Source organism: Benincasa hispida, chromosome 10 (assembly GCF_027475165.1).
Source record: "Benincasa hispida cultivar pf3 chromosome 10, pf3_genome.v1.1, whole genome shotgun sequence".
Taxonomy (NCBI): domain Eukaryota; kingdom Viridiplantae; phylum Streptophyta; class Magnoliopsida; order Cucurbitales; family Cucurbitaceae; genus Benincasa; species Benincasa hispida.
The window spans coordinates 63,195,865-63,267,953 of record NC_143487.1 but is presented as its reverse complement, the minus strand read 5'-3'; the positions used below and the strand labels follow the sequence as shown (position 1 = coordinate 63,267,953).

General features: G+C 31.8%; 1 protein-coding gene and 1 pseudogene across 5 annotated transcripts; both read right to left on the bottom strand.

The window, feature by feature from the left end:
* Positions 1-300: 300 nt before the first annotated feature.
* Positions 301-1,012, bottom strand: LOC150033549 (uncharacterized; annotated as a pseudogene).
* Positions 1,013-40,785: 39,773 nt separating this feature from the next.
* LOC120088741 (uncharacterized) lies at positions 40,786-51,840 on the bottom strand. 5 transcript variants are annotated; one of them, XM_090306125.1, is made up of 8 exons: positions 51,523-51,840; positions 51,357-51,445; positions 50,392-50,469; positions 46,599-48,214; positions 46,190-46,516; positions 46,013-46,115; positions 45,838-45,898; positions 45,146-45,731 (listed from the first exon to the last, which is right to left on the bottom strand). In XM_090306125.1, exons 1-4 carry the CDS (start codon positions 51,686-51,688, stop codon positions 47,819-47,821), a joined length of 729 nt encoding a protein of 242 aa, XP_090162251.1. In that variant the 5' UTR covers positions 51,689-51,840; the 3' UTR covers positions 45,146-45,731; positions 45,838-45,898; positions 46,013-46,115; positions 46,190-46,516; positions 46,599-47,818. The 5 variants fall into 5 exon arrangements, with proteins under 5 accessions (XP_090162252.1, XP_038902103.1, XP_090162251.1 ...); XM_090306124.1 differs by having other exon boundaries at positions 45,146-45,898; XM_090306126.1 differs by lacking the exons at positions 45,146-45,731; positions 45,838-45,898; positions 46,013-46,115; positions 46,190-46,516; positions 46,599-48,214 and adding exons at positions 40,786-41,122; positions 41,912-42,038.
* Between the last annotated feature and the right edge of the window lie 20,249 nt (positions 51,841-72,089).

Here is a 72,089-nt window from a genome sequence, read left to right as displayed (position 1 = left end):
TGTAAGGTGTTTCCTAATTCTTCAATGGTGTCCATTCTCTTTTCAGTAGACTCAAAGAAATCAACAAGATCTAAATGTGTCACGTTTGATGGGTCAAATACATCATCTTCTTGATATGCGAAATTTGCTTCCACATTTTTTTTTCTTTAATGGTGTCTAGTGGAGATCAATCAAGTGCTTAGGTGTACGATATATACGAGACCAATTCTCTTTTATGTTACATCAAAAACATTGGTTTTCAACATTTTTAGATCTCTGACCATTTTGTGGAGCTCTCTTTATGAACATCATTATTTGTGTTCACTTGAAATTTGAAGAATTATGGTGAATACCACGAAGAGAAAAGTTATTTCTCCCTCCTCCATGGTCTCTACCTCGATCATGACTACGACTATTAAAATTTACAACATTCAATTCAAGGAACGACGTTACTTCAGTTGGTCGAGATTCGTGACTTTTCATTAAAAGCACATTATTTTGTTCAGCCACGAGGAAACAAGATATAAGTTCAAAATATTTTTTAAAACCCTTTTCTCGATATTGCTGCTGCAGAAGCATATTCGAGATTGAAAAGTAAAAAAAAAAGTCTTCTCCAACATATCCTCATCAATAACTTTTTCTCCGTATAATGTTAACTTTGAACTTATTTTAAATAAGGCGAATTTATAATTACTTACTGATTTAAAGTCCTGCAACCTCAGATGCATCGAATCATATCGAGCTATTGAAAGGATGATTATTTTTTTTTTTTTTTGATCATACCTTTCTTTCAAACTTTTCATAAGACGTGGGGATCTTTTACTGTAAGGTACTCAAATTTAATCTCTTATGAACATGATGATAAAGAAATATCATGGTTTGTGCATTTTCTTGACTTTATGTTTTATTTTCTTCTTTAATTGTTTTACCAAGATCCGACATCTAAATGGATCTCATCATCAAGCACCCATGACAAATAATTGTTTCCATCGATATCTAGAGTTGTGAACTTTAATTTTGTTAGATTTTCCATGTAAAGACTATAAAAGAAAAACTAATATTAGAATTTTAATAAATACACATCAAACATATATTCTAAAAGAAATATTACATGTTATATTTTATTTTATTTATTAGGCATATATCCTATATAAATAACATGATCTCTCTATATGAAATATATAAATGATTCATAAATAACTTTCAAAAGTCGTTCAATTAACCATTATATGTCCTTAAATAAAATTGGACTAATTCAACTCCTAGGTTCTTTCTCAAATAGACGTTTTCTCTTTTGGTCATCTTAAATATCTCAACTTAGACAGACTAATCCTTAGATAGAGTTTCCTGATAGCCATTTTTTATTTTAACAACATTAACAATAAATGCATCAAAGTAGTGAATATATCATATACAAACATGTTAATTGCAATATTAGATACATGGTATATATAAAAACCTTGCTAGGAAAAACTAGTGGAGAAAAAATTGTAACGACCCGATTTTATAGGACCGGTAAACATATAGTAAAAATGACAGTAAAAATGGCAAACTAACTTTCATTTTTAATTATTTCCAATTTTATCCTTACTAGATATATCACTTCTATCATAGATATACTTCTATCAATGGTAGAAGTCTAATAGTGATGCTTTATTACTGATAAATTCCAATAGTAGGACCTATCAATGACAAATTTATATTATTGATTGAAGTCTGAAAACAAAGGAATGCCATTAATATTAAGCTATAACATTTTTAGCCTACCAAATAATCATTCTATCCATTCAAAAAGTTGTTCATGAAGACTAAACATAGATAATATTTAACATAAAAACGATAGATAATTGAAGTTTGTTAGTAATACGAGTCTATTAATGATAGTTGGTCTATATAAATAAGGCCCTTGGGTTAAGCCATTAGATACATCTCACACATCTCCTCTCCAAAGTTGTCTAGACGTTTCCAATCCTTTGTAGATGAGTGAATTTAAGTTGATGGATTATGGTAATTTTATTTATATCAATACTTCAACAAATTAGTACCTTAGAATTATTTTGGCTCATATCTTAAAGAAAGCATAAATCATTTTGTGATGTATTTCCATATTTTGCTACTTTATTGAATTTACGAGAGTTGCTCTTGGAGTTTGACCAAGAAAATATATCAAATACAATTGTTGAAGTGGGAGATGAGCCTTTGAGTTTGTGAAGTTGATTAATAGTTGTTATTGTGGGAGGCAAGATTGTTGTATTTGTCTTCAAATGGAAGATTTTTGGGTCTATACAACCCCCAAAAAAGTTTTATGTATGGGTTGTGAGGGCAATGTCACGATGTTGTTGGAGAATTTATGATGTGTTTAGTTTAACTTTTCAAGCAGTGACAGATCCAAAAATTTTAAGTATGGGGATTACCGTATATATAAATGTAATTGAAAAAAATTTATAAAGAAATGTAAAACAATATTCGTTTATTTATATGTTAACTGATATGATATACTACAGTTGTCTTCTATGAGTTTTCATATTTTGAAATCGATCCATGATAACTTGAATATTACAATTATAATCATAAATTTTAGTTCTTAAACTAAGATTTGCAGGTAATTCTCCTAAATTGATTTCTATATAAGATCTATCATAATCAGAGGTACTTTTCTTGTTTGAAGATGATGATTTTATAGTCTCTATCTCTATTGTTGTTTTTCTTTTAAAATTCTTCCATATAGAATTAGAGTTAGCTTTACAAAAATATTCACAATAAAAATATTAAAATCTATTATATAGATTTAAGAGTATGCGAACTAAAAAAATCTAAGAAGAATTTGAAACTTACTTGTCAATGGTGTGATATATATAGCTTGACGAATGACGAAGAAATTATATTGTAGCTTTAACTTTGAAATTAATATATATATATATATATAAACAAGTAATGTGAATAGGAAAAAAAAGTAAATATTTACCTACTCAATAGAACGTTGGTGAGAATTGAGATTGAAAATGAAAACTTTTCAAAATTTTGAAAAAGAAGACAACTCTACGAAACATAGAAAATTGCATTCTTTTTAATATTTTTGTAACTAGAGATGTGTAGGAAAATTGGAACCTAAAATCTAGTTTATATTTTCATTTATTTTATATCATATTTAGAATTTAATAAATATGCAGATTTCAAGGTGGCCTAACAGTTTACTCACAAAAGTGCTTCGAGGTAAGTATTTGAAAACCGAAAATTTTCTAAATGTAGGTTTAGGTCACAACCTTTCTTATGCTTGGAGGAGCATCCTTTGGGGTACATCCTTATTTGAGAAAGAATTCAGGTAGAGAGTGGGGAACGAACAGTTTATCCAAGTCTCCAATGATCCTTGGATTCCCAGGGAGGGGAATAGTAGACTTATTTGGGTGCTGCAAAGTCTGCAAATGTGGCATTTCTGTTTGCAAGTAATGGTGGATGACATGAAGAGTTGATCCAATTGAGCTTCCTTCATGATGACACTGAGGCTATCTCGTGAATCCAACTATCCAGATGACAACATGATGATGAGATCATTTGGGATATTGATAAAAAGAGAGTTTTCCCTGTTAAAAGTACTTATTTTCTTGGTTTAAAACTTGCTAATTTGTATATTGCCAGTTCTTCGTCTGGGAATTCTACTAGGCTTATGTGGCAATCTTTGTGGAAGACTAAGGCTCCTTCTAAGGCTAAAATTTGTTGTTGGAAAATAATTCAAGATATATTCCCCTGTAAAATTAATCTTTTAAAAAAAGACGTTTAAACTGATCTCTTGTGTGGGTTTTGTAGGTGTCAAGAGGAATCTACATCACTCCTTCTATGGAAGTGTCAAGTCACCAGGGGAATCTGGTCTTGATTTCTATCAATTAGCGTTAGCATTCTTTGTGATGACAGTTATTCCTAGAGCTACCAAGACCATTTGCACTGGATTTTCAATTATGTTTCTACTTTCGAGTTGGAGAAGGTCATGATCATTACTTGGTAGATCTCAGAGACAAGAAACAAATTATTGTTTTAGAGGAAACCGATTGATACTAATTCCATTTTTAACTTAGGGGAGAGCTATATCATTGAGCCCAATCATGACAGGAAGGATTCTTGTATTGGGGTGTCTGTCCCTCAGATGTGTTCATTTGTTGGATGACATTCTCTTGTGGAGTCCTTTTGAAAATTGAAAACTGATGCTATTTGGAGTCCTGTCTCGAAGGAAGGTGGTCTAGGTTGGGTGCTCTGCAATCATTTGGGACGTGTTTGACTTATTGGTCTATTTTTTATCCCTCGGTGCAACGAGGTGAAAACTTCGGAGGCGATGGCTATATGTCATAGGCTAGAGAGTGTCTTTTTTTTTTTTTTTTTTTTTTAAAAAAAACCTTACTAATATTTTGGTGGAGTTTGATTGTCTTAAGTTTGTTCGTTAGTGAATGATGCAGTGATGGATATTTCCAAAGTTTCTTTTTTTCATTGAAGTGGTCAAAAAAATAGGGGTTGTGAGTTGGCCATTGTCTCTTACTTTCATGTGAGATGAAGTTAGAATGTGCTTGCGCACCATGTAGCGCATAAGGCTCTGGAGAAACGTCAATCTTTCTTCAATCTCCTTATTATAAGTGGTTTTGGCGGCTTGTTTCTTCACATGTTTTTTTTTTAATTTGTTTTGCTGCCTTTTCTCCCAAAAAAAAAAAAAAAAAAATCTATTTCATATCTTTTATATCATATTTAGAATTTAATAAATATTCCATTTCATATTTAGAATTTAATTTCATTTTTATTTCAAGTAGCCGCAGAAAGATAGTACGCAGGCGTCTACCAATTTGATTTAACCTATAATTAAAATCATGCAAAAAATGGACATGAATAAAAAAAAAAGCACCAAATGGATTCGAACATGGGTAGCGAGCTTCAAAACACACAAAAACACCAATCATCGCTCCTTACTAATATGGTTTTGTTAATACATATTTTGAATTGTTATTTAGTATTTATATTTAAAAATACAAAAATTGATAATTTGAGGAGGGGAGGGCACGTTCCTAGAGATGTTTAATTTCTCCACGGGAACAGAGCCCCATGGGGCTCTGCCCCAAACAAGGCGAGGATTCCTCGATTGGGTGGGAAATGGGGAAGGGAGTGGGGAAAAAATTTTCCGTGAGCTAAATGAGGACGGGGACGGAGAATGTATTCCCCGTCTTCGCCCTTGCCCCCGCCTCGATTTGCTTCTACATATTTATTTAGTATAATTATCTAATGTTATGTTATTATTATTATATAAATATTACATTTAAATTTCAAATTTGATTATTTATTGGGAAAGATAATGAATATGTTTAAATTGAATATTCAAATTTAGATTATATATGTGAATAATTTGATTTATATTTATTTTTTCTACTAAAAAATTAACTAGCTATTTTAGGCCAAAATTTGAGTAATTTATCTCTAAATTCAAATGGTCAGGTAAGACTAACCCTAATAAACAATTTAGTGATAAAGTTAATTATTTAATTAAAATTTACTCATATTAGTGATTTAAATTAATTGGCTTTTTACAAAAAAAAGTAATGGAAAAAATTTTCCACGGGGAATCCCTGCACCATCCTCATTAGGAATTTCACGGGGATGGGAAAAAATGGGGAACGGGGACGAGGATGGGGAATGGCAACCCGACCTCACCCCACTCCGTGCCCATCTCTACACGTTTCCCCAGCCCCTACATGGATCCACCACTATTTTTAAGTGTTTATCTTTGAAAAAAAAAAAAAAAAAAAGAAAGTTTGGAAAAAGTTGGAATGTTTGACAACCACTCAAAATAACTTTTAGATAAATAAATTTATGAAACAAGGCCATGTTTACCCCATTGAAAACATAATAGATAATGAGAATAAAAAAATGGGCTCAATTTGATTACTTTTGGTGTTGTTAACTTGTATTCAACATTTGTATTGACACATGGACTCTGAAAGAAATCAAACACAAGGATTTCCATGAGCAGCGGAAGTGGTCATTCCAAATTCCATTCGAATTGAACATAAACAATTACAATCTAAGAACGAAAACTAACAGGTCATGCACAACTAGAAATTACAACATGCTTTACGAGAATCAAGGGATAGAGTATGCATACCTTTGAAGAATCATTCTTTAAGAATCCCCGAACAATCTACAATGCGTCCAAAGATAGCAACACACGAACGCAATGATCACCATACGAAAAACACAAACAACCAACAACTCTTCAAACCTAATCGAGTCTAACTCGATCCACGAACTAAGTGAGGACACCACCACAATGGTTACCTTGGTATTCTCGGTGTGAGAATTCAGGAGTTGTGAGCTCTATCTGATCTTGGCTTGAGAAAGATACTGGAGGTCTACGATCGAGCAAGTGAGAGATAAGAAGCTGGTCTATCGTATAGACGATGTGCTCGATCGTGTAGCAATAACAGCTAAATGACAATCGTATAGTCAAAGGTAAGCGATCACTTAGCTGATTGTATAGTCTCTCAAAGGCTATTGCTTAGTGAAACTTTTTCACTTGATAGCTTATCCGTGAGAACTTTCCGAATGAAGTAGCTCTCAAAATTTTAGGAAAACAATTTTCCTTTTATCTCACGGTTACCATAAAACTACCAATAACCTCCTACTCAATCAGTTATTAGAGAAAAGAAATTAATTATCATATAATTAATATATTATAAATAAATATGATAACCAACTTATCATATTATATTTATAACTATAGTTTTAATATTTCATTTCATGAAACATATAAACCATAGTTCTTTTTCTATTTTATGGTACTTAATGTAAATCATATTTACATTAACCCTCCATTTGATGTATCTCATACATCACACCAATTATATCATATATAATTGAATTTTCTCTTGTTAATTTGAATATTTCAAACTAACCCAAAATCTGATTCTTAACTTGAATCCATTGAGCTACCAAGGGGACCTTATGGACATGTAGCTTGAAGCTCTAATAGTACGTGAATAACTGACTAAACTCTTTAGTCACGAGATCCACCATCCGTTAACTGCCAGACACTCAACTAAAGATCGATAACTGCACTCTTCTCACTGCAGATATATTTCTGTGTCCATATTAACCAATCAACAGTGCGATAACCCATCACAGATCGCTCGTAAGTACAACTGGGCCAATTTACCATTTTGTCCCTGTAGTTACATCTAACTTCTTAAGTACCACTGATTCCTCTAATGAACAATAAATCATAGTCCTATTATGACTGGGTCCTCTCTTCCAAAGAGAGGATATGGCCACTATGTTCAAGACCTAGAATCAGCCCTTAAGGGAGCAATCTATCTATTCACCCCTTCTTCGGGGAAGAAGTGAATTCCATCTTGTGTAACTGAGTTCCCAGCTCCCCAATCAGACAAATCCCCAAAAAGGTAGGCTTGTTGAGTTTGCAATATGGCCACTCTCACCCATACTAATCAAAGGACCGCCTTCATAGGCAGGAGTTCCCAAAACACTCAGGATTAAGGTCATGCCACCTATGGTCGTTTTAGTGTAGGATTGGCAATGGGGCCGAGGCGGGGCGGGGGACGTCCCCCGGCCCCGGTCCCGTGGGGGAAATTCTCCCCCATCCTCGCCATTTAAAGGTGAGGATGGGCGGGGATTCCCTATCGGGGAAAGGGGTCCCCACGGACACCATTCCTCGTTTCCCCGCAGGGATTCCCCTACTAGTTCCCCACGGGGAACTAGTAAGGGATTCCTCGTGAGGATTCTCCATTTTTTTTAATTAAAATTTTATTTAAGTTTTTTAAGTTTGGGCTTGGCTTCTTGGGCTTAGAGTTAGAATTGGGATATTTAATATTGGACTCCAATCCAATACTATACATTATAAACATATATATAAATAAATTATTTTATATATTATAAATATATATTTATAAAAATATAAATATATCAAATCGGGGGTTGGGGTTGGGGTGGGGATACCGTTCTCGTCCCCGTCCCGCACCGGACGGGGCCCCAAAATTTTTTTCCGGTTTGACCCATCCCCGGTCAAACCGGGGATTTCCCGCCCAGTCGGGGCTGGTTCCTGCGGGGAATTTTGCCAATCTTATTTTAGTGAGATGTAAGTCTCATCTATCAACGGTATTATATAAAGAGATTAATCATCTCGTGGTCTTCTTACAAAATCTTTGTATAGAATACCCCTGCTCGCATGTCTCTACATGAATGGTCAGGATTAAACCATATTTAGTAGTTCACAACACTTGTAAACCTTTACAAAGTAGACCATATCTGTAGTATCACCAAGATAAGGTATTCCTCCTTTATCCTTATACTACAGACCTTTTAGGTTATTACTTAAGGAATGATCCACTTGTATATCTCATATACATGCTTAAGTTCACATAAAATAACCATGAATCTTTGTTTATTGGATATGAGTAAATGCAAATAAAAGAACTCTTATTTTATTAATAATAATGTATACAAAGCTTACAAACTACGAGACTCCGAGAAAATTAAGACACCAATCCCAATAGAGTCCACATTTAAATCTGTAAAGAAATAAAGCAATTTAATTGATGAATAAAGAGTACTTACACTACAAGAAAACACCCCTTTTCCAAGTCTGAAATCGTTGGAAAATGGTCAGAAACTCATCGGGAGATCCACTCCTGATGACAAACTAATCGTTGAAAATTTGGTCGAGATATACCCGTTGAGAAAGCATCTCCTGACGTGAAAATATATACAGTGAGTAGTTATTGGAACTCCCGACGCTTCATATACTGCGTCGGTAGTTTCTCCCGACACATATATAGGCATCGTCGGAAGATAGTCATTTTTTGAAAAAAATTTAAATTGATTTTTTTTTTAGTTTAATCTGAATAACCTAAAATGTATAACATTATTAAACAAATAAATATATTGTTGAGTTCATTTATGTATTTTTTTCTCGTGAAGTAACTTCATGAGACAAACTTGACAAGACGTTTCGTGAAATTACTTCACAAGACAAACTTCATGAGACGTCTCGTGAAGTTACTTTACAAGACAAACTTATAGTAGGGTGTAATATGAAACCGAAGACAAACTTTGTCTCGTGAAGTAACTTCACGAGACGTTACGTTGTAATGTGAAATTGAAGACAAACTTTGTCTCGTGAAGTCATGTCACGAGCAAAAGACAGAAATGAACTCGTGAAGTTTGTCTCAAAAAAATCATTCTTTTATCTCATAAAGTTAAATTCATTTTTGTCATTTGTCTCGTGAAGTAACTTCACAAGACAAACTTATAACTTTACGAGACAAATGACTTACTTGCTAACTCAACTTACGAGTCAAACAACTACTTTTCAACATGAAAAAATATAAGACTACTTTTCAACATTCAACATTAATCGAAAATTTTCCAGAAAGATATTATTCTCAACCCACCCCAAACAACATTCAAACTTCAATATTAAATTCCACAAACACACATAAAAACTCTACAAATACAAATACAAAAAAAAAAAAAAAAAAAAAACTCTACAAAACACATTAAAATCTAGTTGTTTGACTACTATAACTGCAGGATAGCCAACAATTCATTATCATAAACCTAATAGTAAAATATAACTATTTTGCTATCATAACTATAGGATAGCAACATATTAAAATAACTACCATCCGAGGAATAAAAATTTAAAACAGTTTAGGATATCTTACTAACATAAGGTATCACCCACAACTCTTAAATCTCAAGGTTGATTCCTCATTTGATATACGAGTAACTCATATAACAGAGATTTCTTCCACGAGAATGCACTTTCGCAAAGAGTTAGAATGCAGCTTTGTGTACAAGGAGATAGATACAAGCAAAGAATTAAAGGTTCACATGGTGGTTTGCAGGCCTTGAATTCAATGAACATAGAATCGTTCAAGATCTTTTGACACTATCAACTTAGAATTACAAACATTCTCTGTGTTTTCTTACAAGGAACAAAAACAGGCAGCACATTACTAACCTTAATAATAGAGACGACGTAGAACTCTGGAGTATATTTAAAATGCACGTGGGTAATTTTGCCAAATGGCTAAAAAAAAAAATACCAATACCAATGTGCTGGTGATTTTATTTTAACAATAAAATGGTGCTCTGTCTTTTAAGTAATATAAGAAGCAAAATATTGAATAAGAGATAAAAAAAAAAAAAAACCTAAACCCTTTGCAATTTTCTTTTCCTTAATCAGATCCTGTAGACCTTGAACAAGCTCAAAAGTAGTCTTAAACTCCACAAATGCCTTCTTCGAGTCTTGATTTCTCAAAAAGTTCTTTCTAGACTTCAATCGAGAGATCAACTCCTCCTTCCTTGGATCAACAATAACTTCTTTCTCGAGTATTCTTCCACCAAAGAGAGAAGAAAACAACAAAACCATGAAATTTTTTCAAAAAAAATAAAAAAGAAAAAAAATAAAAAAGAAAAAAAGGAGAAGAAACCTAAGGATGAAGGGAGGAGAACGACAGACGATTGGAGGCGGATGACTGCCGAACGGACGTCCAATAGCCTTAATTTGGGGTTTCACGTGTCTGATCGGCTAGGGTTTAAAGAATAAGAAGAAGAAAGACAAATCTAAAATCTCCTCGATTTGGGGGTTTTATAACAAAACTCCCGCGGGCACCATTGCCCATCGGGAGTTCCCGCTCAACTCCCGAAAAGTTATTGAACTCGTCGGGAGTTTGGCTAATCTCCCAGGGGCATGGACGATCTGTGGGGTGTTTGACCCCTCTTGACAAACCCTCACACCCAACTCCCGACGAATTGTTTTATTCGTCAGGAGTTCTTTTATATCTTCCGACGGTCATGGGAGGTATTGCAAGATCCTGTTGGGAATTGTCCTAAAACTTGCAATTCGTGATCATGGAAACATATTCTATTTATTAATAAAAGTATTATTGAAGCATTTATTCAATAAAGTGTTATTGAAATTGCATTATGTAATAAAAATCCAATAAAGAAATCCATGGCTATAGTATGAATAAAGTAACTTTATATAGAGACATAAAAGATGATCAAGTTATAGTATATAACCAAAAAAGAAATATAAATATATGGATGGGATTGAGTTCCTTATCCTGGAGACATTATGTGTAAAACCCGAACCCTAATTACTTTAAGTAAGAGTAAGTAATGTGATGTTTTCTAATGAGTTAAATGAAGCCTTGTCTTAGGAAGGACAGAAGATGGAAACAAGAAGGAATAAGCTCTTGGGTAGCTAAGTGTAAAAGTAGGACAAAACTCGACTAGGCTAAGGAAGGTCATGCTTGATGATGGAATGCATAATAAGCATATGGATGAGACTATACCATCTAATGAGGTGTAGTGCTAAAGTAATATTGTGAATGCAGTTAGCAAAAGAAAATTTGCTAAATCCTAGCCCTTCATCACCAATAGTGGGCAAGGTGGCATAAGGAGGGTTCATGCTGGATTTTGGACGGTGATATAAGCAAGAGGGTCGAATTCATTGGGTCGGTTTGGAGAAACTACTTAGGCTATTTGTGAAATTCTGTGGCATTCAAAAGCTCTGTGTGTCTATTTTCTGTGGCTGTGCTGCTGGAGGGAAAAATGTCGGAATAAGGCCGAAGGGGCAAAATAAAGACGAAGGGTTCGTTTCTCGGGTGAATCTAGGCCATCAGTGAAAAATTGAAGCTCCAAGACGAGTTACGAAGCATTTTGAGCTAAAAATTTGAGGTAATCTTTGTAGAATGAAACTTTTTAAGATGAGGCCTGGAAATCAAGTTATATATTTTTGAAGTTTGAACTGGAAACTATTCAACAAGCAGGCAGTTGCTTGAATTGGGGGCAATGATGAAGGTTTGAATCTTTAGATCAAACGACGAAGAATTTTGAGCTGAAATTTTAAACTCATGTTGCTAACTTGATTCTAAACAAGTTTGTAGAAGGAAGTTTCTTGAAAAGAATTCAGGATTTTGAGTTATGAATTTTTGAATTTGAAGCAGAAAATCTGTGCATAAACAGACAGCTGCTTGGGAATAACAAGCAAACAGCTCACTGTGGATAACAAGAGTGAGATAAGGAGGATGAGGATCTCGCTTAAGATGATAATCTCGCTAATTTTGTGCTAGAGATCTCACTCAAGAAGGAAATCTCGCTGGAAATTTGGGCTGAATCTTGTTGATGTGGTGAGTATCGCTAGGTTGAAGTTTTGCTAATGATATGCTTGATCTCGCTCATGAGGATCTCACTCATGAGGATGAATTCACTCATAATGGTTATCTCGCTAGCAATGTTATTTTATTGAGGAAAGTTCCATTAGTAAATGAACTAGTTGAGGTATTCTGCTAAGAATTCTAAGGAATTTAACCGAGAATTATGTCCTTTCAGGCCAAGAAGAGCTAGGAGAAGCGTATAAACCGTTAAGAGCCCCGACGAGCTCTTAGTGACTATGTGATGACTTAATATTTTAATGATTTAGAAACCATGATTTCTTTGAAGTTATTTCTCATGCTAAGTGTTTATATGAAGTGCCAAGCAACATATGTTTGAAGCTATTTCTCATGCTAAGTAAAGCATGTTTTCCATGGAAATTAACATGATTTAAGTATGTTATTTTGTCCAAATACTTTCAGCATTTTTAGTAACTCCATTTTCATGATGAACTAGTATGATGATTTGAGCACTAAGCCTTAGTTTTCAACTAAATATTTATGACTAGTTATACGACAGATATTGAAAGACAATGAGAAGGTATCCTAAGGATACTGAAGGACAATGAGAAGGTATCTTAGTTAAGTACCTAAGGTATGGCAGTACTCAGTTATAACCACGTGCACGTAAGTAATACGACATCGAGGGATTGAGCAAAGTTATTCTCATACTAAATTTTATGTGATTCCAAGCAACTTATTTCTATGATTGAAAGCATGATCACGCATGATGTTTACTAATGTATGAGTTTTCCAAGTATGTTTTCCATGTCCAACGCATGTTAGTGGTTTTTACAAGCTAGTTCAACATGATTTAAGCCAACTTATTTTCCAAAGTATGAAGCATGCGTTAGGATTAAAGCTAAAGTTGAATGAAGCTTGATGTACTATGTTTTAAATACCTGAGGTTGTCAAAGTACATGCATTGGTATTCCTAAACATAATGAAAAGGAATATTGAAGGTAGGGAAGCTATCCTAAAGAGTTTTCTATGCTATATTTGAAAACTATTCTTTTAATGCTCTTCGAGAACTTGATAGCCTATGTGAGTCGGATACTGAGGGTAAGGAAGGTATCTGAATAAATGTACCTAAGGTGTTGACGGTACATAGGAAACTCCACGTGCTTGTAGGTAGTTCTGAAGAGAGGCCGAAGTATGGGTCTCTTAGACCATATACCAGCAAAAGGAGGCCGAAGTATGGGTCTCTTGGCCGATAACAGACGTTGGGAGCTAGAGCGATGTATGCTCGTTCTCAACTAGGGAATAATGATGTTTAATGGTGTTTAAGAGTAGTTATCAATGTTTATGTTTAAAGGAAATTGCTTGAGATGCTCATCGGTATATTTAAAGAGTTCGACGTAGGGATCTCTCTTAGCCATAGTTTAGTATGAACAGATCAAAGTAAGGGTCTCATTTAGCCATGGCTTGGCGTAGGAAATTAGAGCGATGAATGTTTATTCTCAACTAAGATCCAGGTTTCAGATACAATGGTTTTAAAGGTTTTATGTACACGTTTACTTGGCATATTTTAGTTCTAGGATTATGTTTTCAAACTTTCAGTTTAAGCATGAGATTTATGTTTTTATTAAGTCACTCACTGGGCTTCTAGCTCATGTTTTCAAATGTTTTCCTTTTAGGTAGCAGTCAGTTCCCAAAAGACTTTTCTGCTGCTGCTCTGCCACTCAAAAAAACAAGTTGAAGGAAACGTAATTGAAGACCTGTATTAGTTAGTACACATGTGTCTGTCTAGTGACTACTATTCTTGATGGGGCTCACTAAGTTGTAATATTCATGTATGAACAATGCTGCGAAACCCTGTAATATAAATGTGTTAAGTTCTGAGTTAATATGTTCATATATTGATGATATGTACGTATTCAGGGTTTGAGCAAAATTTAACAGGTTAGATAAGCAGTAAGTGCCAGCAAAAGAGTTGGTAACTGCTGCAGTCACCATTCCATCCAGGTTATGAGGGTAATCTGGAGTGGGGTGTGACACTATGGATGCGACCTACTTTGTATACTGATATTAGCAACGTGGTCCCGAAATCGTTCATGTGGAGACATGTGAGTAGGGGCATCATATGCAAAAGAGTTTTGCATAAGACCGGACCACGAAATAGTCACTTTTTCTTTATAACAACCATTTACTATTAAAACTGACTATTTCAATTTGATGACCTAGGGTAACTCGATCTTAATCTTGAGCTAACTAAGAACTTTTGTTTATTCGAGATTATCCTTTGATCTGCATAAGTGAGAGTAGTTCAACAACACTGCTCAACAAGCCTCCCATTTTGGGGATAGAACCAGAAAGATAATTGGGGACATAGTCCTGCAAGATGAAACTCACTTCTACCCGTTTTAAAGTTAGCAGATAGGTTGTTCCTTTAAGAACTGATTCCTGGTCTTGAACAAAGGGGTCCCACCCTCTCATGGCCGAGAGGGACTTGATTTATAAGTTGGACTATAAACCAATTGTTTAATAGATGATCATTGGGAGCTTAAGGAGCATGATGTATTTACAGGAGTAAAACGTTAATTTTGACCTAGTTATAAATATGAACGAGTTGTGAAGGATTGACTTACTAATTATGGTTAAATCAAGCGGATAGAAATATATCTATAGTGAGGAAAGTGCAACCATCGAGCTATAGTGGTATGTCTTAGTATTAACGAATATTGATTAACTCGGATTAAAGAGTTTAACCGATTAATCTCAAATCGTTGGAGCTCATGATCTATATGTCCATAAATCGATTAATCTCAAAACATTATACCTTGGATTAGAAAATTGAGCGCATTTGAAGTGTTCAAATTCGAAATTAGGGTTTTGAATTTGAAGATGTTTAAATTCAATTTTAGGGTTTGGATAATTATATTCGTTATAATTAACGTTTAAATTTATTGGAATTAAACATAAATCGGGGAGTTTAAAATATTTAAATATTAATTTAAATATAATTTTATGATTAGGGATTCATGTGTAATTTAGGTGTTTTATTAATTTAATATTTGATATTAAATTATTATTCAATTAATTAAATTTGTTTAATTAATTAAATTAAAATTAATTTCAATTTTTTAAGAAATTCAATTTTTGGAAAATTGAATTTAAGTTATATTTAATTTAATTTTAAATTAAATATAATTAATTTGAAGAAATTGGAATTTTAAGTGGAAATATCCAACCTTTGATGTTGGTAGTAAAGTTTTCCACTTTTTGACACCTTGCCCACTCACTTTGTGCTAATTGAGGTATCAGTTGGCTAAATGTATGAGTGCTTGCATGTTTAAACTTGATAAATACTTCATTAATCAGATTTTTGAAGGCCATGCATTATGAATTTTGAGAAGAAAATTTATGTAAAAAAATCTTCAACTCCAAAGCTCTCTCCAATCCTTGCCCAATCTATCTTAATCTTGAGTTTCCACCACTTAATTCAAGGCTGAGGATAGTAGAGAAAACTCTCTTGGTAGTCTACTAAAGTTTTGGAGATCAATTTCGTGGAGTTCAACAAGAATCAAAAGTGATTCAACAAAGGTATACTTTCATAAAACCCTCTTTTTATAAAAACCGTATTTAGCATGCTTTTGTAACTCAAATTAAGTGTAATTAGAGTGCTTCATGATTATGTTTGCTTCCGTTTTATGCTTGTTTATCCTATCAAATACTTCATGGATAATGGTCTTCTATTTCCATCCCCCAACGCCTGATTTTTGTGCGTTGGGAGTTCTTACCAACTTCTAATGCCTCACTTACGGCGTTGGGAGTTATCGAGCACTCCCGACGGCACCCTTACATAGTCGAGAGAGAGGGACGATTTATCTCCCAACAGTCATTTTAGGCATTCAGAGAATCCCTTTTTCTTGTAGTGTCAATCCAATTTCACTTGAGAATTACATCCGATCGTTACTGTTACGGTGATAGTTACCATTACGGCTACTGTTATTGTTGCTGTTATAGCTGAAAAATTATCAATTTTGACATCTTTACTGTTATCGCTACCACTTGACCCTCAGAGGTAGATGTAGAGGTAACGGTAACAGTAAATTTGAAAAAAATCATAATTTTAAGTAAATGCGATCAAAATCAATCCAATCACGTTTGAGATTCAAGCTCATTACAATTGATCCATCAATGAAATTTCATTACAATTACACCAATTTTAATTACGATTTGGTAAACATGGCCTAAATTAGTTTGAAAGAAGCATTTGAAACCAACTTTTAAAAAGATGAAGTGTTTAATCATTTATCTCTCCCTAATTTGTATAATACATAAAATTATCAAAGTACACTCACTAATCCTCTACCTTACTATCACCACCCTTCGACGACCATCTTCAACGACCAACTCCAGTGACGACCACTGATAACCAACTCCAACAACCACCTTCGACGATCAGCTCTGATGACCAACTTCGACAACCATCTCCAATTACCTCCTCCGGCTACTAATGTTGGTGACCATCTTTGACAATCAACTCTGGCGACTTCCATGGCAACCACCACGACAACTAACTTTGGTAGCCATTTGTTACGACCATCTCTGATGACTAACTGCGATGACCACCTTAATCCTCAGATGACCAACTTTGATGGTCATCTCTAGTGACTACCTCTGACAATTAACTTTGGCGATCAACTCTAACAACCAAAACTGGCTTGATCACGGGTGACCACCTTCAGCAACAACTACCTTCAACGAACAGTTGCACGTCTAACCACCAACTCTAACAACTAACTTTAATGACCAATTAGATTGATCATATGCTAAAAAAAACCAAACAAACAAACCAACACATAAAAAAAAAAACTCGGTTATAAAAATTTGACATTAATAGAAACACTTTTACTATATAACAAATCAAACAAATTTGTACGTAAAAGCACATTCAAAGTGTTTTTTTTTTAATTTCAAACACCAAAATATCTAAACAAAAATGAATATTTTTTAAAAAAAAACATATTTTTTTTCCAAGTCAATAAAAAAAAACATTAATTATTAGCATTCTTCACTTTAACCCATTAGACTTTAACCAAAACACAGATTGCCAACTCTCTCTCTCTTGTATTAGTTTGGGGATTTGCTTCTAAACCACAGAAAGACAGCCACCAGAAACAAAAGAAAACACCCAACCAAACTTCTCTCTTGAAATACATCAGATATATAAAAAAAATGGTTCAATTTGGAAAAAGGGTTGCAGATCTGATAATAATGGTTTCTCTTCTCCTTCTTCTATCTCTTAGCTTCATTTATTATTGCAACGCCTCAAGAATATCACCTTCTTCTCTTTCAAACCCAACACCACTAACAAAACCCCATTTCTATGGCTTCTTTCCCAAAAGGATCATTCCAATCCCTTCTTCATCCCCTTCAAGAAAACACAATGATATTGGCTTCCAAACTTGGCCATCCCCCTAATTCCAAATTATTACAGTCTGTGTATATACATAGAGAGAGAGACAGAATAATTCTCCATTGTTCAACAAAAAAGCTGCCTTTTATATGGTTTATGATCAACTTCAACTTGGTATGTAGTCTTTTTTTTTTTCTTTTCTGGTTAGTACAATTAGGAGTCGGAGCATTCAAATCACATATCACGTGATTATTAATACACTTGTATGTCAATGAAGTTATATTCAATTTCACAGCTTGTATGTAGCTACACATTTTCTTTTCTTCTATGAATATATTCAATATTAATATTATTGTTCCACTCATTTTACGCTCTCTAAATATATTTCTTTATCATTTTTTTCTTTAATTCTTAGTTTCTTTGGGAAATGCTCATATGGCTATAAGGCATTGTGCAAGTTACATATTTGTTCTGCCACACAGTTTATAAAAAGTATTAGGCTTTAATATAATCTCTCCATACTATAAAATAACTAATGTTAGTGATAAACATTTTTGCTTTTTTTTTTTTTTTTTTTTTTTGTCTGTGTAGCCTCTAAACTTTCAATTTTATATATGATTGATGTTTAAGAGTATTAAAATAATGTATAATAGATATTTAAACTTTTAATTTTGTGTTTATAATAGGTCATTGAATTTTTAATGTTAGATCTTATTGGTCATTGACCTATTGATGATTAAACTAATTCAAAAATGGTACTAAATATCCAAAATTGAATGTTTAATGTCTCATTGAACATAAAATTTAAGTGCATATCTATTGAAGAAAAATTAAATAAATCAAGAGTGTATAAATTGAAAATTAATAGATTTACATTAGACATTATTAAAGTTCAAGGACCTATCAATTGAAAAATTAAAAATTTTGTGACATATATTAGACATAAGTGATAATTCATTTTGGAGTTTTGTTATCAAATCGTTTCCTAAAAGAATCTTTCAATGCACAATGCAAGAAAGGGATTTTTTTAAGTACTTGTAATGTGTTTTTACAGAAATAGTTGTAAATCTAATATATATGTGGTTTCTTTTACAAAATAAGAGTATAGATATGCAATTTTTAAAAACAACTAATTGTTGTTACTTTGTATACAAATTTTGAACCTATAACACCAAGAAAATGAATATATATGTGTCAATTACCTAAGTTATGTTAACTTAAGTTAACATTGATTGAGAACGTTACCATACCTCAACCACCAAGTATTAGTCTCAAATTGGTAAAACAAAAAAAAAAAAAAAAAGGAAAAAATATGTTTTTGGTCCCTAGATTTTGTGTCTAGTTACCATTTGGCCTCTAAATTTTAAAATGATACTTTTAGTCCCTAAGTTTTGAGTCTGACTTCAATTATATTGTCTCTAGATTTCATAATATTACAATTTTACCTTTGAATATTGAGTTTTGTTAAGGGCAATTTTTAAATATAGAACAATACAAAAAAATATTTACAAAATATAGCAAAATTTTAAAACTATCAATGATAAACGCCAATAGACACAGATAAACTTTTATCAGTGTCTATCAGTGATATTGATAGACGCGATAGAAGTCTATCAGTGTCTGTCAACGTCTATCATTGATAGTTCTAAAATTTTGCTATATCTTGTAAATATTTTCAACAATTTTACCATTTGCAATAATTTTCCTTGTTTTTAATTTGGTTCTTAGGTTTCAAAATTTAAACCTTTGACCATGATTTTTCACGAAAAACTTTCTTTTAGTCTTTGTCCATAATACTTATTAAAATTAATTAAAAATAATTATGAGGTGAAAATTTAAATTTAATTTTAACAGTGATAAAAATAAGTGAAGTTTAATTAATTATAATTCTTTTAAATCTTTTAAACTTATTAATAGTATTTCAATCGAAAGTGAATAATTAGTGAAAATATCAAAATTTCTTAAAATCTAAAATCAAATTAAAATAAAAATCAAATCTCAAACATAAAAATATAACCCTTAAAATTTTAAAAGACTAAAGTGCAACGTTATTTACGTAGAAATGGGTTGATAATCAAAATATATGACCACACTAAGTTTTTGTTAAAAATTTATTGGCACACAATAAATAAGGACTATACACTTTTTAATGTAAAAGTTAAAAAACTAAGATGTAATAGTGGGAAAGAGCCAAAATAGCATAGGTTGCAATAGATTCCATTCCACCTTAATTTATTGTAAAAATACATAAATACTGGAAAAGAAATTAATCAAAACATAATAGAAAGAACAATTTTTGAAGCATTTGATATATGTGGCTACTATATATGAAGAACACATTCATTAATTATTATATAAAGTCTAATGGTGGGATAAAATTCAAATTGGTAATCAAACCTTCCACATGCATGAAAATTCACTTTTATAAAGTTTTAGAAACATCAAAAAGCAAAAGAATTGAAAAATTAGAGCAATTTGCACATTAGATTTGATTATATTGGTTGGAAAAGTGATAAGGGCCAATTAGCTAGGTTGGCAGTCAAATATGAGAAAGTGAAGGTTGTTTGTATTTTTCCATCAAGTTAATATATTAAGTCAATGTCATACTTTTTTGATAGACCATGTGAAGTTGTTTGCTTCATGGTCCCTATGAAATATAATTCACCCTTTAAATCATGAGGTGGAGACTACAATTTAATTTGTTTCCAGAGGTATAAATGCTTTTAACTAACTAAAATCCATTTAGATTGACTTGAGAAAAAAAAATTCTATTAATAGTTTATTTGAAAAAGTCGATGCAAGGGCATACAAATTTCACACGACTGATATTATTGAGATCGTGTGTATATATATATATATTATTAGGTATATATCTTTTCGTGTATGGGTACGATAAATATGAAACACATCACAATCTGGCCATGAAGATATGTTTAAATGGAAAGTTACATCCTTTACGTCCATTATGACTATTCAAGTCAAAGTGGTGCATGTATCTTTTCATGTATAGATATGATTTAAACCATAGAAATGAAATATTTACGATTTGACCGTGAAGATATATTTAAACAGACTATCATGTCCTTTGCTCACTTAAATAGTTTATAAAATTAGTCTCTCTTCAAATAGTTCTAATTATACGTGTCAAACAATGTAAAAACATTTTGCTTTGATTAGATTTTTTTTTTGTTCTATGCACACTAAAATAGAATTATAAAATTCATATATATCACAGTGTTAAAAAACACTTTTCAATCTATAAACTTTCATGGATTTAATTCTTGTACTTTTCAATTTGTAACAATTGTGTTTTTAAATTTTAATTAATAACAATTTAATTAATGTAATTTACAATTTGTAATAATGAATAGTTAGTCGTAAAACATTATTCTTGGAACATTATGTAAATTTAAGACATTCTTGGACAGAAATCTTATAAAACAAATGCAATTATCAAGTATCTATATCTCAAAAAACAAACGATCTTGTATAGTTTATAAACAAATTTGATCTTTGATAAGTTTATTGATCTATATGTGTAAAAACTTTCATTAAATTTTAATAATACTTTTTACAGTTGAGGCTCAGTTGTAACAAATTGCAAAGTGCATATACTAAATTGTTACTAATTAAAGTTCATATACTAAATTGCTATAAATTTAAATGCATAGAGACTAATTGTTACTTTCATATAAATTTAAGGATGAGACCATAAAAATACTTATTTATAGATTTTCAAACAAAAATATTATTAACAAAAACAAAGGAACCACCACCAATATTTTTATGTGTTTATTATCTTAAATAGTAATTAATAATATGAAAGTTATTTAAAATGATAAAACTGTTGAAAATATTTATAATGGATATAGATAATAGTCTATCGTGATATGATAGATATAGATGATAGTTTATTGTGATTTATTATAGATAAATAGTAAAATTTTATTATCTTTATAAATATTTTGATTCGCAATCTTAAAATAAATGCAATAAAGCAATTTTTGTTATTATTTCTCAATAAAATACAAAGAATTGATGCAACAAAATGGTAATTGAAACTATCAATCAATTATTATTATTTTTAGAGTACATCAATCAATTAAATAATAATATATTTAGTTAATTAATTTTCGTTAGGATTAATCTGGTATAAGGGTTATTTTTAATAATTATAATTGAATACTCACTGTTTAATTATTTTGATTGTTTTATTAATTCATGCATCATAATTATATAAATTTATCAAATTAATCTTAGTACATTACATAATTAATTAACTTTCATTATAAATTACCCAATTTACAAATATACTTAAGATATGTTTGGATTAATTTTTCAAGTGTTTAATTTTGAAAATAAGTCATTTTAAAAAAAGAATTAAAGTGTTTGAAAATCACTTAAAATAACTTTTAAAACACTTCCAAAATTTATTTTAAGTAATTTTTTATTAAAAAAGTTTTAATAAAAATAATCTTTTGAAAAATATTTGTTCTCAAAACAATCCAAACAGGTCCTTAGTATTTAATTATTTGATTGGTAGTTAACTAATTTTTTTTAATACTTTAAATTGTATTTATTGTATAATTAATTAATATATTAAAATTATATAAGATTGTCATGAGTAATCTATAAAAAAAAATATAAACATAATTTATGTACATAAAATTTTGATAGCATTCTCATACATAATTCAATACAATAATTTTTTATTCTCAACAATCTTATTTTCATACATGTTATTTTCAAGTTCCCTTAATTTTTGAATATGTGTGAAATCTTAAATCAAAGGACCACTAACTCAAATAATTGTAGAGATTTTTTTTTAATTAAATGGATTTTTTTATTATAATCTAAAATCATCTCACATTGTCATGTAATCATTTACTTTTTGTTATATTATCTTTGTTTTTTACTCTTTTAAATTATTCTCTAATCTCTCCTCAAAAACAAAACAAAATAAAAGTAAAAGTAAAAAATCTCATCCATATGCAATTTTTATATTTATTTTAATATAATATTTTATTGGTATCCATGTTTCCGTTGTGCTCCTTAAGTTCACAACACGTTATTAGCACGAGCTCTATCATTTTCCCCATTAAAGCTAGATTATAAAGGTATGTCAATATTTTTCTCTTAGTTATAATTAATAAATTTAATATTATTTTGCATATTTAATATCTATTAAATTTCTAATTTAAATACAACATTTTATGATAGTGCTGCTATGACTAATCTCACAAAATTAAAATTTTTCGCCCTTGATATTAACGATAACAATTATCTGTCATGGTGTTTGATGCCGAAATCCACCTGGATGCTATGAATCTTAGAGAAACTATTTAAGAAGAAAATACGACATTCAGTCACGACAAAGAGATTTTCCTTCGTCATCATCTCCACTAGGGATTGAAAATAGAGTATCTTACAATAAAAGATCTGTCCCGTATCTTGTGAAAAAAATTGAAAGAGATGTATGATCATAAAAAAACAATTATTCTTCCTAAAGCTTGTTATGAGTGGACGCACTTGAGGTTACAAGATTTTAAATTAGTAAGTGATTACAACTCCGTATTATTTAAAAATCAGTTCGAGAATTTTGTTATGTGGAGAGAAAATTACTGATACTGATATGTTAGAGAAGATATTTTTTACATTTCATGTCTCGAATATGATCCTGAAGCAACAATATTGAGAGAGAGGTTTTAAACAATATTTTGAACTAATTTCATATCTTCTCATCACCGAACTGTTGGGAATGTCCTGAAACTCACAGTTTGTAAATATCGTTAACATATTCTATTTATCAATAAAAGTATTATTGATATTGCATTCTATTATAAAATTCAAATAAACAATCTATGGCTATAATATGAATATTTTAACTTTATATGGCGACATAAAAGAGAATCAAGTTTTAGTATATAGCAAAAATGGTCTATAAGTATATGGATGAGATTGGATACCTCATCCTGGTGACACTATTGGATGTGACCCATTTTGTATATTGATACAAATGATATGGTCCCAAAATGATTCATGTGGAGACATGTAAGTGAGGACATCATATGCAATGAGTTTGCATAAGACCAGACCTCGAAATAGTCACTTTTCTTATAACGATCGTTTACTATTAAAATTGACTATTTCAAAACTCAATGACCTAGGGTAACTCGATCTTAATCCCGAGCTAACTATGAACTCCTGTTTATTCAAGATTATCCTTTAATCTGTATATGTGAGAGTAGTCCAGTAGCATTGCTCAATAAGTCTCCCATTTTGGGGATAAGACTGGATAGATAACTAGGGACATAGTTCTGCAAGATGGAATTCGCTCCTACCTAGTTTAGGGTTAACAGATAGGTTGTTCTCTTAAGTATTGACTTCTGGTCTTGAACAATGGGGCCCCACCCTCTCATGATCAAATGGAACATGGTTTATTAGTTGGACTATAAACCAATTATTCAATAGAGGTTCAGTGGGAGTTTAAGGAGCAATATGTATTTGCAGGGGTAAAACGGTAATTTTGACTTAGCTGTGAATACGAACAACCTGTGAAGGGTCGACTTACTAATCATGGTTAAAGTGAACAGAAATATATCTACAGTGAGAAGAGTGCAACTATCGAGTTATAGTGGTCTGTCTCGGTAGTTAACAAATGACGATTAATTCGGTTTAAAGAGTTTAACCAATTAATTGTAAATCATTGAAACTCATGATCTGTAGGTCCATTAGGTCCCTCTACTAGCTCGTATAATTATCTTAGATTAGTGAATTTAGTGGATTTGAATTATTCAAATCAAAACTAGGGTTTTGAATTTGAAATGTTCAAATTCAATTTAGGATTTGATCAATTGTAATCGATATAATTGAAACATTTAATTTAGTTGAAATTAAACAAAATTGGAGAAATTAGCATATTGAATTATTATTATTTAAATATTGAATTACATGAATAGGATTCATGTATTAATTAGGTGTTTAATTAATTTAATATTTGATTTTAAATTATTATTATTTAAACTAATTAATTAAATTTGTTTAATTAATTATTTAAATAAATCATTTTTCAAAATTTAAATTCAAAATTGAATTTAATTAAAATTGGTTTTATGAAAATCAAATTTAATTTAATTTTTGTTTGAAAATTAATTTTATTAAAAATAATGGATTAATCTAATTTTTGTTGGATTAATTCACTAAATGGAACACCTACGCTAAGACATTAATGCAATTTGAAGTGTCAAATTGCATTAATGCTTAGTGCTTGCATGTATTGAATCTATAAAATGCTCAATTTTTTTAGATTTGAAGAGAATGCAATACATAATTCTGAAAAAGTCTGAAAAAAATTCTCCAGCAAAAACTCTCCCTTGAATTCACCAAAATTCACCTCAATTCAGTGTTTCCACCACATAATCCAAGCTGAGAGTAGTGAGAAGATCCTTGTGGTGGTCCATCGGTGTTGGAGATCAAATTCGTAGAGGAGAAGAAGAATTTCAACTGTTCATCAAAGGTATTTTAGCTTGAAACCCTATTTTCTGCAAAACTGTTTTAGCATGCTTTATGAACTCAAATGAAGTGTAATTGTAGTGCTTATTGATTCTGATTTCTTTTGCTGCATGTTAGTTTTATTCATCACGAACAAAATAACAAGTTATTGATGAAAAATCATGAATTTGGACTAACCAAAACGACACCATTCCCTGAAGTGAATGCTGTGAAAGTTAATAATAATTGTGGTCGAGGTCATGGTTGTGACCATAGCAGAGAAAGAAATAATTATTATTTTCGTGGTGGTCATTCGAATCATTAAAATTTCAAAAGAACCACACAAAATGACGATCACAAAAGAAAAGCTCCATAAGATAAGAGTTCGAAAAGTGTAGAAAATAAATGCTTCCAATGCGGAATGGCTGGACATTGGTCACGTACCTGTCGTACGTCAAGATACTTAGTTGATCTCTATCAAGCATCCCTGATAGAAAAAGAGAAAAATAGAAAGAAAATTTTGTGTATTAAGATAATGACATATTTGATCCATCCCATATGACAAATTTGGACGTGGCGGACTTCTTTGAATCTCCTGAAGAGAAAATCGGTAGAATTGATGGAACATTAAGTGTTTCCTTTGACTTTGAAAATATATAGACTTAATATTGTTATTTTTTATTCATCTCCATATTTTTTTCCTCTTAGTAGATGTTAATCTTTGTATATTCCAAATGTTTTTTTTCCTTATTGTAATTATTTTCTTTTAATGAAGAAACCTAGATTATTTTCATATGTTGGGTGACTAAAAAAATGAGTAAAGAAGATCTATGTCTGGCAGACAGTGCAACTATATATACAATACTTACAAATAGAATATATTTTTCCAAACTGAGAATGCTGGAAGCAAAAGTCAATACAATATCAGGTTCTGCAAACCTAATTGAAGGATTTGGAAAAACAAATATTATTTTGCCTAGAAGAACAAAATTTACAAGTGACAATGTATTGTTCTCTAGTCAATCAAAGAGAAATCTACTTAGTTTTAAAAATATACGTTGCAATGGTTATCATATTGAGATTGATAGAAAGAATAATATGGAGTATCTTTATATCATATCTACTGTCTCATATGAAAAACATATACTGGAAGAGTTGTCTGCTTTATCTTCTGGATTATATTATACTCATATATAAGAAATTGAAACATATACAACAATAAACTTGAAGTTCATGAATCCAGACATATTTACAATTTGACATGACAGATTAAGTAATCCAAGGTATATAATGATGAGAAGAATTGTTGAGAATTCAAATGGACATTCATTAAAGAGCTAGAAAGTTCTTCAATTTTATGAATTATCATGTGAGGCTTGCTCTCAAGGCAAACTAATCAACAGACCATCACCAGTTAAAGTGAGGACTGAATCTCCTGCATTTTTAGAACAAATTTATGATGATATATATGGATCTATTAACCCACCAAGTGTACTATTTAGATATTTTATGGTATTAATAGACGCATCCATCAGATGGTCACACGTATGTGTTGGGTTGTATATCATAAAACTCACAATTTGTAAATCTTTAAACATATTCTATTTACAATAAAGTAGTTATTGAGGTTTATTCAATAAAGTTATTATTGAGGTTTATTCAATAAAGTTGTTATTGAATAAACTAAGGAACCCCTGGCTATAGTATGTATACTTGAACTTTATGTAGAGACATAAATGATGATTAGGTTTGAGTACACAGCCAAAACAGTCTATAAGTAAAAGGATAAGGTTGGGAACCTTATCCTTTGGACACTATGGATGCGACCCACTTTATATATTGATACAAACAAAGTGATCTCAAAATCGATCATGTGGAGACATACGAGTAGAGGCATCCTATGCAAAAGATGTTTGCATAAGACCATACCACGAAATAGCCACTTTTCTTTATAAATGCTATTTACTGTTAAAACCGACTATTTGAACTCAATAACCTAAGGTAACTCCATCTCAATCCTGAACGAACTATGAACTCTTGTTTACTCGGGATTATCCTTTAATATGCATATGTGAGAGTGAATTAACATCACCGCTCGATAATCCTCCCATTTTATGGGCAAGACCGGGTAGATAGCTGGAGACATAGTACTGCAAAATGGAATTCACTCCTACTCGATCTCAGAGTTAGTAGATAGGTTATTCCCTTAAGTATTGACTCTTAATCTTGAACATGATGGTTTATAGAAACATGCAACAAAAGAAAATCGGAGCATTTTAATTCCTCAATTTTGGCATCAAATTAAGAATGTTCATAGGGTATCAAGAGAGTTTCATTACATATCTTTGAAGATCCTCTTCAAAGTCGAAATTCAGCTGCAATCTTCTCCAATTCATGTCGTGGACCACTCCTAGAGCTTCCATACTATTCTCTAGGAGCCTTAGATTGAGTTATGGGATTTAAAATAAGCTTGAACTTAGGGAAATTGAAGGAGAGATTTTCTAGGTTTTTAGTTTGTTGAAGAACAACTTCTTCAACTTTAAAAAAAAACCTAGCAATTCAACAATTGCATGTCTTTTTCAGCTAAATCCCTTTTGTATTTTAAACCATCAACCCATGCTTTGAAGACTTCATCCCATGAAGACACCACCTACTTGGTGAAATTAGTGGATTATGGTGATTAAAGTGCTTTGAAGTTGAGTGAAAAAATTCCACTTTGTGGGTTTTTCCAAATTTTCAATTTTTTCCATTTTGAATTTTGAATTTCAATTTCAAAATCAAAATCAATTTTCTTAATTTTTAATTAATTCTTTAATTAAAATTAAAATTTTATTAATTTTACAAAAATTAATTCAAAAATTAATTTTTCTAATAAACTAATAATTAATAACTAATTAAACAATTTAACTAATTTTATTAATTTAATATCAAATATTAAATTAATTTGTCACCAAATCCATCTCCATGAATCCCTATTCATGAAATTAATATTTAAATCACATTTATATGTTAATCGATTTTTCAATTACATTTAATTTCAAAATTAAACGTGTAATTATATCACATATAACTACTAATTCCCTTAATTCGAATTTGAATGTTTCAAATCAACTTATCACGCTACTCTAAGTCTAATTCCGTTTGTGAGCTAGTAAGGGGACCTAATAGACCTATAGATCATGGGCTCCAACGATCCAAGATTAATTGACTAAACTCTTTACATCGAATTAACCCCTATTCGTTAACTACCAGGTCATTCCACTAAAATCCAGTAGTTACACTCCCCTCACTGTAGATATATTGTGTCCACTCAATATAACCATAATTAGTAAGTTAACCATTCACAGGTTGTTTGTAATAATGGTGGCGTCAAAAGACTGTTTTACGCTCGAGATTACCTTTTGTTCCTTAAGTCCCACTAATCCTCTAATGAACAATTGGTTTGTGATCCGATCTCAAACCGAGTCCCTCTCGAGCCAATGAGAGGGTAGGGTTCTTGTTCAAGACTCGGAATCGACACTTAAGGGAACAACTTCTCTACTATCCCTAAAAGCAGGTAAGAGTGAATTACATCCTGTATCCTATGTTCCCAACTATCTACCCGATCTTATCTTTGAAATGGGAAGCTTATTGAGCCAGTATTGTTGAGCCAACCCTCACCCATGCAGATCTAAGGATAATCCTGAAATAACAGAAGTTCATAGTTAGCTCAGGATTAAGGTCAAGTTACTTAGGTCATTGTTTTGAAATAGTCAATCTTAAACAGTAAACAACGTTATAAAGTAAGAGTGACTTATTTCTTAGTCTGATATTATGCAAACTCATTGCACAGGATACCCCCACTCCTCATGTCACCACATGAACGAATCAGGATTACTTTGTTTGTATCACTTTACAACTCATTGTAACAACTACAGAATAGGCCGCATCCAATAGCCTTATCAGAATAAGGCACCCAATCTTATTAATATACTATAGATCATTTTGATAATTTACTCGAACCTGATCCACTTTTATGTCTCCACATAAAGTTCAAGTACTCATGTAATAAGATTTTTTAGTTTATTGGATTTATTTCTAAGACGAAATAAGCAATTCATATATTCAATAACAACTTTATCGATTTACAAAACAAGTTTATTGTTTATAAACCACGAGTTTTAGAACATAAAACCCAACAAAATAATGGGCCCCCGTCCTTTCTATGACTGAGAGAGACTCGATTTATTGGTAAGACCGTGAACCAATTGTTCATTAGTGGATCAGTGGAAACTTAAAGAGTAAGATGTATTACAGGGTAAAATGGTAATTTTGACTACAACTATAAATACGAACGACCGGTGAAGGATTGACTTACTAATCATGGTTAAATCAAGTGGACAGAAATATATTTATATTGAAGAGACTGCAGCTACTAGGCTTTAGTGGAGAGTCCCGGTAGTTAATGAATATTGGTTAATTTGGTTTAAAGAGTTTAGCGATTAATCTTGGATCGTTGAAGTTCATGATCTGTAGGTCTATTAGATCTTCTTACTAGCTTGTTTAAACTAAACCTTGGAATAGTATGTTGAGAAAATTTGAAACGTTCAAATTCGAAATTAGAGATTAAGATATTATATACGATATAACTAAACCTTTAATTAGTCGAATTAAACTAGTTGGAGAGTTGTGTGATTTAAATATTATATATACGAATAAGGATTCGTGTTTAGGATAGGTGTTTCATTATTTAATATTTGATATTGAATTCATTTTAATTAATTAATTTAAAATTAATTATTAGAATTGATTTTATTTAATTTTTTAAAAATGTATTTAATTTTATTTAAAATTAATAAATTGAATTAATTTTATTTAAAATTAAAATTAAAATTTGGGTTTTTAGAAATCCAAATTTGAAATTCAATTTCATATTTATTTGAAATTCAATTTCATATTTATTTGAAATTCAATTTCATATTTATTTGAAATTTAAGAAATTTTAGATTTGAAATATTTTTTTAAGGGTTAGTGGTTTTATCCAACTTTCTCTTCTAACAAATTTTAAATTAATTTAAGGGTTAGTGATTTTATCCAACCTTCTCCACTAACTCTTACACCTTCAATCCTACTAATTTCAACATGTTTTGGTGTCATTTTTTTTGGTTAAATGTATTTGCATGAAATTCATCTATAAATAGATGAATTTTATTTCATTTAGATTTTCATGCAACTTGAAAATTAAGAGATAATAGTTATCTCTTATTCTTGACTCCAAAAATTCTCTAAATCTCAAAATTTCATTCAAATCTCATCATATTTAGGTCCCACAACCCGTTTCAAGGCCGAAGGGGATAGCAGAGAAGATTCTTATGATAGTCCTCGTTGAGTTCATGATTAGAATTAGTGGAAAATTAGGGGAAATTGAGGATTCTACAAAGTTGTTTGTCTAAACCCTAATTCTAGAATTTCATGAATATGCTTGCTTAAATCTAAAATTGATATAGTTAGAGTGTTCATGATCCAAATTGCTTCTACTATCATGTTCATTTTTTTATCAGTGTACTTATTATCAAGTCGAAATCTTGCAATTTTAAGATTACTTGCTCAAATAATTAAGTTAAGAACACAAGTTCCTAATTATACAATTAAGACTATTCATCTTGATAATGCTAAATCATTTATAAAATGTTTGCAATTAATTACAAGACCATTACTTATGAGAGCTAAGCTTCCTTCATATGTATGGGGACATGCTATTTTGCATGCAACGTCACTTGTACGCATTAGGCTAGTAGCTTATCATAAGTACTTGTCATTACAATTAGTTTATGGTCATGAGCCAAATATTTCCCATATGAGAATTTTTGGATGTGCAGTATATGTTTCAATTGCTCCACCACAACCTACTAAGATGGGTTCTCAAAAAAGGTTAGGAATATATGTTGGATATGATTCTCCATCGATTATTATATATCTTGAACACCTGGCGAGTGATGTATTTACTACATGATTTGTTGATTATCATTTTAGTTAGACAAAATTTCCAACATTAAAGAGAGGAATTAAGAAATTGGAAAAAGAAATTATATGGAATGCATTGTTATTTTCTCATTTAGATCCCCTTACAGATCAATGTGAACTTGAAGTTCAGAAAACAATTCATTTACAAAGTATAGTAAATCAATTACAAGATGCATTTATAGATACAAAGAAAGTAACTAAGTCACATATACCAATTGTAAATGTTTCATCGAAAATTGTTATCTCAACACAACAAGTTGTCACTAGTGAGTTTAGAACACGCCAGAAGTATCGTAGACCAATGGGTTCCAAAGATAAAAATCCTTAAAAAAGATAAATAATTAATAGTAAAAAAAACTTGATTGAGGATGTAAATACCCATAAAGAATTATTTGACATGAATAGTGAGGAAGGTGAAATACCTAAAGATAATAATGAGATTTCAATAAACTATGTCATGATAGGAAAAAGATGGAACCGGACTAATAATAGTCATTGACGTCATTTTTGCGTATAATGTTAATCTTGTTATTATATCTAAAAATGAGGATACTAAACCAAAATCTGTTGAAGAATGTCAACATAGAAAAGATTTGCTTCAGTAAAAAAAGGCAATCGAGGCAGAATTAAATTCACTTTCAAAACATCAATTTTTTGGACTAGTAGTCCGAACACCAGAAGGTGTCAAACTTGTGGGATACAAATGGGTATTTGTGAGAAAAAGAAATGAAAATAATGTGGTTACTGATGGAGTTGACATTCAAAAAACGGAAGCAATTAAGAATTTAAGCACTCTAACTACATCAATTTTAAGCTATTATCATGCATGTTCAATATTTTTAACAAATTATGGTTACATAATCATATCTTTGATGTTTCCACCGAATTTGCTTGATTCTTTTATGAATTTCAATCTCAGTAGTAGACTGATGAAGTTGACATTCAACAAACGGAAGTAATTGAGAATGTAAGCAATCTAACTACATCAACTTTAGGCAATTAGCATGCATGTTCAATGTTTTCAACAAATTGGGGTTATAGAATCATACCTTTGATGTTTCCATCGAATTTGCTTGATTCCTTTTTTGAATTCTTCTTCAATTTCAGCAGTAGACTACCACCAAAGTCTTCTATACTAAATTCAGGCCTTAGATTGGAGTGTGGTCTCCAAATTGAGTGAGAAAAAGATGATTTTTTTTAGTTGAAGATGTGAAAACCAGAAAGAACATAGGCTGGAAAAATCTATGAAATTGTGGAATTGTATGCCTCCAAAATCCATGAAATAAGTTTAATTTAAAGAACTTATTCATGCACTTCATAATTCACCACAATTTGACACACATTTTCCACTTAAACTAAGTGGATTAGGTGTAATGAAAGTAGGAAGATCCCACTTTCAATTCATTTCTCAATTTTCAATTTAATTCATTTTTAACAATAAAAACCAAATTAAACTAATTTCAAAACTTAATTTGAAATTATCAAATTGAAAAAATTATTTTAATTAATTAATTAAACAAATTTAATTAATTAATTTTAACAATGAATTCAATATCAAATATTAAACTAATGAAATACCTAATTCAAACATGAATCTCTATTCATGTAATTAATATTCAAATAGAATTTAAATACCTTCAACTCTAAAAGAACGTTTAATTTGTTTAATTTAAATGTTAATTATATCAAACATAATTATACAAACCCTAATCCGAATTTGAAAGTTTCAAATTCACTCAACACACTATTCTAAGGTTTAATTCTTTTTACAAGCTAGTTGAGGGACTTAATGGACCTATAGATCATGAGCTCCAGCGATTTGAGATTAATTGGCTAAACTCTTTAAACTAAATTAATCAATATTCTTTTAACTACCGAGACATACCATTATAACTCAGTAGTAGCACTCTTATAACTGTAGATATATTTTTGTCCACTTAATTTAACCAAAATTAATAAGTCGATCATTCACAAGTCGTCCGTATTTACAGCTACGTCAAAATTACCGTTATCCCTGTAATACATCTTGCTCCTTAAGTCTCCACTGATCCTCAATTGAATAATTGGTTTATGGTCCAACCAATAAACCGAGTCTCTCTCTGCCACGAGAGGGTGGGGCCCCTATGTTTCAGATTAGGAGTCAAAGAGAACAACCTATCTGCTGACCTAAAGATGGGTAGGAGTGAATTTCGTCTTGCTAAACTATGTCCCTAGCTATCTATCCGGTCTTACCCCTAAAATTGGAAGCTTATTAAGCAATGATATTGAATCACTCTTACCTATGCAGATCAAAGAATAATCCCAAATAAATAGAAATTCATAGTTAGTTCAGGATTAAGATTGAGTTACCTTAGGTCATTGAATTTGAAATAATTAGTTTTATCAGTAAACGATTGTTATAAAGAAAAGTGACTATTTCGTGGTCCGGTCTTATGCAAAAATGTTTTGCATAGGATACTCCACTCACATATCTCCACATGAACGATTTTGGGATCACATCGTTTGTATCAATATACAAAGAGGGTCGTATCCATAGTGTCCCCAAGACAAGGTACCTAACTCTATCCATATACTTATATACCTTTTTGGTTATATACTAAAACTTGATCCTATTTTATGTCTCTACATAAAGTTTAAGTATTCAAATTGTAGCCACCGACTAGTTTATTGGATTTATAAAAGAATGCTATTCAATGATACCTTTATTGAAAGAAATTTCAATAATAACTTTATTGTGAATATAATATGTTTAATGTTTACAAACTACGAGTTTTAGGAAATTCCCAACAAACTCCCACTTAGACTAAAACTCTAATGGGTTTTAAATATATACATAAACAAATATATAATGTTGAGTATGAGAGAAAACAACCTATTTAACTATTAAAACAAGTTGTTATTTATTAACCCTAAGTGAGCATGCTGCTTATCTCTGTTATAGATTTTAAACGTCTAACTTATTTTATAACACTTTATAAAACTATAGCCAATCACAAAATATAAAGAAAGACTAGTTACACAAGGTTTCTCACAAAGACATGATATTGATTATGAGGAGACGTATTCTCCGTTGGTGGATGTAATTACATTAAAATATTTAATTGGTTTGACTATGTATGAAAATTTAGACATGCATCTTACGGACGTAGTCACAACATATTTATATGAAAATCTGGATATTTAATTAGTCTGACTATGTATGAAAAATTGGACATGCATCTTACGAACGTAGTCACAACATATTTATATGGATCTCTAATGATATTTATATGAGGATCCCATAAGGATTTAAGGTACCTGAAACATATAAACTAAATTCTCGGGCATTGTATTCAATACAATTACAGAGATCGGTATATGGATTGAAAAAATCAAGACGAATGTGATACAATCGCCTGAGTGGATATTTGTTGAAAGAAGAATATCAAAACTATCCAATATGTCTATGTGTTTTTATAAAGAAATCATAGTTAAGATTTGCTATTATAACTATATATGTTGATGATTTAAATATAATTGGAACTCAGCTTTCAAAGAAAATAAAAGAAAATGATCTTAAAGAAAATGGTGGCATCACTGTACAACAAATTTGTTCGAAGGATAACCTTGGAGACTTATTTACAAAATCATTACCAACTGCAACCTTTAAAAAATTGGTGAACAACAGTAGAATGTGGTAACTCAGAGATCTCAAGTGATGTTTCCATAAGCAAGAGTAAATATACTTTATTATTTTTAAGAGTATCAAATTATATGGAATATATACTATTTTTCCTTCACTAGGATATTTTCCCAGTAAATTCTTTTCTAATAAGGTTTTAACAAGACATATTTCATATACAATGTGTATCTAAGGGAGAGTAATGTAAATATGTTAAATTATGTGTAATGTAGATGCCCATTATTAGTGTCTATTGGCCATGTGTCACTTATCCATTACCCCATGTATTATTCATGTGTCTCAAGATTACACATTATTAATGTTCATATAATCCACCTCTTACTTGTCAAATTGCTTATAAATAATGTCATTTGATGGATTTTGGAAGACACACATATTGGTGATCTATCCAAAAAGATCGGAGAAAGTGGAGAAATTCATCTTTTGTTGTTATATTTATTTTATTACTATATTATATTTTATTGGTATCCATATTCCTATTGTGCTCCTCAAATTTACAACAATATGGTTTTTCAAAATGACTAATATTTCCAAAATTAAGCTTTCCACCATCCTAACACATGTAATACATATTAATATATTATTATACAATTGACACAAAGATTTTGTACTTGCAAAATTTTTAAAGGTTTTCTATTTATGTTGGTAAGAACCAACGGAGAAACTCATGGGACTCATTGGGTAGAAATATTATACTTGTAATCATAAGTTTAATTTTTTTAAAAAAACTAAAAAATCAAAAATTAAAAATTAAATGATTATCAAATGAACAATAACTTATTTTATAGTTATATGATATCATTTTTGTATCACACAACTAATTTTTTTAATATAAAATTATGAATAAGAATTTGAAGATAGTGACAGATCCACAATTTTATATCAAGAGAGACACAAGTTTATATATATATAACTTTAAATAGATTGTTGCAATATTAAGTAATATCGATTATGTAGATTGTTGCAATATTAAGTAATATCGATTATGTTAAATTAAAGTTTAGTACTTAAAGTGTTAAGTCTGTGTCTATTTAATTCTAAACTTAAAAATTAGTTTAAAAATATGAAATCTAATATATTGAGATTACTACTTTATAATAAACCATTATATATGATATCAGTTTTGTTTAATACAAAAACTAAAAAAATGTGACCTATATATACATACTTTTATATTAATGATTTTAACTATTTCTATGCGGTAGGTGTAAATTAATATAAATAGATAATCATAAAATTAGTTCATAGCTAAATGTACATAAACGATTATAGAATGATTTTACATATATCAAAGGCCAAAATATTTTAACCATCTTTTAATTCATAGATCAGTTTTAATTCATCAAGAGAAAATAAAAATCAAATGAAAAGAATCGAACCAATGAAAAAAAGGGCTAATATCAATTTTAAGTTGTATCAATTAAAATTCAGAACTAATAATTATATCAATTTAAATCCTGTCAATTTACACACTCTCTTCCCCAAATTTCATTAGACCAATATCGTGTGAAATTTATAATTTAAGTCAATTCAAATCCTAGATTCTTACCATTCAATTAATTAATTTAGACCATTCATTATGACTACCTTTAAAAATCATCAACATATTAATTCTCAAACACAAATGTCGGTTATACAAAATGGATTGGAATAAATTCATAGATGGATTTGAAAGAAAAATTTGTTTAAGAGTTTAAATTGATTCATTTATGAAAATTTAAGAGTTTAATTGATGTAATTATAAGTTTCACATAAGATTTTTCGAAACAGAACATAATGAAAGGTGTAAATGGATATAATTATAAAGTTCAAAGTTTAAATCGATACAATTATTAGTTTAGATTTTAAATTGGTACAACTCCTCAAATTTAAGGATATATAAATTATTATTATTATTATTTAAAAAAAAATGTACTAGCAAACACGCAAACTTGCACGTACACAAGGGTTACACTTGAAAGGATTAAGCCAGCAAAGCAAACAAGACACTTTGATTACTAATAGCTGAGACCCTGTCCGTTAATGATTTGGCTTTTGAGTTTTTATTTTTGAAAATTAAGCCTATAGACATTATTTCTACCTCCAAATTTCTTCCTTTGTTATCTCCAAATTTTAAAAACTAAAAAAAAGTAGTTTTTTTAAAAAAAATTTGGTTAAGAATTCAACTATTGTACTGAATAAAAATGCAGATCATGATAAGAAATAGGAAGAAAATTTGCTTAATTTTCAAAAACCAAAAAGAAAAAAAGAAATTATTACCAAATGGACCCAAATTATACATATATAAATAAATATATGAAAATGTCTAATCACTTGGGTTATACCTATCATATTAAATTTTCAACGACATGTCAATATTTCTATCAATATTTCTATGCTTCCATGGGTTCAACATCGATACAAGGGGTGAAATCAATTTTTCCATTATATCTTAGAAAAATCTATGAAACATATAAAAGATAAGCAACAAAATGTCACTAATGTACATCTAATATAGATAATAGATAGTTAACTTATTTAAAAAACATAAAAGATCTATTTACCAATTTAATTTTTTTTTATTTTTATAATTTTTCTAAAAATATCTATCAAAATTGATATTTTCATCGAAATTTCAGTAAAATTAAAACCTTGATATCTCCGTGAAAATCGACATTAAACCTTGATTATACTTAAATTGATTTATAATTTAAAAAAAAATTACAAATGACTAACCATTCAAACTATATTTTACTCTTTTTATTAATTTATTTTTGCGTCAAATAGGTTCTGAAACTTTAAAATGTTTAAAACTTTAATTTCAATCTTGAGTCTAATAGGTCCTATAGATGCATATTTGACATTTTTTAATGATATGTAAATATGTTGTATACAAGATTAAAAATTTAGTATCCTATTAGACACAAACTATAATTTATTTCTAATAGATCTATTAAGAGAATATATAAAATATGTTAGAGACCAATTAAGTACAATATTTAAAACACTTATTGAATTAGACTAAATATGTAATTTATTTATTTTTTAATCGACTTCATTTCTCAAAAAGAAAAAGAAATATTTCTCTTGGGAAAGCTAATCTATTCTATCCTGATAAATAATTAGTTCTTAAACTCAGTCACTAGATGTATAATCTAATGACAACACTAGAGGAGGGCGAATAGAATTGTCTACCAATTATAATTTTAAAATTCTAAATGTGACAACTAAACTTGAAATTTAATTAACATATATCACAATTATGCGAATCAACAAAATAATCCTAACATGCAATCTAAAAATTATAAAATAAACTAAGTGCAAAAGTAAAGAGTTTAGGAAAAACTGAATTTATAATGGTCTAACAATGTGTCTACGTCCACTTTCCAAGACTCATTGGTTATTTTATTCTCTTGCAAGTGAGAACAAAATCTACACAACTTTTTTTTTTCCACCTAGGCTAAAGAGAAACGTAGATTATTTTCACTGGTTTAGGACGCAGATCATTTTCACTGGTTTAGTATCTAATCAATTACTTTTTCTCGCAATCCATGATGCAGCCACACCTTAATACAAAATTTCAATAAAAGAACTAAATTAAAAAAGTCATTTCTAAGTAGGTAAGATTCACAAATTTTACTCTACAACACTCCAACAATTTTTCTCTCAACTACTATTAATATAAAAAAAAATTAAAAAAAAATGAGAGAATTATGAGCTTTTGGACACTTGAAGAATGAATCAATGATGCTGGAATTTTTTTTCTTATTCTTGAGAAAGTGGCTACAAGGATGGATGAATGAATGATTGATTATAAAAATTGGAGGGTGTAATCTCAATCATTGGATCTAGGGTAAAAAAAACATAGGGTTGAGATTAAATGAGGAGAGAAAATAAAAGAGATTAATTTTAGAAAAAATTTTGGAGATGAAAAAATATGGAGGGGTTTACATTTCCGACTTTTCTATTTTTTATTTATAGATTTGGGATGTCATATGTTGTAATCTTATGTGGTATCACTTTTCTACTCTTTTTTTTCATCTCGTTTCTTTCTCCTTTTCTTTTCATTTCTTTTCTTTTCTCTTCAATAATCCACCACATTTTGTCTTACGGTTGGTCTAGGTTTTTCACATCACCGCCATGTTATCAATCATATTGAAATTTATTTCCAATCTCTTTTGGCCGCAACATCTTTGTTTGATGTCCAATTTGAGTGATTTGAAGTGTATTGGACTCGTCTCTCCGAGCTCTATGTTTTAAACAATTTGAAACACTACAGTCATCATTAAATAAATATTTGTTATCATCAAAACATATGGTATGATTGAAGCTCATTAAACTAAAACCGGATTGAATAAGTTTGTCTTAAAAAGAAAGCGTGAATTATCATTGGGCTCATATATTTATTTGTATACGAAATTTATAGTTTTATGTGTTTTGATTCATATAACAATCTTAAGACAAATATACTCACTTTAGTGCATGAGTTTAGAGAATAATTGTCTTACAAGATAAAATATATATTACATTTCCTATGGAAGTAGCACAACGTTTAGAAGATCAATGAACTATATGCTTTGTGGATATACAGAACTTCAACAAATTTTGAAATGGAGAGAAATTCTAAAGAATAAAAAACCTGATGGAAAATGTGAAAAATCAATTTGAAGAAAGACCATATATTTATATACTAATTAAGACCATTCAAATAGTCGTGTTCTTTCTTCAATTTGATTATTTATGAAAAGATGCACCCATTCACCAAAAAAACACAATTTATGCGATTGAAAAGACGCAAAACTTTTAATAAAGAATTTAATAAAGAGTTACCTACCATTTATTTCAACATGTAATTAGGATAAATAGAACAGCCCGTCATCTCTAAAATGTACTTCGAGAATCATATTATTTAGGTGACAATTTTAAGGGCTAATTTGAAAAACTTTCCCTATACAATATCTATCATATGACCCTTCACCCTTTCCCACCAAGTTGAAGCCCACAATATCTAATCCAAATCTATTTTCCTTTCCTCAACCTTTAGTTTCTTTGTTGGTGGGATCCTTTCCAACTTTTTTTTTCTTTTTTAAAAAATAATATTGTTGGAATATCGTGATTATTTTAAATCTACATAAACATTTTCGTCTCTTTTTAAATATTCGTCTTTGGGAGATGCATTAAATAAATAAGAAAAAAGAAAAATATACATTTTGAAAATTCAAAAAAGGAAAAATTTGTGAGTAAAAGAGAACCTTAAAAAGACGAGGATGTGTTGATATGATTAATTATTTATAACATGCAACATGTTGAAAATACGACCAAAGACTTACATTGATTAAATAAGAGGACGATGATTATAGATATATAAGTAAGGATAACCATCTATATTGATATGACAAGAAAGTTGACCATTTCCAAAAGTCACAACCTTTGAAAAAACCTTTGATACATCTTTTTTTCAAATTTTTTCAAATGTTAACTTAACCTGATTTTTTTTAAAGATTTAGTAACTTTCGAATATTATTAATTTTCAAAAGTTTATTTTAATATTCGAAAATTATTATTTTACAATGGTCACATGTCTTCGAGAATTGTCAAATAGTTTTCAATAATTATTTGTTGTCAAATGGTTTTTTTTCCGAAGGTTTTCGTTATTTTTAAAGGCTTGTAATGCTATTTTCAAAGATTTCAAATCCCTCATAAATAGTTCTTTGTCAAGAATTATAATTCCTTCAAAAGAAAAAAGAAAAAAAATCACCAACATTAAAATTAAATTAGAACCAAAACTTGCACTAAGCTAAAATGAACCAACAACAATAATCACAAAATTTTCTATAAACACTACAAGAATTTTACCATCTACCAACGCAAAAAAACATTGGCAGATCTTACAAAAAGCGTTGGCAATAGCTTGGATTAGTCTTCATCTTTTACCATTTGTGTCATAAGGCTATAAGATATAGACCCGAAAAGACATTAAAATCCAATAAGCACAATATACTCAATTTTACTTGTTTTAAATTAACCATACATCAAAATTAATAAAATAAAATTATACTTGAGATAAAGCTAAATTCAAAGAGTAGAACGATCAAAGAGACACGTTTTATTTTTACCATAGAAATAGATCGAGAAGATCATACAAATTAAACACACAAAATAAAAGATAGAAAGACTTGGATATAAGAGATGAAAAATAGTATCATTCTTAGCATCGCTGCAACTAAACTAGATAGCTTATATTGGGTTAACGAAGCAAACAACTACCTCTCAAAGCAGACACCCAACTAAATACTAATCTCATTCGAGCATGCTCACTAAGTAGACAAAAGAGGATACTGAAATCATGTATCTCACCGCTCTACAGTGTATTGGTTCCAATGACGATCAAAGCTTTTTTTTAGGGCTTCTAAAATCACACTGCATGGTCACAAAGATCTATAAAAGCCTTGATCATTTGTATTCCATAACCTTTTATCGAGAATGAATTGATATAACAATGGGGATTAATCATAAAGGTACAAAAACCATAATGAGATTAATTACTCTCATGAAGCAAACTTGTAAGCAACAAAATTTTACTCTCTTATACAGATAGTCAAGAAGTCGAAGTTGGTATTGACAACAAAGGCAATAAAAAAAAATAGGAGGCCTTATGAGCGGAAGAATGTATTACACCGTCAAAATGAACAAAGAAAATCTATGGGCATCAGTTGAAACATTAGAAAATATCGAGTCCAAAAAATATGGTAATCAACTTATTAAAGATATGCAACACGAATTATGCATATCACTATAGCTACAGTCAATATAGGTTATGAATTCAGCCCATGAAAATCATCTTTGTCCCCATAATGACCAAACCAAAATACTCAATTGAGCCATGATTAAAGAAGTATAAAAATAGAAGATCCAAGGACGATTAGATATGTTCTTTACAAAACAATTTCAAAAAATTATTCTCTATCTAGAACCATTTATTAGTTTTAAAAATTCATCTCATTTTTCTGAAAGACAATAAATTCTTGATACACTTGTATTTTCCAAGAAAAACCAGTTTCAATTGTTGTATACAAAGACACAAACAATAGTAAAGTAAGAAAACATAATTTTGGAAGAATTAGCCAAACCTTTCATGTTAAATCAACCAAAAGCTTCTTTAACAACATAACTCATGATTTAAACAACATAAAGAGAATTCGTTCTCACCTCTTACACCTCTTAAGATTGTCGAGACCTCTGTTCCCAATGATGAGACAACTAATAAGAATGCTATCCATTGCTCCACAAATCTTCTCTTGAGCATCTCTCAATAAATCTTAAGCAATACAAAGAACTGTTCCATAACAGAAAATTTTCAATGAGCAAAACAAGCGACACTTTGACCTTAAAGCATCCTAATAATACATAATTGATACTCTCAAAACCAATTAAAAAGATATCAAAGAGTGCCTAAAGTGACACTTTTAGCTTTCAAAACAACCTAGAAGATTTCTAAGTGACAATTTGACTTTCAAAACCAACCTTGTGACACTTTAACTCTCAAAAACTAATCTAAAAATGCTTAAACGTCTAAGAGCAAAACCATTAGGGAAACCTCATATTTAAGAAATATCTCTAAAATAGTAATAAGCCACAATACTATTAATTACACTCATATATAAACAAATATGAACAGACCTCGTATTTGTTCCTTATGGCATGTCTATATTAGTTTTACATGGATCATGCAACAATATTTCTAATAGTTATGTAAAATTGTTAAGGTATGGTGGCTCAAATTTGAATGAACAACTATGTTATTGTTATCGAAAATGGGTGGACACTCCTTTAGAATATTTTGATTTTAACACAAGGTCTTTAGTTCCTACAAATACATGTACATAAAGAATTTTACATCTATTTACACATTAAATTCAAATAAACACTTCCCCAGAAGAAAAAAAATGGTCCATACATTTCTAGCACCATACACCAATCTTTGGATTCAATTCATGTCACACTATTTTAGGAAGATGGAACATATATCCACAATAAAATCAACAAACAAGTTGTAAACAATTGGTAATGGTAATTGGTAAAAATGGAACCACTTGCTCCACTGAAAAATGATGATATTTATATCAACTATAAAATTGTATTTCACCAAATGATTGCCTATGTGTTCTGATATGAAATTCTCCAGTCATATGCAGCCATATACATAGTTTTTTCCTCGTAACTAATTCGAGCCAAGTTAGCAATTAAGACTGCCCATACAAATTTACCAGGAGCAAACTAGTCAGCAGTAACAAGCCCACTGACAGGCCTGAATATGATTCCTGGAGGATTTAATCTAGTTTCATTATCCAGTGACATATCCTCTACCTAGCACGAAGGTTTGCAAGCAAAAAGGGTTCAACAAGCATACCAAATTTAGTTATGTAAAACCAACCAACAATTTCTTTAAATGTGCACAACGTCGAACAGTTCATTGCAAATATTACTATCCAGACGAATTCTTAAAAAATTAATTACACAACTTCAACTAATCCAATACATCAATGACCTTAAAACCTCATACTGTATAGCTCTCAAATATCACTCTTCAATTTATGTAGAAGATTAAACCATTCAAACAAGGGTATAGAGGAGGGTCGTAATATCAAATACCTTTTATACACTTCGCTGAATGTACCGCCCCACATATCTTACCCACCTTAAATGACCAGTATTAAGAAAAAAACACCAAGAACAATAAAATCACCCTATACATTGTCAAAAAAAAAAAAAAAGAAAGAAAAAGGAACAAAATGAGAAAAAAATAGAACAAATGGTTTATAGAGGGAAAAATATCCAAATGCAGTAGAGGCGAGTGGCAGTGGGCAAGCGGAGCAGCGGCGATTTGAAGAAAATTAAAAGGGAGAGATGAGGGTTGGGACAACTTGCAAAACGAGTGTATTAGTAATGGCGATGAGTGAGCATGCAACATGCAACAACGGTGACGAACGAGCTGACGATCATGCAGTGGCGTGTGGCGCACTGCATGACCGTGCGGCTGAGAGTGAAAGTGAGAGTATGAGAGGAAATTGAAAATGGAGGGAGAGTGAGAGGGAATCAAAATAGAACAGATTAGAGATTGAGAGAGAACCTCATTCAACACATACACCATGGGACAATTTCCAAAGCCTTATCGTGAGCTGAAACGACGTTGGGAGTCAGACTGAGCGGCGGAAGTGTGTTGCGCAGATCGAGCGATGGCTGGAACGGCGGAAATTGGACTTGGCGGTAGAGATGTGCTGAACGAGTGAACAGACCGAGCGACAGAGCTAGGGGGAGGGATGGAGAGAACGATAAGTGAAGAAGAAGGGGTTGGGTTTCTTTGTTTTTAAGTTGAAAAAGATAAACTTGGGAATTTCAAAGATTTTAAAAATCCTTCTAGATCGTAGACTTTTTCCAAATAATTGTAAAAACCTTCGATAAAAGGTAAGTATTTTCGAAAGTTTTTTTTTTTCCTTTGATAAAGATAATAAATATTTTTAAATTGATAATGATAACATATATTTTCAACATTTTTCTAGTTTATAATTATTTTTTCAAAATCTTAAAACACCTTTAAAAAGAGAGAGTTTGCTATCAAAAGGACTTTCAATGAAAGATAATTTTAAAATTTAAAAGTTTTTAGTGTTTTTTTTATAAATATATATCTTTCTCAAATTTTTTTATAACCTTTAATAATATAACTAATCTTTTGCAAGTTTTTTTTTTTAAAAAAAAAAAAAAATACATTTGATAAGAGAATATTTTCGAAGGTTTTTTATAATCACTAATAAAATGAAGATATTTGTTGAAAGTTCTCTAAATACTTTCGATAAATATATACTTTTCTTCCAAACGTTCTTTTATAACCTTCGATAAAATAAACATATTTTTCAAAAAATTTCTACGTGCCTTCGATAAATATATATATTTTTTAAAAGTTTTTCATAACTTTCAATAAAATAGATATATTATTCGAAGATTTTCTATAACATTCGATAAAATGAAGATATATTTTTTTAAGGTTTTCTAAATACCTTTTTTCCAAAGGGTTTTTTTTATAACCTTTGATAAAATGAAGATATTTTTCAAAAGTTTTCCTAGTACCTTCGATAAATATATATTTTTTTTAAAGGTTTTAACCTTCAATAAAATGGATGTATTTTTCAAAAACTTTCTAAAAACCTCCGATAAATGTATATTTTCAAGGTTTTTAATAACCTTCAATAAAATATTGTCAAAATAGACCAATTTTGTTGTGAGTATAGCCATGAAAGTTTATGCAGGTCTTTTCTTCTTCATATCCTTACCGAAACCTTTTCTCATTTCTTCTTCATTCAAAAAATTCGTGCTTGCTTGCTTACGGTATATTAAACAATAAATTAATAATAATAATAATCGATGACAAAATCTAGCCAATGAAGCTCACCTAACCTTTTTTTTATATTATATAATCGTGTAATTTGAATGTATATGTGTTGAAAATTTAATTTTGAACCATTTTTTTTTCATAGTCTTTATATATATACAAAAACGAGGTTACTTTTGAATGGGAAAAAACTTTTTAGGTCAAAACCTGCAATTTTCCTAAATAGGTTACTTTACAAAGTGGGTGCAATGCTTGCTCCCACAAGTTTGACGATGTTATTTGTGGATGATTTATTCCCTATCATGTACTTCTCACTCTATTTTGGAATTGATACCATCAGGTTATATCCCTTCTGTTTCCCTTTACCCTTATTTGGTTAAAGTTCAGGGACCTTATATGGTGACGATAGTTCCATGGAACCCAACGTGTACGCACCAATCCGGATCGGCCTCCCTGTAACGCCACTAGAATGTGCGACATAACTGGAATAAGTATAGGAACTGGAATTGGATCATCTAGTATCTCAGTTTCCTTTTGTTTCATCTTTAATCAGTAGCTTCTCACTGTTCCCCCAAGGCCTGAAGTACTTTTGGAGCATTCCTCGTCTATTTTCAAACAATCCAGCGTTCTCGTGGATGTATCCTACTAAATAACTATTAGGAACGTTGTACGACATCTGAAAGCACACATCGACATCGTAAAATACTAACTTCAACAACTTTGGTAACTGAGGTTATGGATGTCTTGCCTTTGCGACTGGTTGTCTTCCTCTAATTATCCTCGTCCTCATTGTCCACCGTTTGTATTGTCTGAATTACAAAACCAGATTGGCCGAAATGAATAAAGTTAATATAACAACGTACGTAAAACATGTAAAGTACCAATCGATTAGGTGTCAATAACTCATATACTGTATGCCTTACATCTACGTTATGTTTTCGGGCCTTGTTTATGCGGACTAAGTACGATGACCAAGGCGCCAGTGTTCATTTGTTTCACCACGTCGTCAGGATGAACATATGATTCCTATTTTAATAACAACGTAAATTAACTGAAATACGAATTTGTGAGAGTAATTTGATTTATCAATTTTCACGTACCTTTGGTTCATTAGATTCATTCTTACTTGTGCCATCGACACCTAAAGGCACAGTTTCTATAACACTAACATCCTGTGAGTCAATTGTAATTATCTTCTATCCTCCAAGTGTCAGTTTCTGAAGACTACATATATCCTCAACAGTGTTAGGAATGATTTAAAGAGCGAAGACAACTGAGTTATCCTTTGCTCCCTCAGCTCCTCCCCAAAGGGATCCGATGCAATATCCCACAACCCTAGATGAGCCAAGAACATCCTCAGTCACGATATGAGGGAAATCAATTTCGGGTTCTACATTCGCATCATCAGATTGCGCAACATATTTTCCCTGCAGGCATGTTAAAGAAAATGTAAGCAAACGTACAAAATTGTAAAAAGCGTATCGTGTATAGGTTCAACGAAAATCGTACCTTTAGTAGTTGCCTTAGATATCCCATCATAGCAGAGACATCTCGCTATATATCAACAACCTTAGAATGGAGGGTATCGAACTCGGGCTTAACATTGGCTTCAAACCGATCCAGGCGAGCCCTCCAATCGTTTTATTTATCCCACAGCTTTAGATGCCGATTTCAAGGCATCGAACCTAGACCTCAAATCGGCCTCAAATATATCTCTATGTGCTTGAAGCCATTTGAGCTCATCTGTAACCTGGGTATCCGATATTCCACAACGAATCAGATGTGTAGAATTGTCAATGTCGATGTTTGAATGGGAGGGATCTTCTTCCACCCGACTCATTTCAACATCAACTCGGTTCTAGTCTTGGTGGTCATCATGTCCATGATCACCCTCATTGTCACCATGATCACCCTCACTATGGATGTGATCCAGTCTGACGCCATGATCACCCTCGTCGTGATGGTCCCCACCCTCTTCGCCACGATCACCTTGATCGTGGCCAACATCACCCTCACTAACAAGCCTCGGTGAGAGGACACGTACTTCTAGGACAAGAACTATGTGACGCATGTGAGCTACCTCGTCCTCTGTTGGTACAAATCGTACCATTATAACGGGGTTTCCTTGCATGTAAGGAGTTAGGGGCATAAGCAACATTAACTTAGAACATTATATAAAAAGAATTTTAAATCCATTATTTGTCGTGGATTGAAAATATCTCTATCCAACAAGGCATATGTTGGGTTTTTCCTGCTTTCCCATCGAGACAAACATAGACTAGTTGTCTCACTAGTACGAGTTGCCACGAGGTTTCTGAATGAAGAAATCGTTTCACATGCCTATACTTATAAATAGGAAGATAGAATCAAATCATAAAAAATAATTGACGATAACGGAGAAGGAAGCACACGTAGAATACGTATGTAAACTAACCTGTAAGGTGAATGGGGAATCCTTACAGGCTATATCTAGCTAACATCTCGGGTTCTGCTCGATCGATAGCACTGGTAAGAGCTCTCTTAAGACTACTGATTGTTTTCTCGAAAATCACACTACTCTAGTCATAGTTGCAAAAAATCTCTCAACCATTCACAATTCTGATGATGGTATAGTCAAACACCTGCTTATTCTTCCTCCTCATCATGACTAACTCTATGAAATAAGCAAGTGCCACTTTCACCGCATCCTCATCACTTCTAAAGTCCATAGCAAGAAAATGTTCCTCAGCTTAAGTCTGTTTCAATCTAAGCCTATTGTTGAAGTATAGGTTTCTAAGCTTTGTAGGGTTAGGATTATTCCGCACCACTCGCGTCTGCACCCTAAACCAAGTGATGAGATCAAACTCATCCTTAGCAAATGACATCCTAGACCCAAACAGATTAAAGGAAATTATGTTCGGTCTATCATCAACCACCTCTTTGAGAAGTAGGTGATGTATCAATTGTCCATGGAGGAAGAGAGTACTATCTAAGATGGGTCCGAATATGGTATGCCTAAACATGTCTAACTGAACCCTCGTTACCTTTATACGGATCACCATACAGGTCTTAGCCAGATGAGAACATAAAGACAACAAAGTCTGAAAGTATCCTGTTGACTCGATCCTCGACCCCAAAATAATTACCTATACGTGCCACAAAACATGGAACAATGTTAAAATCCCTAGTGAAAGAAAAGACCCTTAGAAAGGATGAACTTCACGAAAAAAGAAGAAGCCAGAGAGCCATCACTAAAGTTATTTGGTTGTATTCACAACATCTCGTAAAATTTATAAAATAGCTTGAGTTGTGCTCTGTGTTGTTTGTCTCATAATATTCTAAACGTTATGTGAAGTTATTTCACGAGACAAAAGCCAAAAATCAACTCAACTTTACAAGACTACAAACTATCTTTTGTCTCGTAAAGTTGAGTTCATATGTAAGTCTTTTGTCTTGTGAAGTAACTTCACAAGACAAACTTGCAACATTACGAGACAAACGAGATAGTCTGTTGTTTGTCTCATAAAGTTATAAGTTTGCCTTGGGAAGCTACTTCACGAGACAAAAGACAGAACTAAACTCAACTTTACGAGACAAAAGACTAACTTTTGTCCCTCGTAAAGTTGAGTTGATTTGTTTTTTGCCTCGGCAAGTAATTTCACAAGAAAAACTTACAACATTACGAGACAAACGACAAAGAGCTTTCAAGCTATTTTACAATCTTTCTACTGTTACGAATACTTCACAAGACAAATATTCGCAACAACTTCATGAGATATTCGTCTCGTGAAGTTCAATACACCAAAAAAATGTGAAATCAAACCCAAACGAAGATGTACCCTCTTACCCCACATATTTTACAGGTTCTTTTAAATTCGTTAAAGTTCGAAGGATAAAATGGTAAATATGTCGTTGATAAAAAGGGGTTTTGGGTTTTTCACTACACATTCCTACCAAAAATCACACAGACTCCCCCTATAAACAATAGAATTGATTAATCATTTAGAAGAAAAGAAAATGAAAAAGGTACTTGGATACCTTTTGTCAAAATTTGAATAGGTCTTTTTTTATAGAGGTAGGGAGTCTTTGTAAGAAGATAGTGTAACAATAGTTGAAAACTCAACGAGAAGAAAAAGAAGTAGAAAACTCTAATTTCTATGGAAAGATTAAATCTTTACGATAAGATTTGTCTTTTTGAATTCAATTGAGGGTCAAAATTGTACTTTTACGTGGTAAATACCTTCACTTAAAGTCTGAAAAGTTGGAAAAGAAGTTACAAAAATAGATTTTGATTACTTTTGAACGGAAAAAAACTTTTTGGGTCAAAATCGACAATTCCCCAAAGATCTCCATATTTGTTCATAAAGCTTTGGGGGAGGATTCAGTGTTTGCCTCTTGAAGATCTTTTGAGGAGAGAATTTGTAGAAAAGATATCGTTTGTCTACATTTGTCAGGTCATGAGGAATTGCATCAAGGAGACAAACTCATCAATTTCAGTGTCCTCAAGTTCCAGCATGCATTTTCCATATTCCACAAGTCTGTTATGGTCCCATCTTTAAAAAGAGAGAAATCAAATATACGAGGGAAACTTGTAAGGGTACATCCCCAGCCCAGACATCTTTCAAGAATGATAAACTCCTACCATTCCCAACAATGCAGCTCATTCTGTCATGGATGAGGAGGCAGTATTGCAATCTGCTCTTCCAAGGACCTTTTGCTGAAGAATCAAACTATATTAATTGTATTTGTTTAATTTATGGACATTCTGCAGAACGTCTCTCAACTTTTTTAACAGTGAAAAGATTGTTAGGAACAGTTGGAGAGAATGAAAATTGAACATTTTTTTTTATCAACACATAGGGGTGAGAATTTGAGCCTCTGACATTTTGTTGAGGATGTATATCTAAACCAATGGAGTCATGTTCAAGTTAGCTAAAATTGAAAACTTTAAATGGTAAAAAAATCAACCAATTGAACAAGATCAATCAATTTAAGTTGAGACGGGCATTTCAATTTCACTGAAAACTCATATTTGCAGAAGCTAGAAGTCAGGTTAACATACTTCGGCTCACTAGCATAAGTTAAAACTCTACAAATATACAGCATGAAAAATATGGCTGAGATTTAGATCAAATATAAACAAATCAGAGTTACATCTAGCTGTGTTACTTTGAATGTTCTGGCAGCAAGATACTAGTTAATTCACCTGAACTCATTACGGTATGCTGATATTCCGTTAAGGGTGTAAACTTCCAAAGAGCCCATAGAATCACTCACATGTTAAAGCTTTATTCAAAGCATCAAAAACACTTTGCAAGCTTACCTCCTCCACGATCACAACCTTGTCTCTTGATTTAGAGCCAGAACCTATAGATAATTGTCTTCTTTTGACACCTAAAACCTGTGATAAATATGAGTGATAAGGAAGCAGCATTCATATGATTCATGCAAAGGAGATCTTCATTTCAGCATTTAGAGTACCAAGCTTCATGAGGAAAGATAAGAAGAGAGAAAGAAGTTTCAAGGCAAGATGAAGACACAAAACCTGAAAGCTCTAATTTAAGGGCTATTTAGGCTTTGATTCTTAAAGAAATGCTTTGAAATTTATCCAATTTTTCTAATTTGGGAATCTTATAGCTATTGTGAACATGTGTGAAGTTTTAAACGACCCAAGATCGAAAATACTACACAGTAAGTAGACAGAAACTTTCACATCCTACGAGGAACAGGCCTTCAAATGCAAATGGGTGATCAAATACTGGATTTTCAACACACTAAGAACAGCAATATTATCCGTTTGATGCACCAATTATGATATGAACCACCATGTCCTCGTAGTAACCAATCACACATTCAAGGACCAAGAAGCTACATTTAGCTCTAAATTCTCACATACAAGTTAAGATGAACTCAATTGAGGCAGTTCAAGAAACACAAACTTTGAACCATAGCATTCAGAAATAGGCCTCAAACTTGCTTGTAGAGTGTTCAAATTTAGAGTGAAGAAATAATCCTCCTTGTCCAAATCAAACTGATTTTGGGGTTTTAGAATTTATCATTCGGTTCAACCAAAAGGTTCCTAATTTTCAAATTGCTAGGGCTTTCCTATCAAATTAGCTCAAAACAATTTCAAATTTCAGAATTTTCACCAAAAATCCCAAATAACAATAACAATCAATTCCCAATTTAGGGAAAATGGTTAAATTGGCAATGAAAATTAAGTACAAGGAATGAAAAAAGCATTGGGAAATCAAATAATAAGCAGCAAAGAATGAATGGGCAACTCACAGAGCTCATGTAATCAAGAAGTGCAGCATTAGCTTCTCCATCTTTGGCCGGTGCATCGATTTGCACTCCCAACGCATCATCGCCAAAGTCTGCAAGGATTTCCGGAAACATACGACTTAAATGTCATAAACCGAAAAGATAAAGAGCGAAATTGAGAGAGAAAAACCTGTGATAGAAGCGATCTTGGAGCCAGGCTTTGCGTGGATGGTAATGGCGACGGAAGAAGGAGAAACAGAGCGAAGACACGATGGGTAATTGTTGGTTTTGACGGAGGATTGAATTGATTCAGTAGCTTTCGCCGCTTTCGTTTTCCCCTTCTTCGCCGGAGGCATTTTCTTTCCCAAATCAAACGGGGTTTTGCGAGCGCTGATATAGAGTTTTGGTGGAAAATTGCCCAAACTTAACCCAAAACCCAAAAATTTTGGGAAATTGCCGAAAACAATCTGTTTGAGGTGTTTTGACCTATAGGTTTGGAATTAGGAAGGGTTTGGCAGTTGAAGTCAAATCCATATTTATGTAGTTGGAATAAAAATTTTCAGGATTAAGAAACTAAATCCATGTATTTAGAATATGTATTTTAATGAATGTCATAGGTACAAGAAAATTTTCTCTTAATCTCTTCAATGGTGTGGTCATCGACAGCGATCATTGAGCAACTTTTGTGATCGATTACCGACAATAGATCATCTTGATCGTTGGCGATTGACTGTCAGCGATCAATCGCCTTCATCGTTGGTGACTGACCATTTTTACCATCCGCAAGTGACTGTTGATCGTCAGCGATCGGTCATGGTGATTGATAACTATTAATGGCTGACTATCGGGACTACTAACGACTCATCGTAGTGATGGTCGTTGACCAAACATCGTGAGTATCGGCGACTGACCAACCGACCAATGTTACCTTCAACGACTGACCAATTGTTATGACTATCAATAACAAATCGATCGTCGTGATTGTTGAGGAGCAATCAACTGTCATGACTGTCGAGGATCGATCGACCATCTTGATCATGGACAATGAATCGATCGTCATGCCGTCGTCAATTGACAATAGTGATTGTCTTCGATCGACATGGTTTCTGATGATGGCGGTAATTGTTGCCAGTAGGCTGCATGTGATCGTCGACCATTGTCCACTTTTTTTTCCCTCCATTTCCCTTTCTTCCTCCTTTCTATCTTGGATTTCTCATTCTTTTCCTCTTCTTTTTTTTTTTTTTACAAAAATTAAAAAGTAGAAAAACATATCACTTATTTTAGGTTTTTCCTCACTGTAGCATGATGTCGATTATGCTAATCGAATGTTCTTTGTTGCTCGTCACCCACTGCTGGTCACTAGGATTTTGTTTTTGTTTTTTCCCGTTTCTTATTCTTCCTCTTTCTCTCCTTCTTACTCATTTTCACACACTCAAAAACAAATAATCTATTCTTTCATCTGTGAACTCTAAAAACTGAAGTGTTTCATTGATCATGTTGCTTATGGGATATCAAATTCTCTTCACCGGCCATTGCACACCTACTATCATTGGTCACTCAATGGCGATCACCGATAATTTTTTTCTTTCCTCTTCTTCCCTCTTTTCCTTTCAATTTCTCATTTCATTCTCGTACTTATTCATTTTCCCACAAATATATATATTGACCAATGGATTAAGAATGTTATTAAATGCAAAACTCAAAAGTAAAATTCATTTCATGGCTTCAAGAAAAAAGAGATTTTAGAGATTTAAAGCAACATTATCTTTGTTATTAATGTATTAGTATACTAGATTTTAAACTTTACTACTTTGTTAGCAAAAGATAAAACTTTTATTTAAAAAATGATAAATCAAAAATTCAAAGGCGAACTAAATTTGTTATAAAACTTAATTTCAAAGTTTTGTTACTTTGTTATTAAAAATTATTTTTTAAATAAAAATAACTAAATTATTGTCATTCCTATATGACTATCATGGAAATTAATGGACCAAATGAATTATTTTAGAATTACAAAAGACAAAGCTAATATAAATTTCATTTTAAAATGGATGGATTAAATTTTTCTTTGAAATTATCATAAAAATTGATCCAAAATACACTTAGATGTTATACAATCACAAAACAACCACTAAAAAATAGGGAAAAAATCAGATTAACTAAACCCATGTCAGCATCCTAAACACGGGCTTCAAAAACCCACGCTTCCAAACCTTACATCCCAAACACAAACATTTGTGATTCCTAGACTTCAGAATCCCTTCAAATAAGCCCTCAAACATTTGATTTCCAAACTTTTGATTTTGAACATGCGCCCAAACTTCCCATATAAGTTTTTGTATTTTTGGAATAACACACATTTTCAAAACTCTTTAAAAGAGTTTTTCTCAGGTCATCCCAATCGAAATCGACCCTCGAGATTTTAGTGGAATGTTAATTTTCATCTTTTCGAACAAAAAGTCGTATAAACTATATATGACTCTGGTGACTTACTATTAGTAGGCTTCTGCTTGTAGAGTGCAACTTTCTCATTAAGTGCACCTCGTAAGCTACTCAAGGTCTTTTTGAAAATTATGTTACCCTAATCGTAGTAGCATAAGTCCTGCTACTCGTCAATAAAACCAAACATGTTCTAGTCTAGTTGTTGGTTCCTTTCCCTACCCATCATAGCGAGCTTGATGAAATAAAAGATGGTCATCTTCGTTGTATCCTCATCACTCACAAACTCATAGCATGGAAACAATTTGTCCAACTCAGACCCATTCATATTAGTCCTATCGGCCAAATACAACTCCCTAAGGCTATGAGGTTTATACTCTCACCCTGAATTACATACCTAAAGCTATATTTCAACCCCTTCACTATATCAAACTGCTCCCATCCATAAGACACCTTTTTACCTTATAACTTGAAGCTAATGATGTCTTTGCTACCATCCTCCACCTCCCTTAAAAGGATGTAATGGCATAGAGGCCCATTAAAAACTAACTTCAGATCCAAAAAAAAGTCAAAAAGTGTTTGCCTAAGTATATGTAAATGTCTAGGCGTCAACTTACTCTTAATAATAAAAATTGTTTTCCTTATATGGGAACAACAAGTCAGATTAGCTGGAAAATAATCAGAACTGTGAATTTTTTGTACCAATGTCATCTATGAAACAAAGAGAGAACAAAAATTAAACTCAAGACCAAACCAACAAAATAGACATAAAAACTATTGACCTAACGGTAAAAAACTGTTTTAAATCTCGGGATGATCTTGGGTGAGATTAAGCACCGAGATTTAATGCATTGGTTGAATTAAGCGTGAATCTCAGGCATCCAAGATTAGGGAAAGCCCCAAGCTCCAACGTTTGAGTCATTCTATGATTCATCTCAGGGCCTATCTCAAGGGATATAGGTGGCGATACCAAATATAGAATGTCATAAACCTCAAAATTTGGTCCAATCTCGAGAGAAACTAAATGAATCTCGGGCAAGATTCAACCGATTTCCAAGCGAATCCATACTTATTTCCCCCCAACAAATCCATCAAAATAGTTCGCATTCAAATATCTTGTCAAAAAACATGTAAAAGGCCAACAAAATGCAATAGATAGTCTAAGATTTCAGAAGAAAAAAAAATTCTAAGCCCTAAATCAAACTCATAAACTTAAAAATACAACCTTTAACCAACAAAAGTAGCTGGAACGTGAAATACTTCTACTTCTAGGAGTTGAAATCAAGTGGAATGACACAAAAAAAAAACTTGTAGATTGAGAGAGTTTCAGAGATTCAAAACGGTAATGAAGAAAATGTAATGAAAAAACTTCATGTTCAAAAGAAAAACGTTTTGGTTTTGAGTATAATCGATATTTCCTAAAGATTGAAAAGATGAATATTAACGTTCCACTAAAATCCCGGGGGTCTATCTCAACCGAGATGGCTCGAGAAAAATGTTTTTAATGAGGTTTGATAATACGTGCTATTTCTATTTCAGAAATATGAAAACTTAAAGGGGTTATTTTTTACAATTTATACAAAAGCTTCTATGTAATTAACCACTTTTTTAATACATGTCTTTTTTTACCTTTTGAAGATGTGACATACTCACTTCGCTCACAATTTTAAATGGATCACTTTTCACTTCTTTTTGAGTTCCTCCTATATTTGTTATAACATTTAAAACTTAGATTGAATATTGAATATATATAAGTAATCTTACAATATTTAAACTTAGATAAATTTTACTTTTGGAATATTAAAGTCAAGAATTGTTTGAGTATTTGTTTAGTTTGAAAGAAACATGAAAAAAATGTATGATAACGAATGATCATTTAGCTAAAACGAAATTGTATCGATAAAGATATGACCAAAATAAAATTATAAAGCGAGAACTCGCCGTCCACTTGAGGTTAGCGATCGTGTACCTTTTCTGCATGAACAATAATTTTGTTTTGGTCATATCTTCGTCGACAACTTCGTCTTAGCTAAATGACCACTTGTTCTCATACATTTTTTCGTGTTTTTTCCAACCATGCTTATAAATTGAGAAAAAATATTAAAAAATTCTTACTTTTAAATGAAATTTACAAAGTTTAAACTTTGATCATTTTTGCTCTGTAATGTTTTGGTAGCATAAGAAGAAACACATATAGGAGAAACCCAAAATATGAGAGAAGTGAGAATTGATTCATTTAAAATTGAGGACAAAGTAGGTATTTCACATGTTCCAAAAAAGTCAAAAAAAAAAAAAAACATATTTTCTAAAAAGAGGTCACTTACATAGAAGTTTTTGGGTTTTGAATTAGTTTAGGCAATTTTCCTATATTGGTTAGATCTAGACCCACTCAAAGGTTTATCCGACACAATAATTTTGTTATAAAAAACAGGAAAAGTTTAACTTACACATCTAAACTTCCAAATGATATCAATTAAAAAAAATATATCAACCATTTAGACTCTCAAATCATTTCAACTAGACTCTTAAATTATTATAATTAAATCAATTTAAACTCTTTATTAAGATTACATTAGAAATTCGTCTATACATTCAATTCTTACATGTGTGTAAAGTTTTAGATTACCATTGATATATTACATTTCACCAGAGATAAACATGGCCTAAAATTGATCATTTTCATGTGCAAAGGCTTTATTAATTTTATTTCCACACTTCTTCAATTCTAACATTTGTATACTTGTCAAAATGAGCATGACTCAAGTAATATACCGATGAGTTAAGAACCAAGAGATCTATAGTTCGAATTCTCCTATCCTTATTATACTAAAAGATATTATGCAATATAATTGTAAATTTGGGGAGTGAATATTCATTTCTATAATTTCTAATTAAAAAATATATATATATATAAACTTACCTGAATTTTCTTTTCATTTCAACATTGCATAAAGTTGAAAATTTGAATCGTCTCCTTGATTAAGGACATATACTTGTTTTTTTTTAACACAATGTGTTATGGATAAAAATTTGTGAGTGTAACAAAAAATGTATTTTTTTAACACAATATGTTATAGATATGCTAAATATAGGAGTGATTGGATAAAATGAAATGATAATTTTGAAAAATGGCCAAATTTATTTTTCTTTATAAAAATGGTCGAATGGCTTATTTCGAGACTATTTAAATTTTAGTAATGGACACAAATACTCCTACAACCTAATTCCTATAATTACTAATGATCTAAATAAAACAAGATCTAACAAACTTAACCAACCAAAATCTAACCTTAGTTCTAAAAAATAATATCACATGCAATCAAAACTAGAGATGCATAATCTAAAATAAATATAATTAGAAATTAATGTTGAAAAAGTAGAAAAATTAGATTTTGATTTTCATCCAAAAATTAACATTAATCATCAAGAATATTTAATTATAATTACTAACTCAAAATTTATGCTCGAAATAAGCAAATACCTTATATTCAAAATAGTTATGAAATCCCTTCTATCCATACTAAGCATCACAAATACCTTCTACTCAAATTGAGTCATTCAAATAATGTAAATAATATTTATTTAAAAATCGTCAACTGAACCATACAAACACCATATACTAAAAATCTACATATATGCTAGAAATGAAAGTTAAAAGTTAATGTCAAAAGCTATGCAGAAATTGTAATCTTTATATTATATTTGTATTGCTTACGAAAACAAGTATATTGTAAATGAGAAGTGAAAAAACAAAAAACATAAATTAATGATAAGTATAGATGAATGTTAAGATTTAATCATAAACAACCATAGAAGAAAGAGAGAAGAAAGGAAACAATAGGAGACAATAAAATTAAAACAAGATGTATGATATATCCTTGTTGAAGAAACCACGAACCCAAAAACGTCTTTCCAATCCAAAACCATGCTTTCTTTAGAAAATTGAGAAATCGTGAGCCGTAATACTACATTCTTTAGATGCAAACTATACTATGTCCAGATGAAAGTATATATTATATTTGTTATTAAAAATGTAGATGAGCTCCATTGGAGCTTCTCATGAAACAATTGGTAGAAGAGGTTAAATGATTTGTTTAAAAAAGGGAAAAAGATAAAGATGTAGAAGTGTAAACAAATAATTTAAATTTTGGAATCAATTTTTTATAAGAGTTAATGAACATTTAATCTGAATATCTATTTATTTGGCCATATTTCAGTAGAATTGTTTTCTTTTTTAATATTGTTAAGAAATAATGGTTTGAAATGCCATTCCACACAATTTCTCCTAAATTTACCACTACTTGGACTCAAATAGAATGAAAATAACGTTTAGGACGAAAATTCTAAAAAGACCTTGGGCCAGGGCACCTATGGGGCCCAACTAGGGAGAAGGCCGAGGCCGAACTTTTTGGGGAAATTTGACGGGTAGCAAAACTTGGGATTTGAAAGTGATGAATAGCAAAATTGAAAAAACTTAGGGAGCGTTTGATACTCTTACATTACTATTGTTGGATTTTAATAGTTTATATACCTATTATTTTAGTTTGGATTATAATAATATGTATTTGAGGTGTAAACTATTTTAGTTTGAGAATGTAACAGTAAACACGATAGCAAAGAATAAAAAAATAATGAACGTAAAATAGTAAAAACTGTATCAAATAATAAATATAGTTTTGAAATAGTGCTTACTGTAATTAATTGGTTATTATAATCTATAATCTTTGTCCCAAACGTGAATTACGACAAACCTCCCCTTCCTGGGATGATAAGAGGAATAGAGAAGCCTAGGTCATGTAGGCCTATATATAGGCCATTATAATTCTAGAAGAGGTAAGTTAACTCTAATCCTCAACTTATAGAAAAATTGTATCTTTTAATTTTTCATCTTACAAAACTTGTTCAAATCTTTATACCAAATCTTGTATTTTTTAAATTTTCTCTAAATTTGATAATTTTTACTAAATATTATATTAACATCTTAAATAATTTTTAAATCTTTAACTCAATTTCTAATTTTCAAATCAATTTACCAATTATTCCAAATGAATTTTTTAAATGACTCTCTGTGATTGGCTTTTATTTTTTAATGTTAGGAAGTATTAAATTTTTCAAAAGAATTAGATAAGATATGGAAAAAATATAAAATTTCGATATTAATCTTGCAGATTAATATCGAGATTTTATATATTTTCCACATTTTACTTAATATTTTTTCATCTTGACAAAATTTTAAAATCAAATTGGTAAATTCATTTGAAAATTTAAAAATTCTTATAATTGTGGAAATAGAAATTCTCTGTCCAACTTAATCTTTTTTAGAGGACACATTCTTTTTAATAATAATAATAAATAACAACATCGAACATGTATAGATCAAGTGACATTTTTTCTATCACATTTATACAACACAATATATGTGCCAAACTTAATTTAAGAGTTGTTTGGATTAATTAGGAAAAGAAATGTTTTTCAAAGAATCTATTTATTTTTAATATTTAAAAATGTTTTAAAAGATATTTTAAGGGATGGTTAAATATTTCAATTTTTTTTTAAAATGATTTATTTTTTAATTTAAACCTTTGAAAAGTCAAATCTTTCAAATCAAACACGTCTGTAATGAATTGTGTGTTGTGATTTCCAGTAATAAAGTTTTTGCTTGATATATTTGTCATGGCATCACGTTCTGTAAGTTTCAAAATACATGGAAATTATTTTTTTCTCTTTATAATCTACTTTTTAGTTTTCCTTTTATATATATTTGTGTGGTGAGTTGTTTGTTTGTAACTTATTTATTGGAATTACATCAAATCAACCAATTTAAATCCTTTTTGTTCGCAAAAATGAACAATTTTTAAAAAATTTGAAGAATATGATTGGTTTATTCAAAAGAGTTAATTTAATCACGTTGTAATATTTTAAAATTATGTTAGAACAATTTAATTGGCTGATTTTATTACTAGAAAAACTTGGACTGTCTTGGAATATTTGTGCTTTGTGTCAAGCAACTTGTGCTCTCTCTTGCAGATTCAACATGGAGATTTAAGCCCTTATCGATTAATATTTTCTTACTTGTTCTTATAGATAATATTTTCTTTCTTTCATGGTATTTTTAAGGATGTTTTGATGAGCTATATATTGTGTTTATTTGATTATGTTTAGGATTAGCTATTTTGAAATAGAAAAGTGTGTGCATTAAGGATTTTGAATTTAGAGATTGTTTAAGCCACTTCTTTTATGCATTGTTATTGAATTTTATATACTTTGTTGTTGAGGATGTTACCAATAGTCGATGAGACTAGGAGTTGGATTGTTGTGAGTATAGTAAATCACTTAAGGAGTAAGTGAGAGCTCTAAATTCGTCTAGATGTTGTATTTAGGAGATCTCATTCCACACTTGAGAGAAGCGTTTGCATGAAAATTAAGGGAGCTCAAACTTAGGGAGAGTCTTAATTGAAACTTAAGAGAAGACTTTACATGAGATGTTGAAGAGGGAGTCTATCAAGTGCTTTGTGTAATCGTTAACTCTTTATCTAGTGAATTATCTTTCTACTAGACATACACAGTCATCCTAGAAGTAGGGTGATTGCATTAAATTAAGTTACCAATCTCTCTGTCTCTCTATTTCTATTGTTATTACTTGATATTAAATTATTTTGTTTATCTGTCATCAATGGTATAACATCTTGCTTAATATTTGTATTTTGTGTTAGATCTATTTTTTTTTTTATTAAAAAAATTAATTAATATAACCCGAAATTTAGTGACGTAAATTAACTGTTTTTTCAAAAATTAAAAATTAAAAAGAGATACCAAATATTCTCTCTCGTACAAAAGTGAAACTAAAAAAATATATGGTAGCACTTTGTTTTAGAACAATTTTTTTTTTTTTTTTAAAAAAAAAGAAGTGAGCAACTCTTTGTACCTTTCAATGTAAATAATGCAATGCATGAAAGTACCAAATTGAGCTATAACATAAGTTGAAATATTCTACCCTAAGATCTTGTAGATCTTACTTTGAATATCATCCAAAACATATCATACCTAAGATTAAAACTTCTCCCTCTCATTGCAATCTAGATATATTTCTACGGTAAGAAAAGTCCCAAATTCATTTGTTTTTAGTACAAATCAAGGATGGAGATCAAACATCATGATCCAATATTAAGGGAAGATAGCATATGAATGTAGCCTAACACTTAAAAAATGATGTATATTTTTAATAGAGGCAAGAACCTTTTTATTTTATGTCAACGACGTATATATACTTAATTTCACTAATTTAATATTAAGATTACTCCATGTCAATAAAATAAATTAACCTATCATTTAGTCTTTAGCTAACATGTCAATGTGCCATAATTTAAATTATCAATATAGTTATAAACAACCATCTATTAGGCTTAAAATTAGAAATTTAAAGGCATATTATTAAAAAAATTAAAGTAAAATAATTAGAAAAAAACGAGTTCAAATGTTAAAAAAATAAATTGAAACCTTTTTAAAGTATAAGAATTAAAAAAAACACACACACACATGCAATCCTAAAGTTCTTTATGATAATTTTGTAATAACTTTATTTCTTATTAATAAAGTGGAGCACATTAAAAAATTATCCAGTAATATTTAAATAATCGTTAAATTATAAATTCAATCCTAGGAAATAAAAATTATGCATCGAATCGAATATATAACATTCACAAGAAAAAAGAAAACTTCCATTGTGAAGTCGAGTATTAATTATTAAGGCATAAATAAAATAATTGCGCAAACTTATCCGTGGTATGTGGTCGGAACTTTTAGCTCCAATTTCGTGTATATGGTTTTGAATTTTAATTTAATCCACCTATATAGATTTTGTTATTTTAAAATAAAGTCATATCTCTTAATTAATTATGAAAAAGGAATAAATAAAGAGATGTAGTCTCTATGGCTCTTTAACACACTACAAAAAGGTATAACATCACTTTTTATTTTTTTATAAAAATAAAATATATGACTCCATCCTTATCGTTTTTCATAAAATTATCCATTTATAATTATTCTAAAATACAAATGTGTGCTAAAGATGATAGGTTAATTAGTTGTGTTGAACCAACTACGACCCTCACGAGCTAAGGATGTGCAAGATGTGTGCTACCTTATTGATTAGCTCATCTCGTAAGGTACCTCAATCTCCACTATTTTGTACTAAACCAAGTGTGTCGTTTTAAGATCTTGACCTTTGGTTTGACTCTTTTAAGAATAAGTTTCGTCCTAATTTGGATGAATTCAAGCTTGAAACCAAAATTTGACTTTGGGATTTAGTGGTGAGTGGACTCATCCACCGATTTTCATCAATTATGTTCATTCTTATTTATTGTTATAAGGGTTGTTGGGTGGTTACACTTTTTATAGGCTTATATTTTGTGTACCTATCTTTAGGTAGTTTTATGTGTATAAATACATATGTATTTTACCATTTAGATATACAATATACTTTTACATGGTATAAGAGCTATGAAAATCATTAGCTTCCGTGAAACTCACAAAACATCTGTCGCCTTTCCGCTTGCATCGCTGCTTATCACTGTTCGTCTGTCGGAGACGTCTGCTTGTCGCCACCGTGAAGACCAACCATTCCGATCCGAATGCAACAGACTATCCGACTGCTGCAGATCCAGCCACGATTCAAATCTCAACAAAGACCTTCAAATCTACCCATGCCAACGTTAGTCACTTTGGACCAGCTCAGCTCTCTACGATTTCGACCTTTTCAGATCCACCCACGACCAACGTCGATCACTTTCGACCCTTTCCGTTTTACATCTCGGCGAAGTCCGTCCTGTTGGGGTTGATGCTCTAAACTCTCATCGGGTCTTGTAGTTTGTAAACACTATATTGAACAAATGTTTGTGATGTAATAATATATGATATTTTCTTCGCTATTGTCTATGAAACATGAGATGTTTTATTTGCTTTACCACAAACCAATAAACTAAGATCCCTGGTTGTTGTTGTAACTTAAGCATATATGTGGTGACAAACAAGTGGATCATGCTTTAAGTCATAACCAAAATAGTCTGTAGTATATGGATATAGAAGGGAAACCTTATCCTGGTGACACTACGGATATAGCCCGCTTTGTAGAAGAGTTACAAGTGTTGTGACTTGCTACAGATGGTCTGATCCTGATCATTCATGTGAAGACACGCGAGCGGGGGCATCCTATACAAAGGACTTTGTATAAGACCGGACCACGAAGTGCTATAGTCTTGTTATATAACGCCGTTCATGACAGAGACTTCACTTCACTAGGATGACCATAGGTAACATGACCTCAATCCTGAGTGAATTGGGAACTCCTGCCTTTGAGGGCAGTCATTTGATGTGCATGGGTGCGAGTGGCCAGATTGCCGACTCAAACCTACCACTTTGGGGATTTGTTTGATTTTGGAGCTGAGAACTCAGTTACATAAGATAGAATTCACTACTTCCCCGAAGCAGGGGTAAGTAGATAGATTACTCCCTTAAGGGTTAATTCTGGGGCTTGAACGATGTGGCACCATACACTTTCTCATGGTCCGAGAGAGGTGTCCACACATAGTAGGACTATGTTGTATTGTTCATTAGAGGGATCAGTGGTATTTAAGGAGTTAGATGTAACTGCAGGGGCAAAACGATACATTGGCCTAGCTGTACTTACGAGCATCTGTGAAGGGTTATCGTACTATTGACTGGTTATATTCGATGGACACAGAAATATATCTGTGGTGAGAAGAGTGCAGTTATCGGTCCTTAGTGGAGTGCCTGGCAGTTAACTAATGGTGGATTTCATGGCTAAAGAGTTTAATCAACTATTCACGTATTGTTGAAGTTTCAAGCCACAGGTCCATAGTGTCCCCTTGGTAGCTCAATGGATTCAAGTTGAGAATTAGATTTTAGGTCTGTTTGAAGTGTTCAAATTGACAAGAGGGAGTTTGATTATATATGATATGATTAAACGGGTCAATTATATATCATATAGCTGACATGATGTATGAGATATATTAATTTGAGGAAAAAGATATAAATATGATTTATATCTAGTGGAGGGAAAAAGGTCTATGGTTTATATGTTGCAATTGATGTGATATTAAAACTATAAGTTATAAATATAATATGATTATATTTATTTTTAATTAAATAATTATGAGATAATTGTTGGTGGTTTTTCTCCATAACCGTACGTGATAGTGGGAGGTTGTATTCAATTTTCGTAACTGAAGGATAAAATGAAAATAGTCTTCATTTTGCAAAGATATCGAAAAATCGTTTCACGATTTATACACTGCTAATCGTCTAGCTAATGAGAGCATACACGATAGCTCAAGTTTTCCTAAACGATCATGTACACGCGCAGCTGACCTAAACGATTGTATAGCATTTTCTAAATGATCGCATACGAGAGCGAGTTTTCCTAAACGATCATCCTCAATTTACTAAACGATCGTGCACTTGTTTCTAAACGATCAAGCACCCATCTATATGATAGACACAATATCTATTGCTTGCTCGTTGTAAATGATCGTAGTTTCCTCCCCCTCTTTACCAAATCCAACAGAGCCCACGCCTCATGGATTCTCACTCCGAGAATACCAAGGTTACTGAGTGGTGGTGTCCTTCTTACTGTCTGTTCGTGTAGAAGACTGTTCGGTGGTGACCGACGGCGAGATTTGGTGGATGATAGGCTTGGCGTGCACAGCGACAGTGAGAGTTGCTAATATTGACGAGAGCGAGAGATCAAGGGAAAAAAAGTTCTTCAAAGATAAGTCTCTTGTCCTTTGTTATTTAATTGTTAAAAGCATGTCGTAATTTATTTATAGATGCATAACTTGTTGTATGTTTGTGAATGCGATATTTCTATCACAATAAATTTGGAACGGTTTTGCTTCCGCTTATATGTACTCTTTGATAAGAGTTCCTTCACGTCTGCCCAACGCCCTTTCAGATCCAGCATTTCCATGGAACGTCATTCACGTTTGCTCAGATCCAACTAGCTTAGTTCCGTTCGCTTCAGATCCGTCCACAGTCATTCAGATCTGCCTAACATAATAGCCATTCAGATCCCTTTTGACCCTTGTTCGCTTCGAATATGAGAAAAAACCTATCCGTGTCGAGTCGAACGGAGTTCTCAGCGAGTCAAGGCATCTACTGAGCCGAGCCGAGCCATCTGTTGAGTCAAGCCAACTACGAGCCGAGCCGAGCCGAACCGTTTGTGAGCCGAGTTAAGCCATCTGTTGAGTTGAGCCGAGCCATCTCTGAAGCCAAGCCATAATTCGAGTCGAGCCATTATTCTTTTTGAGCCATTTTTCTTGTGCATATGTTTGTCTCCATTCAGTTATCGTTCTAATCGAAAAAATTGATTTTTTCATCCTATTAACACTGTGTTGGACGACACCAATTATATCACGTAGGCCTATCAAATGAAGAGTTTCTGATTGGGTGTGAGTTATGGCGGATCATTACCGGAGATGTCACCCAACCTATCCAAAATTCCACTGAAGACAATAACAAATTTATTGAGAGGTTAGAGGACTGGGATAGCAAAAATAACTAGATAATCACCTAGTTGGGTAACACTTCCACCCCAGCCATTCATACCCAATTTGATGCATTCAGCACAGCTAAAGAACTATGGAATTTTCTGTCTACATAGTTCCAAACTATTGGTCTAGCTCACTACTATCAGTTGCACTCTACTCTGGTCGACACCAATCAAGAGGTCGAACAATCTATGAATGAGTACCTGACTATTCTTCAGCCCATTTGGATTGAGTTAGATTAGACCAAAATGAACCTGGATCACCTGCGACTCATAATGGTTCTTATGGGGCTCCGGCCAGAATATGAACCTATTCGTGCTGCCTTATTGCATTATAATCCCTTGCCCTTTCTCGATGTTGTAATTCAGGAAATCCTCTTTAAGAAAAAAGGTTTGGGCTAGTCTCCACTCTATCATCGAAGATTGCTCTTGCAACCACTTATTCACGCTATTTCATTGAGTCCTCTTTCTACAAAAACTTCAAATCACATGGTCATAAGTTTGTCAATTGTCCTGCAATTGAGTGTAGCTATTGCCACAAACGTGGTCACATTTTGAACAGTTGACCTACCAGTTCGCCTCAACCTCAAGTTATCCTACTAAGTCAAATAATTCTACCAAGTGTGGTCTTCCCCTTGTTATTGTTGCTCCAACATCTGCTGATGTGACATCTTCCATTCCTCTGAGTTTCCAGCTCAATGACCTTCAGGATTTACTCAAACAGGTGTTATCTTCTAGTGCACCTACTTTTGTTGTCATACCAGCTACATCTTGGCTCCTTGATTTGACTTGTTGCAACCATATGATCTCCAACATTGCTATGTTATCTTCCTCTACCCCTATCAATTCGCTTCCTCTTGTTCACTCGGTTGACGGTAACCATATAACCATTTCTCGAATTGGTACTATTAATACACCGACCATAACCCTCTCTGATACTTATCATGTCCCCAATCCAACCTTTAATCTTGCTTTTGTTGGTCAGTTGTGTGACCTCAGACCTACTGTTTTCTTTTTCCCTCATGGTTGTCAGGTTTAGGATCCATGGATGGGTCAGATAGTTGGTATGGCTCGCAAGGTGGAAAGATTATTTGAGCTCACAGTCTTTCAACCACCCATTCATCCATCTCTTTCTATTGCTATCACTGATACTATTACATTTCATTGGCATCTGCATCTTGGTCATGCATCATCTAACAAGATTCGTAATTTAATTTATGTTGGTAGTTTGAATAATATTTCACGATTCAATTCTTTTGGCTGTTTACATTGCAAACTTGTAAAGCAACCAACTCTGTCTTTTTCTATTTCTGCCTCACTCTGTGATACTTTGTTTGGTCTGGTTTATTTTGATAAATAAGGCCTTACACCTATTTCTACTGTCAATGGTGTTCGATATATTGTGTTATTTATTGATGATTACTCCCGCTTTACCTGGATTTACTTTATGAAACATCATTCTTCCTTACCCCAAGTCTACATTGAGTTTTCAAAAATGGTCCACACTCAGTTCTTGTGCACTATCAAAGTTCTTCGCACCGATAATGAAATGGAGTATAAGGATGCCCACCTATTTTCTTTCCTTACGCAACAAGGCATTCTTATCCAACGTTTGTGCCCTTATATTTCCCAGCAAAATGGTTAAGCTGAACAAAAGCATCACCATATCCTGGATTTTGTTTCTATTTAGCTTCTCTCTGCATCCTACCCTGAGAAGTTTAGGGTGAGGCTGCTCTTATGTCTGTTTATGTCATTAATCGCCCGCCCTCCACAGTTCACATTTTTTCTCCTTTTGAACGGTTGTATGGTACCCATTCTTCATACTATCATCTTAAATTTTTTGGGTGTGCATGTTTGTCCATCTCCATTCTCATGAACATACTAAGCTTGAACCTAGAGCTCGTCTATGTTGTTTCCTTAGATATAGAACTGAGCATAAAGGGTTTCAATGTTGGGATCCTATTTCTAAAAGGCTTCGTATCTCTCATCATGTCACATTTTAGGAACACTGTATGTTCTCCAGTATATCTTCTTTTCATATTTTTCTTACTAGTCCCCGCCCATTCTTCACTTATCCCTCTACTGATCTCTTCCCTGTATGCGATTCTTTGCCTAACTTGTCCCCTCTGCCTATTCCTGAGCTTGATTCATCTCTTTCCACTAATGCTCTCCCAGATATGCCTTCTACCCTTGGTGCGGAATCAGAATCTGCACCTATTTGCCGACCAACTCACGTAAGACAAACTCTCTATCATCTTAGAGACTATCACCGTTTTTCCACTGTCATGTCTTTGGTAGAACTTTCCTCTTATCGAGAAGCCTGTACTAACCCTTTTTGGCAGCAAGTGATAGATGAAGAACTTCAGGCTTGGGAGAAAATGCATACCTGAGATTTTGTTGACTTACCTCCTGACAAGAAACCGATCGGGTGTAAGTGGATTTATAAGATCAAGACTCGTTCCGATGGGTCCATTGAATGGTACAAGGCTCGTCTAATAGCCAAAGGGTATTCTTAAAAGTATGGTATCGACTATGAGAAAATTTTTCTCCCGTTGTCCCAATGATATCTGTTTGAAGTTTGTTAATAGTAGCCATTGCAAAACAATGACCTCTTCTTCAAATGGATGTTAAGAATGCTTTCCTCAATGGCACTTTATCTGAAGAAGTTTATATGAAGCCATCGCTTGGTATTTCTACCCTATCTCAAAAAGTATGTCTTCTTCAACGTGTTTTGTACGGACTAAAACAAGCGCCCCGTGCCTGGTTTGTAACTTTCAATGCCATTTTCACCCAACTTGGATTTGTCTCTAGTGCTCATGACTCAACTTTCTTTATTCGTAAGACTCTGCATGTCGTTGTTCTTCTGCTATTTTATGTGGATGAAATGATTATCACCGGTGATGATCCTCATGCTATGTCAGATTTACAACGCTATCTAGGAGAACACTTTAAGATGAAAGATTTGGGTACTCTCAATTATTTTTTTGGTCTTTAGGTCTCATCGTATTTTGAAAGGCATTATTTATCTCAGGCAAAATATGCGTCTGACCTTTTAGCATGGTCTGGCATCACTGGTACTATCATTGCACCAACACCGTCTGCATGACCTCTTTTGATAGTGTTCCTCTCGAGGATCCCACTCTAAATCGACAACTTGTTAGTAGTCTCATCTACTTAACCGTGACACATCCAGACAACCTATGCGGTCCATGTGGTGAGTTAATTCATATCTGCTCCTCGCACTATTCATTTCACTATTGTTCTTCGTATTCTGCAGTATGTTAGAGGCACCTGAGACACGGTCTTCAGTTCTTTTCTCAATCTTCCTTGGTTCTCTTCGACTATACTAATCGGTCCACTACAGGTTACTATTTTAATTTAGGTAATTCTCTCATCTCCTGGCGAGTAAGAAATAAGCTGTTATTTCTCGTTCTAGAACATAGTCAGAATATTGAGCCCTTGCTGATGCTACTTCCAAAGTCTTATGGCTTAACTGGCTCCTGGCTAATATGGGAGCTCCCCGGGCCTCTGCCACTATTCTTCATTGTGACAATCATTGTGTTATTAAGATTGCTCATAATGATGTGTTTCATGAGCGAACGAAGCATATCAAGACTGACTGTCACTTTGTTCGTCATCATCTTCAAAGCTTCACCCTACGTCTTCAAGTCCTATCTACGACTAAACAACCGGCTAATATCTTCACTAAAGCACTCTCCCCTGCATGCTTTGGTCAGTTATCTTGACTACTCAAGTTGGTCTCTATTCTACCATTTTGAGTTTGAGGGGGATGTTAATTATTATTTATTATTATAAGGGTTATTGGGATTGTTGGGTTGTTACACTTTTGTAGGCTTAGATTTTGTGTACCTATCTTTTCGTAATTTTATGCATACAAATACCTGTGTATTTTACAATTTAGATAGAATAAACAGTGATATACAACATATTTTTACAAAATTTAGTATAGAAAGAGTTTTCCCAAGCTTAGGTAGTAGTTTTTAGCCAAGACTCATTTTATACATGAACTTTCATTCATAAGTTTGTTTAGAGTTTGAACTCACATTCCTAAATAGCAATTTTGCCAAAGAGGAAGGATTCGATCCACTTTTTACTTCTGAAGAAGCTTTGGATTCAACAAGGACTAAATTAGTCACCTCGGCCTCGACCTTGATGACTAGACATGTTCTTTATTTTCTTATCTTATGCATCAATTTAAGCATTATAAAAATATTCCCTTGTTCTCGACAATGGGTTTAAACAAGGTTTATTACTCTTCGTCTAGTCGGCCTTCAGCGGACCTTGCCAAGCTTACTCGATTGCTTGATCACATTAGTTTTGAATACAGATGTTGAAGAAGGCCTATAAAAAGTGAAAGGGTAAATAAAGTCTTAAGCCCAAAAAGTGATAAAACCAGTCCAATAATTCAAGAGGTTGGTAGAATAAGTAACAGATATTTGACCATGTAGCTGAGTTTATATACCCACACGTGGTAAGACGAAATTATCACACAAAACACTAATTTGTTTTATTTAACATAAAAGGGAAAATAGCTTCAAATTTCCTCTTTTCACACACAATCTCTCTATCTTATCAGACGATTCTCTCAAGATTTCTTTTTAGCTCTCTAATTGTGATCTAGTTGCATGTAAGGAAAGAAGAAGAAGAAGAGGAAGGAAGAGAAGATATACACAAGAGTTACATGGTTCAGCTAAACACAAGCCTACATCCATAGGAAGAACAAAAACTTGAAGAAACTTTCATATGAGTACAAGATTTACTTTCTATCTAATTTTTCTTTACTACTAAGAGCTCCCTTTTGTAGATTTTTAAGAGAGATTAATTTACAGTGAGTGATTTAAAAACATAAAACTGAAATGTAAATAACTAACCGTTTGATTTATTTTCTACAAATCTCCATCTTAAATCAAACTCTAAAATTTCTTGAAGGTTTTTCTAGATTTGACCTTCTTTTATTCTTTTTCAGGAAGATCGAAGTCAATAAGCACAAAACACTTTTGGAGCTTAAGCTTCGAAATCGATTTGTGAGCATGTCAGCTGCGTTGTCCAAGGTATGTACTTTCAAGACTCTATTTCTCCATTCTCAATTTTGACTCAACGAAATGAAATTTTATATCAATATGTTTGGTCCTATTGTGGTATTGTGGATTCTTAGAGAGATGAGTGGTACTTTGATTATCACAATAGATTTTAACTACTTTTTTTAATTGATATCAAGATCATTCATCAAACATTTAAACCACAAACCTTCTTTAATTGCTTTTGTTAATGTTATGTATTCTACCTCTATTGTAGATAATGTTAGGATTGATGCCCTAAATCTCGAAGGGTCCTATAGTTTGTAATTGTATTATACAAATATTTCATTTATTTAATAAAATATGAGATATTTTATTTGACATTTAGTACATTAAACCCACAAACCAATAAACTAATATCCAATGTTATCATCTGTAGCTTAAACATGTACGTAAAGACATATAAGTGAATCATGTTTAAGTGATAACCTAAATAATTTGTAGTAAATGGATAAAGATGGATACCTTATCCTAGTGACACTATGAATATGACCCGCTTAGATGTTACAATTGTTGTAAAGTGTTATAAATGATCTGATCCTGATCATTCATGTGGAGACATGTAAGCGAGAGTATTATATACAAAGGAGTTTATATAAGACCAGACCATGAAATGACTAGTCTCATTGTATAACGTCATTCATAATTGAGACTTACTTTTCACCAGGATGACCATAGGTGACATGACCTGAATCTTAAGGGAGTTGTGAGTGACCAAACTGCCAACTCAATAAGCTTACCATTTTGAGGATTCGTCTAATTGGGGAGCTAGGAACATAGCTACACAAGACGGAATTCACTCATTCCCCGAGGTCGGGTAAGTAGATAAATTGCTCCCTTTAGGGCTGATTCTGGGACTTGAACAATATGGCACCTTACAATCTCCTGACCGAGAGGGGTTTGGTCATAGTTGAACTATGACTTATTATTCATTAGAGGGATTAGTGGTACTTAAGGAGTTAAACGTAACTACAGGGAAAAAACAGTAATTTTGGCCTAACTATATTTATGAGCAATTTATGAAGGGTCATTGCGTTGTTGATTGGTTATATCCAATGGACACAAAAATATTTCTGTAGTATGAAGAATGTAGCTGTCAATCTTTAGTGGAGTATCCGACAGTTGATGGATGTTGAATAATTTAATAATTTAATTATTTAATTAAAGGAGTTTAATTAATTATTCAATTACCATTGGAGCTTCTAGCTATAGGGCCATGAGGTCTCTCTGTAGCTCAATAGGGATTAAATGAGAATCAATTTTGGATTAGTTTGAATGTTTAAATTAATTGAGAAAATTAATTATATGTTATATAGTTAATTTAATTTAATTATATATGATATAATTACTATAATATATATGATATGTTATAATATAAAGTTTATTTGAAAGGAAATAAATATTTGAATATGATTCAAATATTAATTATGTGAATTGGATTCATATAATTAAATTTAGTATAGATGAGATTTATATTAAATACTGTTTATTGATGAGAGAAGTAAAACTATAGGTTATATTGTATATGATGCAATATTAAACCATAGGTTATATGTTTTATATCCTATAACCTATATATATATATATATACTATAGTTCTATTTAAATTAAAATTAAATCATTTTATTTTAATTTAATTTGAATTAATTGGAGGGA

Coding starts and splice junctions, on each gene's coding strand:
- LOC120088741 (XM_090306124.1), bottom strand. CDS start 51,688: ATGCCTCCGGCGAAGAAGGGGAAAACGAAAGCGGCGAAAGCTACTGAA. Junction 51,446..51,522: donor CAAGATCGCTTCTATCACAG/GTTTTTCTCTCT, acceptor AAATCCTTGCAG/ACTTTGGCGATGATGCGTTG. Junction 48,215..50,391: donor AGGTTGTGATCGTGGAGGAG/GTAAGCTTGCAA, acceptor TGGCACGTATAG/GTAATTATTTTGGGGTCGAG.